The sequence below is a fragment of the Saccoglossus kowalevskii genome, chromosome 12 (assembly GCF_978046115.1).
Source record: "Saccoglossus kowalevskii chromosome 12, keSacKowa6.1, whole genome shotgun sequence".
Taxonomy (NCBI): domain Eukaryota; kingdom Metazoa; phylum Hemichordata; class Enteropneusta; family Harrimaniidae; genus Saccoglossus; species Saccoglossus kowalevskii.
In genome coordinates, this window is record NC_140652.1 from 637,630 (window position 1) to 709,166 (window position 71,537).

Below are 71,537 nucleotides of genomic sequence, written 5' to 3' on the forward strand. Positions count from 1 at the left end.
GTTTGTTGTGACTTCATTTAGTCTAAGTCAATACGTTTGTTGTGAGTTCATTTAGTCTAAGTCAATACGTTTGGCGTGAGTTCATTAAGTCTAAGTCAATGCGTTTGGTGTGAGTTCATTTAGTCTAAGTCAATACGTTTGTTGTGAGTTCATTTAGTCTAAGTCAATACGTTTGGTGTGGGTTCATTTAGTCTAAGTCAATACATTTGGTGTGGGTTCATTTAGTCTAAGTCAATACGTTTGTTGTGAGTTCATTTAGTCTAAGTCAATACGTATGATGTGAGTTCTTTTAGTCTAAGTCAATACGTTTGTTGTGATTTCATTTAGTCTAAGTCAATACGTTTGATGTCAGTTCATTTAGTCTAAGTCAATACGTTTGTTGTGACTTCATTTAGTCTAAGTCAATACGTTTGGTGTGGGTTCATTTAGTCTAAGTCAATACTATGATATGAGTTCATTTAGTCTAAGTCAATACGTTTGTTGTGATTTCATTTAGTCTAAGTCAATACGTTTGATGTCAGTTCATTTAGTCTAAGTCAATACGTTTGTTGTGAGTTCATTTAGTCTAAGTCAATACGTTTGTTGTGAGTTCATTTAGTCTAAGTCAATACGTTTGGTGTGGGTTCATTTAGTCTAAGTCAATACGTTTGTTGTGAGTTCATTTAGTCTAAGTCAATACGTTTGTTGTGAGTTCATTTAGTCTAAGTCAATACGTTTGTTGTGAGTTCATTTAGTCTAAGTCAATACGTTTGTTGTGAGTTCTTTTAGTCTAAGTCAATACGTTTGTTGTGATTTCATTTAGTCTAAGTCAATACGTTTGTTGTGAGTTCATTTAGTCTAAGTCAATACGTTTGGCGTGAGTTCATTTAGTCTAAGTCAATACGTTTGGCGTGAGTTCATTTAGTCTAACTCAATACGTTTGGTGTGAGTTCATTTAGTCTAAGTCAATACGTTTGTTGTGATTTCATTTAGTCTAAGTCAATTCGTTTGTTGTGAGTTCATTTAGTCTAAGTCAATATGTTTGTTGTGAGTTCATTTAGTCTAAGTCAATACGTTTGTTGTGATTTCATTTAGTCTAAGTCAATACGTTTGATGTCAGTTCATTTAGTCTAAGTCAATACGTTTGTTGTGAGCTCTAAGTCAATACGTTTGTTGTGAGTTCATTTAGTCTAAGTCAATACGTTTGGTGTGGGTTCATTTAGTCTAAGTCAAAACGTTTGTTGTGATTTCATTTAGTCTAAGTCAATACGTTTGATGTCAGTTCATTTAGTCTAAGTCAATACGTTTGGTGTGGGTTCATTTAGTCTAAGTCAATACGTTTGTTGTGATTTCATTTAGTCTAAGTCAATACGTTTGTTGTGAGTTCATTTAGTCTAAGTCAATACGTTTGGCGTGAGTTCATTTAGTCTAAGTCAATACGTTTGGCGTGAGTTCATTTAGTCTAAGTCAATACGTTTGGTGTGAGTTCATTTAGTCTAAGTCAATACGTTTGTTGTAATTTCATTTAGTCTAAGTCAATTCGTTTGTTGTGAGTTCATTTAGTCTAAGTCAATACGTTTGTTGTGAGTTCATTTAGTCTAAGTCAATACGTTTGTTGTGATTTCATTTAGTCTAAGTCAATACGTTTGATGTCAGTTCATTTAGTCTAAGTCAATACGTTTGTTGTGAGTTCATTTAGTCTAAGTCAATACGTTTGTTGTGAGTTCATTTAGTCTAAGTCAATACGTTTGGTGTGGGTTCATTTAGTCTAAGTCCAAACGTTTGTTGTGATTTCATTTAGTCTAAGTCAATACGTTTGATGTCAGTTCATTTAGTCTAAGTCAATACGTTTGGTGTGGGTTCATTTAGTCTAAGTCAATACGTTTGTTGTGATTTCATTTAGTCTAAGTCAATACGTTTGTTGTGAGTTCATTTAGTCTAAGTCAATACGTTTGGCGTGAGTTCATTAAGTCTAAGTCAATGCGTTTGGTGTGAGTTCATTTAGTCTAAGTCAATACGTTTGTTGTGAGTTCATTTAGTCTAAGTCAATACGTTTGGTGTGGGTTCATTTAGTCTAAGTCAATACATTTGGTGTGGGTTCATTTAGTCTAAGTCAATACGTTTGTTGTGAGTTCATTTAGTCTAAGTCAATACGTTTGGTGTGAGTTCATTTAGTCTAAGTCAATACGTTTGGTGTGGGTTCATTTAGTCTAAGTCAATACGTATGATGTGAGTTCTTTTAGTCTAAGTCAATACGTTTGTTGTGAGTTCATTTAGTCTAAGTCAATACGTTTGTTGTGATTTCATTTAGTCTAAGTCAATACGTTTGATGTCAGTTCATTTAGTCTAAGTCAATACGTTTGTTGTGAGTTCATTTAGTCTAAGTCAATACGTTTGTTGTGATTTCATTTAGTCTAAGTTAATACGTTTGTTGTGATTTCATTTAGTCTAAGTCAATACGTTTGATGTCAGTTCATTTAGTCTAAGTCAATACGTTTGTTGTGAGTTCATTTAGTCTAAGTCAATACGTTTATTGTGAGTTCATTTAGTCTAAGTCAATACGTTTGTTGTGAGTTCATTTAGTCTAAGTCAATACGTTTGTTGTGATTTCATTTAGTCTAAGTCAATACGTTTGTTGTGAGTTCATTTAGTCTAAGTCAATACGTTTGTTGTGAGTTCATTTAGTCTAAGTCAATACGTTTGTTGTGATTTCATTTAGTCTAAGTCAATACGTTTGATGTCAGTTCATTTAGTCTAAGTCAATACGTTTGTTGTGAGTTCATTTAGTCTAAGTCAATACGTTTGTTGTGAGTTCATTTAGTCTAAGTCAATACGTTTGGCGTGAGTTCATTTAGTCTAAGTCAATACGTTTGGCGTGAGTTCATTTAGTCTAAGTCAATACGTGTGGTGTGAGTTCATTTAGTCTAAGTCAATACGTTTGTTGTGATTTCATTTAGTCTAAGTCAATTCGTTTGTTGTGAGTTCATTTAGTCTAAGTCAATATGTTTGTTGTGAGTTCATTTAGTCTAAGTCAATACGTTTGTTGTGATTTCATTTAGTCTAAGTCAATACGTTTGATGTCAGTTCATTTAGTCTAAGTCAATACGTTTGTTGTGATTTCATTTAGTCTAAGTCAATACGTTTGTTGTGAGTTCATTTAGTCTAAGTCAATACGTTTGGTGTGGGTTCATTTAGTCTAAGTCAAAACGTTTGTTGTGATTTCATTTAGTCTAAGTCAATACGTTTGATGTCAGTTCATTTAGTCTAAGTCAATATGTTTGGTGTGGGTTCATTTAGTCTAAGTCAATACGTTTGTTGTGATTTCATTTAGTCTAAGTCAATACGTTTGGCGTGAGTTCATTTAGTCTAAGTCAATACGTTTGGCGTGAGTTCATTTAGTCTAAGTCAATATGTTTGGTGTGAGTTCATTTAGTCTAAGTCAATACGTTTGTTGTGATTTCATTTAGTCTAAGTCAATACGTTTGTTGTGAGTTCATTTAGTCTAAGTCAATACGTTTGTTGTGATTTCATTTAGTCTAAGTCAATACGTTTGTTGAGATTTCATTTAGTCTAAGTCAATACGTTTGATGTCAGTTCATTTAGTCTAAGTCAATACGTTTGTTGTGATTTCATTTAGTCTAAGTCAATACGTTTGTTGAGATTTCATTTAGTCTAAGTCAATACGTTTGATGTCAGTTCATTTAGTCTAAGTCAATACGTTTGTTGTGAGTTCATTTAGTCTAAGTCAATACGTTTGGTGTGAGTTCATTTAGTCTAAGTCAATACGTTTGTTGTGATTTCATTTAGTCTAAGTCAATTCGTTTGTTGTGAGTTCATTTAGTCTAAGTCAATACGTTTGTTGTGAGTTCATTTAGTCTAAGTCAATACGTTTGTTGTGATTTCATTTAGTCTAAGTCAATACGTTTGATGTCAGTTCATTTAGTCTAAGTCAATACGTTTGTTGTGAGTTCATTTAGTCTAAGTCAATACGTTTGTTGTGAGTTCATTTAGTCTAAGTCAATACGTTTGGTGTGGGTTCATTTAGTCTAAGTCATAACGTTTGTTGTGATTTCATTTAGTCTAAGTCAATACGTTTGATGTCAGTTCATTTAGTCTAAGTCAATACGTTTGGTGTGGGTTCATTTAGTCTAAGTCAATACGTTTGTTGTGATTTCATTTAGTCTAAGTCAATATGTTTGTTGTGAGTTCATTTAGTCTAAGTCAATACGTTTTGCGTGAGTTCATTAAGTCTAAGTCAATGCGTTTGGTGTGAGTTCATTTAGTCTAAGTCAATACGTTTGTTGTGAGTTCATTTAGTCTAAGTCAATACGTTTGGTGTGGGTTCATTTAGTCTAAGTCAATACATTTGGTGTGTGTTCATTTAGTCTAAGTCAATACGTTTGTTGTGAGTTCATTTAGTCTAAGTCAATACGTTTGGTGTGAGTTCATTTAGTCTAAGTCAATACGTTTGATGTCAGTTCATTTAGTCTAAGTCCATACGTTTGTTGTGAGTTCATTTAGTCTAAGTCAATAGGTTTGTTGTGAGTTCATTTAGTCTAAGTCAATACGTTTGTTGTGAGTTCATTTAGTCTAAGTCAATACGTTTGTTGTGAGTTCATTTAGTCTAAGTCAATACGTTTGGCGTGAGTTCATTAAGTCTAAGTCAATGCGTTTGGTGTGAGTTCATTTAGTCTAAGTCAATACGTTTGTTGTGAGTTCATTTAGTCTAAGTCAATACGTTTGGTGTGGGTTCATTTAGTCTAAGTCAATACATTTGGTGTGGGTTCATTTAGTCTAAGTCAATACGTTTGTTGTGAGTTCATTTAGTCTAAGTCAATACGTTTGTTGAGATTTCATTTAGTCTAAGTCAATACGTTTGATGTCAGTTCATTTAGTCTAAGTCAATACGTTTGTTGTGAGTTCATTTAGTCTAAGTCAATACGTTTGTTGTGAGTTCATTTAGTCTAAGTCAATACGTTTGTTGTGAGTTCATTTAGTCTAAGTCAATACGTTTGTTGTGATTTCATTTAGTCTAAGTCAATACGTTTGTTGTGAGTTCATTTAGTCTAAGTCAATACGTTTGTTGTGAGTTCATTTAGTCTAAGTCAATACGTTTGTTGTGAGTTCATTTAGTCTAAGTCAATACGTTTGTTGTGAGTTCATTTAGTCTAAGTCAATACGTTTATTGTGAGTTCATTTAGTCTAAGTCAATACGTTTGGTGTGGGTTCATTTAGTCTAAGTCAAAACGTTTGTTGTGATTTCATTTAGTCTAAGTCAATACGTTTGATGTCAGTTCATTTAGTCTAAGTCAATACGTTTGGTGTGGGTTCATTTAGTCTAAGTCAATACGTTTGTTGTGACTTCATTTAGTCTAAGTCAATACGTTTGTTGTGAGTTCATTTAGTCTAAGTCAATACGTTTGGCGTGAGTTCATTAAGTCTAAGTCAATGCGTTTGGTGTGAGTTCATTTAGTCTAAGTCAATACGTTTGTTGTGAGTTCATTTAGTCTAAGTCAATACGTTTGGTGTGGGTTCATTTAGTCTAAGTCAATACATTTGGTGTGGGTTCATTTAGTCTAAGTCAATACGTTTGTTGTGAGTTCATTTAGTCTAAGTCAATACGTATGATGTGAGTTCTTTTAGTCTAAGTCAATACGTTTGTTGTGATTTCATTTAGTCTAAGTCAATACGTTTGATGTCAGTTCATTTAGTCTAAGTCAATACGTTTGTTGTGACTTCATTTAGTCTAAGTCAATACGTTTGGTGTGGGTTCATTTAGTCTAAGTCAATACTATGATGTGAGTTCATTTAGTCTAAGTCAATACGTTTGTTGTGATTTCATTTAGTCTAAGTCAATACGTTTGATGTCAGTTCATTTAGTCTAAGTCAATACGTTTGTTGTGAGTTCATTTAGTCTAAGTCAATACGTTTGTTGTGAGTTCATTTAGTCTAAGTCAATACGTTTGGTGTGGGTTCATTTAGTCTAAGTCAATACGTTTGTTGTGAGTTCATTTAGTCTAAGTCAATACGTTTGTTGTGAGTTCATTTAGTCTAAGTCAATACGTTTGTTGTGAGTTCATTTAGTCTAAGTCAATACGTTTGTTGTGAGTTCTTTTAGTCTAAGTCAATACGTTTGTTGTGATTTCATTTAGTCTAAGTCAATACGTTTGTTGTGAGTTCATTTAGTCTAAGTCAATACGTTTGGCGTGAGTTCATTTAGTCTAAGTCAATACGTTTGGCGTGAGTTCATTTAGTCTAACTCAATACGTTTGGTGTGAGTTCATTTAGTCTAAGTCAATACGTTTGTTGTGATTTCATTTAGTCTAAGTCAATTCGTTTGTTGTGAGTTCATTTAGTCTAAGTCAATATGTTTGTTGTGAGTTCATTTAGTCTAAGTCAATACGTTTGTTGTGATTTCATTTAGTCTAAGTCAATACGTTTGATGTCAGTTCATTTAGTCTAAGTCAATACGTTTGTTGTGAGCTCTAAGTCAATACGTTTGTTGTGAGTTCATTTAGTCTAAGTCAATACGTTTGGTGTGGGTTCATTTAGTCTAAGTCAAAACGTTTGTTGTGATTTCATTTAGTCTAAGTCAATACGTTTGATGTCAGTTCATTTAGTCTAAGTCAATACGTTTGGTGTGGGTTCATTTAGTCTAAGTCAATACGTTTGTTGTGATTTCATTTAGTCTAAGTCAATACGTTTGTTGTGAGTTCATTTAGTCTAAGTCAATACGTTTGGCGTGAGTTCATTTAGTCTAAGTCAATACGTTTGGCGTGAGTTCATTTAGTCTAAGTCAATACGTTTGGTGTGAGTTCATTTAGTCTAAGTCAATACGTTTGTTGTAATTTCATTTAGTCTAAGTCAATTCGTTTGTTGTGAGTTCATTTAGTCTAAGTCAATACGTTTGTTGTGAGTTCATTTAGTCTAAGTCAATACGTTTGTTGTGATTTCATTTAGTCTAAGTCAATACGTTTGATGTCAGTTCATTTAGTCTAAGTCAATACGTTTGTTGTGAGTTCATTTAGTCTAAGTCAATACGTTTGTTGTGAGTTCATTTAGTCTAAGTCAATACGTTTGGTGTGGGTTCATTTAGTCTAAGTCCAAACGTTTGTTGTGATTTCATTTAGTCTAAGTCAATACGTTTGATGTCAGTTCATTTAGTCAAAGTCAATACGTTTGGTGTGGGTTCATTTAGTCTAAGTCAATACGTTTGTTGTGATTTCATTTAGTCTAAGTCAATACGTTTGTTGTGAGTTCATTTAGTCTAAGTCAATACGTTTGGCGTGAGTTCATTAAGTCTAAGTCAATGCGTTTGGTGTGAGTTCATTTAGTCTAAGTCAATACGTTTGTTGTGAGTTCATTTAGTCTAAGTCAATACGTTTGGTGTGGGTTCATTTAGTCTAAGTCAATACATTTGGTGTGGGTTCATTTAGTCTAAGTCAATACGTTTGTTGTGAGTTCATTTAGTCTAAGTCAATACGTTTGGTGTGAGTTCATTTAGTCTAAGTCAATACGTTTGGTGTGGGTTCATTTAGTCTAAGTCAATACGTATGATGTGAGTTCTTTTAGTCTAAGTCAATACGTTTGTTGTGAGTTCATTTAGTCTAAGTCAATACGTTTGTTGTGATTTCATTTAGTCTAAGTCAATACGTTTGATGTCAGTTCATTTAGTCTAAGTCAATACGTTTGTTGTGAGTTCATTTAGTCTAAGTCAATACGTTTGTTGTGATTTCATTTAGTCTAAGTTAATACGGTTGTTGTGATTTCATTTAGTCTAAGTCAATACGTTTGATGTCAGTTCATTTAGTCTAAGTCAATACGTTTGTTGTGAGTTCATTTAGTCTAAGTCAATACGTTTATTGTGAGTTCATTTAGTCTAAGTCAATACGTTTGTTGTGAGTTCATTTAGTCTAAGTCAATACGTTTGTTGTGATTTCATTTAGTCTAAGTCAATACGTTTGTTGTGAGTTCATTTAGTCTAAGTCAATACGTTTGTTGTGAGTTCATTTAGTCTAAGTCAATACGTTTGTTGTGATTTCATTTAGTCTAAGTCAATACGTTTGATGTCAGTTCATTTAGTCTAAGTCAATACGTTTGTTGTGAGTTCATTTAGTCTAAGTCAATACGTTTGTTGTGAGTTCATTTAGTCTAAGTCAATACGTTTGGCGTGAGTTCATTTAGTCTAAGTCAATACGTTTGGCGTGAGTTCATTTAGTCTAAGTCAATACGTGTGGTGTGAGTTCATTTAGTCTAAGTCAATACGTTTGTTGTGATTTCATTTAGTCTAAGTCAATTCGTTTGTTGTGAGTTCATTTAGTCTAAGTCAATATGTTTGTTGTGAGTTCATTTAGTCTAAGTCAATACGTTTGTTGTGATTTCATTTAGTCTAAGTCAATACGTTTGATGTCAGTTCATTTAGTCTAAGTCAATACGTTTGTTGTGATTTCATTTAGTCTAAGTCAATACGTTTGTTGTGAGTTCATTTAGTCTAAGTCAATACGTTTGGTGTGGGTTCATTTAGTCTAAGTCAAAACGTTTGTTGTGATTTCATTTAGTCTAAGTCAATACGTTTGATGTCAGTTCATTTAGTCTAAGTCAATATGTTTGGTGTGGGTTCATTTAGTCTAAGTCAATACGTTTGTTGTGATTTCATTTAGTCTAAGTCAATACGTTTGGCGTGAGTTCATTTAGTCTAAGTCAATACGTTTGGCGTGAGTTCATTTAGTCTAAGTCAATATGTTTGGTGTGAGTTCATTTAGTCTAAGTCAATACGTTTGTTGTGATTTCATTTAGTCTAAGTCAATACGTTTGTTGTGAGTTCATTTAGTCTAAGTCAATACGTTTGTTGTGATTTCATTTAGTCTAAGTCAATACGTTTGTTGAGATTTCATTTAGTCTAAGTCAATACGTTTGATGTCAGTTCATTTAGTCTAAGTCAATACGTTTGTTGTGATTTCATTTAGTCTAAGTCAATACGTTTGTTGAGATTTCATTTAGTCTAAGTCAATACGTTTGATGTCAGTTCATTTAGTCTAAGTCAATACGTTTGTTGTGAGTTCATTTAGTCTAAGTCAATACGTTTGGTGTGAGTTCATTTAGTCTAAGTCAATACGTTTGTTGTGATTTCATTTAGTCTAAGTCAATTCGTTTGTTGTGAGTTCATTTAGTCTAAGTCAATACGTTTGTTGTGAGTTCATTTAGTCTAAGTCAATACGTTTGTTGTGATTTCATTTAGTCTAAGTCAATACGTTTGATGTCAGTTCATTTAGTCTAAGTCAATACGTTTGTTGTGAGTTCATTTAGTCTAAGTCAATACGTTTGTTGTGAGTTCATTTAGTCTAAGTCAATACGTTTGGTGTGGGTTCATTTAGTCTAAGTCATAACGTTTGTTGTGATTTCATTTAGTCTAAGTCAATACGTTTGATGTCAGTTCATTTAGTCTAAGTCAATACGTTTGGTGTGGGTTCATTTAGTCTAAGTCAATACGTTTGTTGTGATTTCATTTAGTCTAAGTCAATATGTTTGTTGTGAGTTCATTTAGTCTAAGTCAATACGTTTTGCGTGAGTTCATTAAGTCTAAGTCAATGCGTTTGGTGTGAGTTCATTTAGTCTAAGTCAATACGTTTGTTGTGAGTTCATTTAGTCTAAGTCAATACGTTTGGTGTGGGTTCATTTAGTCTAAGTCAATACATTTGGTGTGGGTTCATTTAGTCTAAGTCAATACGTTTGTTGTGAGTTCATTTAGTCTAAGTCAATACGTTTGGTGTGAGTTCATTTAGTCTAAGTCAATACGTTTGATGTCAGTTCATTTAGTCTAAGTCCATACGTTTGTTGTGAGTTCATTTAGTCTAAGTCAATACGTTTGTTGTGAGTTCATTTAGTCTAAGTCAATACGTTTGTTGTGAGTTCATTTAGTCTAAGTCAATACGTTTGTTGTGAGTTCATTTAGTCTAAGTCAATACGTTTGGCGTGAGTTCATTAAGTCTAAGTCAATGCGTTTGGTGTGAGTTCATTTAGTCTAAGTCAATACGTTTGGTGTGGGTTCATTTAGTCTAAGTCAATACATTTGGTGTGGGTTCATTTAGTCTAAGTCAATACGTTTGTTGTGAGTTCATTTAGTCTAAGTCAATACGTTTGGTGTGAGTTCATTTAGTCTAAGTCAATACGTTTGATGTCAGTTCATTTAGTCTAAGTCCATACGTTTGTTGTGAGTTCATTTAGTCTAAGTCAATACGTTTGTTGTGAGTTCATTTAGTCTAAGTCAATACGTTTGTTGTGAGTTCATTTAGTCTAAGTCAATACGTTTGTTGTGATTTCATTTAGTCTAAGTCAATACGTTTGTTGTGATTTCATTTAGTCTAAGTCAATACGTTTGCTGTCAGTTCATTTAGTCTATGTCAATACGTTTGTTGTGAGTTCATTTAGTCTAAGTCAATACGTTTGTTGTGAGTTCATTTAGTCTAAGTCAATACGTTTGTTGTGAGTTCATTTAGTCTAAGTCAATACGTTTGTTGTGAGTTCATTTAGTCTAAGTCAATACGTTTGTTGTGAGTTCATTTAGTCTAAGTCAATACGTTTGTTGTGAGTTCATTTAGTCTAAGTCAATACGTTTGTTGTGATTTCATTTAGTCTAAGACAATACGTTTGTTGTGAGTTCATTTAGTCTAAGTCAATACGTTTGTTGTGATTTCATTTAGTCTAAGTCAATACGTATGTTGTGATTTCATTTAGTCTAAGTCAATACGTTTGATGTCAGTTCATTTAGTCTAAGTCAATACGTTTGTTGTGAGTTCATTTAGTCTAAGTCAATACGTTTGTTGTGAGTTCATTTAGTCTAAGTCAATACGTTTGTTGTGAGTTCATTTAGTCTAAGTCAATACGTTTGTTGTGAGTTCATTTAGTCTAAGTCAATACGTTTGTTGTGAGTTCATTTAGTCTAAGTCAATACGTTTGTTGTGAGTTCATATAGTCTAAGTCAATACGTTTGTTGTGATTTCATTTAGTCTAAGTCAATACGTTTGTTGTGAGTTCATTTAGTCTAAGTCAATACGTTTGTTGTGATTTCATTTAGTCTAAGTCAATACGTTTGTTGAGATTTCATTTAGTCTAAGTCAATACGTTTGATGTCAGTTCATTTAGTCTAAGTCAATACGTTTGTTGTGAGTTCATTTAGTCTAAGTCAATACGTTTGTTGTGAGTTCATTTAGTCTAAGTCAATACGTTTGTTGTGAGTTCATTTAGGTTAAGTCAATACGTTTGTTGTGATTTCATTTAGTCTAAGACAATACGTTTGTTGTGAGTTCATTTAGTCTAAGTCAATACGTTTGTTGTGATTTCATTTAGTCTAAGTCAATACGTATGTTGTGATTTCATTTAGTCTAAGTCAATACGTTTGTTGTGATTTCATTTAGTCTAAGTCAATACGTTTGTTGTGAGTTCATTTAGTCTAAGTCAATTCGTTTGTTGTGAGTTCATTTAGTCTAAGTCAATATGTTTGTTGTGAGTTCATTTAGTCTAAGTCAATACGTTTGTTGTGATTTCATTTAGTCTAAGTCAATACGTTCGATGTCAGTTCATTTAGTCTAAGTCAATACGTTTGTTGTGATTTCATTTAGTCTAAGTCAATACGTTTGTTGTGAGTTCATTTAGTCTTAGTCAATACGTTTGGTGTGGGTTCATTTAGTCTAAGTCAAAACGTTTGTTGTGATTTCATTTAGTCTAAGTCAATACGTTTGATGTCAGTTCATTTAGTCTAAGTCAATACGTTTGGTGTGGGTTCATTTAGTCTAAGTCAATACGTTTGTTGTGATTTCATTTAGTCTAAGTCAATACGTTTGTTGTGAGTTCATTTAGTCTAAGTCAATACGTTTGGCGTGAGTTCATTTAGTCTAAGTCAATACGTTTGGCGTGAGTTCATATAGTCTAAGTCAATACGTTTGGTGTGAGTTCATTTAGTCTAAGTCAATACGTTTGTTGTGATTTCATTTAGTCTAAGTCAATTCGTTTGTTGTGAGTTCATTTAGTCTAAGTCAATACGTTTGTTGTGATTTCATTTAGTCTAAGTCAATACGTTTGATGTCAGTTCATTTAGTCTAAGTCAATACGTTTGTTGTGAGTTCATTTAGTCTAAGTCAATACGTTTGTTGTGAGTTCATTTAGTCTAAGTCAATACGTTTGGTGTGGGTTCATTTAGTATAAGTCATAACGTTTGTTGTGATTTCATTTAGTCTAAGTCAATACGTTTGATGTCAGTTCATTTAGTCTAAGTCAATACGTTTGTTGTGATTTCATTTAGTCTAAGTCAATACGTATGTTGTGATTTCATTTAGTCTAAGTCAATACGTTTGTTGTGATTTCATTTAGTCTAAGTCAATACGTTTGTTGTGAGTTCATTTAGTCTAAGTCAATTCGTTTGTTGTGAGTTCATTTAGTCTAAGTCAATATGTTTGTTGTGAGTTCATTTAGTCTAAGTCAATACGTTTGTTGTGATTTCATTTAGTCTAAGTCAATACGTTTGATGTCAGTTCATTTAGTCTAAGTTAATACGTTTGTTGTGATTTCATTTAGTCTAAGTCAATACGTTTGTTGTGAGTTCATTTAGTCTTAGTCAATACGTTTGGTGTGGGTTCATTTAGTCTAAGTCAAAACGTTTGTTGTGATTTCATTTAGTCTAAGTCAATACGTTTGATGTCAGTTCATTTAGTCTAAGTCAATACGTTTGGTGTGGGTTCATTTAGTCTAAGTCAATACGTTTGTTGTGATTTCATTTAGTCTAAGTCAATACGTTTGTTGTGAGTTCATTTAGTCTAAGTCAATACGTTTGGCGTGAGTTCATTTAGTCTAAGTCAATACATTTGGCGTGAGTTCATTTAGTCTAAGTCAATACGTTTGGTGTGAGTTCATTTAGTCTAAGTCAATACGTTTGTTGTGATTTCATTTAGTCTAAGTCAATTCGTTTGTTGTGAGTTCATTTAGTCTAAGTCAATACGTTTGTTGTGAGTTCATTTAGTCTAAGTCAATACGTTTGTTGTGATTTCATTTAGTCTAAGTCAATACGTTTGATGTCAGTTCATTTAGTCTAAGTCAATACGTTTGTTGTGAGTTCATTTAGTCTAAGTCAATACGTTTGTTGTGAGTTCATTTAGTCTAAGTCAATACGTTTGGTGTGGGTTCATTTAGTATAAGTCATAACGTTTGTTGTGATTTCATTTAGTCTAAGTCAATACGTTTGATGTCAGTACATTTAGTCTAAGTCAATACGTTTGGTGTGGGTTCATTTAGTCTAAGTCAATACGTTTGTTGTGATTTCATTTAGTCTAAGTCAATACGTTTGTTGTGAGTTCATTTAGTCTAAGTCAATACGTTTGGCTTGAGTTCATTAAGTCTAAGTCAATGCGTTTGGTGTGAGTTCATTTAGTCTAAGTCAATACGTTTGTTGTGAGTTCATTTAGTCTAAGTCAATACGTTTGGTGTGGGTTCATTTAGTCTAAGTCAATACATTTGGTGTGGGTTCATTTAGTCTAAGTCAATACGTTTGTTGTCAGTTCATTTAGTCTAAGTCAATACGTTTGGTGTGAGTTCATTTAGTCTAAGTCAATACGTTTGGTGTGGATTCATTTAGTCTAAGTCAATACGTATGATGTGAGTTCTTTTAGTCTAAGTCAATACGTTTGGTGTGAGTTCATTTAGTCTAAGTCAATACGTTTGTTGTGATTTCATTTAGTCTAAGTCAATTCGTTTGTTGTGAGTTCATTTAGTCTAAGTCAATACGTTTGTTGTGAGTTCATTTAGTCTAAGTCAATACGTTTGTTGTGATTTCATTTAGTCTAAGTCAATACGTTTGATGTCAGTTCATTTAGTCTAAGTCAATACGTTTGTTGTGAGTTCATTTAGTCTAAGTCAATACGTTTGTTGTGAGTTCATTTAGTCTAAGTCAATACGTTTGGTGTGGGTTCATTTAGTATAAGTCATAACGTTTGTTGTGATTTCATTTAGTCTAAGTCAATACGTTTGATGTCAGTTCATTTAGTCTAAGTCAATACGTTTGTTGTGATTTCATTTAGTCTAAGTCAATACGTATGTTGTGATTTCATTTAGTCTAAGTCAATACGTTTGTTGTGATTTCATTTAGTCTAAGTCAATACGTTTGTTGTGAGTTCATTTAGTCTAAGTCAATTCGTTTGTTGTGAGTTCATTTAGTCTAAGTCAATATGTTTGTTGTGAGTTCATTTAGTCTAAGTCAATACGTTTGTTGTGAGTTCATTTAGTCTAAGTCAATACGTTTGTTGTGATTTCATTTAGTCTAAGTCAATACGTTTGTTGAGATTTCATTTAGTCTAAGTCAATACGTTTGATGTCAGTTCATTTAGTCTAAGTCAATACGTTTGTTGTGAGTTCATTTAGTCTAAGTCAATACGTTTGTTGTGATTTCATTTAGTCTAAGTCAATACGTTTGATGTCAGTTCATTTAGTCTAAGTCAATACGTTTGTTGTGATTTCATTTAGTCTAAGTCAATACGTTTGTTGTGAGTTCATTTAGTCTTAGTCAATACGTTTGGTGTGGGTTCATTTAGTCTAAGTCAAAACGTTTGTTGTGATTTCATTTAGTCTAAGTCAATACGTTTGATGTCAGTTCATTTAGTCTAAGTCAATACGTTTGGTGTGGGTTCATTTAGTCTAAGTCAATACGTTTGTTGTGATTTCATTTAGTCTAAGTCAATACGTTTGTTGTGAGTTCATTTAGTCTAAGTCAATACGTTTGGCGTGAGTTCATTTAGTCTAAGTCAATACGTTTGGCGTGAGTTCATATAGTCTAAGTCAATACGTTTGTTGTGATTTCATTTAGTCTAAGTCAATACGTTTGATGTCAGTTCATTTAGTCTAAGTCAATACGTTTGTTGTGAGTTCATTTAGTCTAAGTCAATACGTTTGTTGTGAGTTCATTTAGTCTAAGTCAATACGTTTGGTGTGGGTTCATTTAGTATAAGTCATAACGTTTGTTGTGATTTCATTTAGTCTAAGTCAATACCTTTGATGTCAGTTCATTTAGTCTAAGTCAATACGTTTGTTGTGATTTCATTTAGTCTAAGTCAATACGTATGTTGTGATTTCATTTAGTCTAAGTCAATACGTTTGTTGTGATTTCATTTAGTCTAAGTCAATACGTTTGTTGTGAGTTCATTTAGTCTAAGTCAATTCGTTTGTTGTGAGTTCATTTAGTCTAAGTCAATATGTTTGTTGTGAGTTCATTTAGTCTAAGTCAATACGTTTGTTGTGATTTCATTTAGTCTAAGTCAATACGTTTGATGTCAGTTCATTTAGTCTAAGTTAATACGTTTGTTGTGATTTCATTTAGTCTAAGTCAATACGTTTGTTGTGAGTTCATTTAGTCTTAGTCAATACGTTTGGTGTGGGTTCATTTAGTCTAAGTCAAAACGTTTGTTGTGATTTCATTTAGTCTAAGTCAATACGTTTGATGTCAGTTCATTTAGTCTAAGTCAATACGTTTGGTGTGGGTTCATTTAGTCTAAGTCAATACGTTTGTTGTGATTTCATTTAGTCTAAGTCAATACGTTTGTTGTGAGTTCATTTAGTCTAAGTCAATACGTTTGGCGTGAGTTCATTTAGTCTAAGTCAATACGTTTGTCGTGAGTTCATTTAGTCTAAGTCAATACGTTTGGTGTGAGTTCATTTAGTCTAAGTCAATACGTTTGTTGTGATTTCATTTAGTCTAAGTCAATTCGTTTGTTGTGAGTTCATTTAGTCTAAGTCAATACGTTTGTTGTGAGTTCATTTAGTCTAAGTCAATACGTTTGTTGTGATTTCATTTAGTCTAAGTCAATACGTTTGATGTCAGTTCATTTAGTCTAAGTCAATACGTTTGTTGTGAGTTCATTTAGTCTAAGTCAATACGTTTGTTGTGAGTTCATTTAGTCTAAGTCAATACGTTTGGTGTGGGTTCATTTAGTATAAGTCATAACGTTTGTTGTGATTTCATTTAGTCTAAGTCAATACGTTTGATGTCAGTACATTTAGTCTAAGTCAATACGTTTGGTGTGGGTTCATTTAGTCTAAGTCAATACGTATGTTGTGATTTCATTTAGTCTAAGTCAATACGTTTGTTGTGATTTCATTTAGTCTAAGTCAATACGTTTGTTGTGAGTTCATTTAGTCTAAGTCAATTCGTTTGTTGTGAGTTCATTTAGTCTAAGTCAATATGTTTGTTGTGAGTTCATTTAGTCTAAGTCAATACGTTTGTTGTGATTTCATTTAGTCTAAGTCAATACGTTTGTTGTGAGTTCATTTAGTCTAAGTCAATACGTTTGTTGTGAGTTCATTTAGTCTAAGTCAATACGTTTGGTGTGGGTTCATTTAGTCTAAGTCAATACATTTGGTGTGGGTTCATTTAGTCTAAGTCAATACGTTTGTTGTCAGTTCATTTAGTCTAAGTCAATACGTTTGGTGTGAGTTCATTTAGTCTAAGTCAATACGTTTGGTGTGGATTCATTTAGTCTAAGTCAATACGTATGATGTGAGTTCTTTTAGTCTAAGTCAATACGTTTGGTGTGAGTTCATTTAGTCTAAGTCAATACGTTTGTTGTGATTTCATTTAGTCTAAGTCAATTCGTTTGTTGTGAGTTCATTTAGTCTAAGTCAATACGTTTGTTGTGAGTTCATTTAGTCTAAGTCAATACGTTTGTTGTGATTTCATTTAGTCTAAGTCAATACGTTTGATGTCAGTTCATTTAGTCTAAGTCAATACGTTTGTTGTGAGTTCATTTAGTCTAAGTCAATACGTTTGTTGTGAGTTCATTTAGTCTAAGTCAATACGTTTGGTGTGGGTTCATTTAGTATAAGTCATAACGTTTGTTGTGATTTCATTTAGTCTAAGTCAATACGTTTGATGTCAGTTCATTTAGTCTAAGTCAATACGTTTGTTGTGATTTCATTTAGTCTAAGTCAATACGTATGTTGTGATTTCATTTAGTCTAAGTCAATACGTTTGTTGTGATTTCATTTAGTCTAAGTCAATACGTTTGTTGTGAGTTCATTTAGTCTAAGTCAATTCGTTTGTTGTGAGTTCATTTAGTCTAAGTCAATATGTTTGTTGTGAGTTCATTTAGTCTAAGTCAATACGTTTGTTGTGATTTCATTTAGTCTAAGTCAATACGTTTGATGTCAGTTCATTTAGTCTAAGTTAATACGTTTGTTGTGATTTCATTTAGTCTAAGTCAATACGTTTGTTGTGAGTTCATTTAGTCTTAGTCAATACGTTTGGTGTGGGTTCATTTAGTCTAAGTCAAAACGTTTGTTGTGATTTCATTTAGTCTAAGTCAATACGTTTGATGTCAGTTCATTTAGTCTAAGTCAATACGTTTGGTGTGGGTTCATTTAGTCTAAGTCAATACGTTTGTTGTGATTTCATTTAGTCTAAGTCAATACGTTTGTTGTGAGTTCATTTAGTCTAAGTCAATACGTTTGGCGTGAGTTCATTTAGTCTAAGTCAATACGTTTGGCGTGAGTTCATTTAGTCTAAGTCAATACGTTTGGTGTGAGTTCATTTAGTCTAAGTCAATACGTTTGTTGTGATTTCATTTAGTCTAAGTCAATTCGTTTGTTGTGAGTTCATTTAGTCTAAGTCAATACGTTTGTTGTGAGTTCATTTAGTCTAAGTCAATACGTTTGTTGTGATTTCATTTAGTCTAAGTCAATACGTTTGATGTCAGTTCATTTAGTCTAAGTCAATACGTTTGTTGTGAGTTCATTTAGTCTAAGTCAATACGTTTGTTGTGAGTTCATTTAGTCTAAGTCAATACGTTTGGTGTGGGTTCATTTAGTATAAGTCATAACGTTTGTTGTGATTTCATTTAGTCTAAGTCAATACGTTTGATGTCAGTTCATTTAGTCTAAGTCAATACGTTTGGTGTGGGTTCATTTAGTCTAAGTCAATACGTTTGTTGTGATTTCATTTAGTCTAAGTCAATACGTTTGTTGTGAGTTCATTTAGTCTAAGTCAATACGTTTGGCTTGAGTTCATTAAGTCTAAGTCAATGCGTTTGGTGTGAGTTCATTTAGTCTAAGTCAATACGTTTGTTGTGAGTTCATTTAGTCTAAGTCAATACGTTTGGTGTGGGTTCATTTAGTCTAAGTCAATACATTTGGTGTGGGTTCATTTAGTCTAAGTCAATACGTTTGTTGTGAGTTCATTTAGTCTAAGTCAATACGTTTGGTGTGAGTTCATTTAGTCTAAGTCAATACGTTTGGTGTGGATTCATTTAGTCTAAGTCAATACGTATGATGTGAGTTCTTTTAGTCTAAGTCAATACGTTTGTTGTGAGTTCATTTAGTCTAAGTCAATACGTTTGTTGTGATTTCATTTAGTCTAAGTCAATACGTTTGTTGTGATTTCATTTAGTCTAAGTCAATACGTTTGATGTCAGTTCATTTAGTCTAAGTCCATACGTTTGTTGTGAGTTCATTTAGTCTAAGTCAATACGTTTGTTGTGAGTTCATTTAGTCTAAGTCAATACGTTTGTTGTGAGTTCATTTAGTCTAAGTCAATACGTTTGTTGTGATTTCATTTAGTCTAAGTCAATACGTTTGTTGTGAGTTCATTTAGTCTAAGTCAATACGTTTGTTGTGAGTTCATTTAGTCTAAGTCAATACGTTTGTTGTGATTTCATTTAGTCTAAGTCAATACGTTTGATGTCAGTTCATTTAGTCTAAGTCAATACGTTTGTTGTGAGTTCATTTAGTCTAAGTCAATACGTTTGTTGTGAGTTCATTTAGTCTAAGTCAATACGTTTGTTGTGAGTTCATTTAGTCTAAGTCAATACGTTTGTTGTGAGTTCATTTAGTCTAAGTCAATACGTTTGTTGTGAGTTCATTTAGTCTAAGTCAATACGTTTGTTGTGATTTCATTTAGTCTAAGTCAATACGTTTGATGTCAGTTCATTTAGTCTAAGTCAATACGTTTGTTGTGAGTTCATTTAGTCTAAGTCAATACGTTTGTTGTGAGTTCATTTAGTCTAAGTCAATACGTTTGTTGTGAGTTCATTTAGTCTAAGTCAATACGTTTGTTGTGAGTTCATTAGTCTAAGTCAATACGTTTGTTGTGAGTTCATATAGTCTAAGTCAATACGTTTGTTGTGATTTCATTTAGTCTAAGTCAATACGTTTGTTGTGAGTTCATTTAGTCTAAGTCAATACGTTTGTTGTGATTTCATTTAGTCTAAGTCAATACGTTTGTTGAGATTTCATTTAGTCTAAGTCAATACGTTTGATGTCAGTTCATTTAGTCTAAGTCAATACGTTTGTGTGAGTTCATTTAGTCTAAGTCAATACGTTTGTTGTGAGTTCATTTAGTCTAAGTCAATACGTTTGTTGTGAGTTCATTTAGTCTAAGTCAATACGTTTGTTGTGATTTCATTTAGTCTAAGTCAATACGTTTGTTGTGAGTTCATTTAGTCTAAGTCAATACGTTTGTTGTGAGTTCATTTATGTCTAAGTCAATACGTTTGTTGTGAGTTCATTTAGTCTAAGTCAATACGTTTGGCGTGAGTTCATTTAGTCTAAGTCAATACGTTTGGCGTGAGTTCATTTAGTCTAAGTCAATACGTTTGGTGTGAGTTCATTTAGTCTAAGTCAATACGTTTGTTGTGAGTTCATTTAGTCTAAGTCAAAACGTTTGGTGTGGTTCATTTAGTCTAAGTCAATACGTTTGGTGTGGGTTCATTTAGTCTAAGTCAATACGTTTGTTGTGAGTTCATTTAGTCTAAGTCAATACGTTTGTTGTGAGTTCATTTAGTCTAAGTCAATACGTTTGTAGTAAGTTCTTTTAGTCTAAGTCAATACGTTTGTTGTGAGTTCATTTAGTCTAAGTCAATACGTTTGTTGTGATTTCATTTAGTCTAAGTCAATACGTTTGATGTCAGTTCATTTAGTCTAAGTCAATACGTTTGTTGTGAGTTCATTTAGTCTAAGTCAATACGTTTGTTGTGATTTTCATTTAGTCTAAGTCAATACGTTTGTTGTGATTTCATTTAGTCTAAGTCAACACGTTTGTTGTGAGTTCATTTAGTCTAAGTCAATACGTTTGGTGTGGGTTCATTTAGTCTAAGTCAATACGTTTGGTGTGGGTTCATTTAGTCTAAGTCAATACGTTTGTTGTGAGTTCATTTAGTCTAAGTCAATACGTTTGTTGTGAGTTCATTTAGTCTAAGTCAATACGTTTGTAGTATGTTCTTTTTAGTCTAAGTCAATACGTTTGTTGTGAGTTCATTTAGTCTAAGTCAATACGTTTGTTGTGATTTCATTTAGTCTAAGTCAATACGTTTGATGTCAGTTCATTTAGTCTAAGTCAATACGTTTGTTGTGAGTTCATTTAGTCTAAGTCAATACGTTTGTTGTGATTTCATTTAGTCTAAGTCAATACGTTTGTTGTGATTTCATTTAGTCTAAGTCAACACGTTTGTTGTGATTTCATTTAGTCTAAGTCAATACGTTTGTTGTGAGTTCATTTAGTCTAAGTCAATACGTTTGTTGTGAGTTCATTTAGTCTAAGTAAATACGTTTGTTGTGAGTTCATGTAGTCTAAGTCAATACGTTTGTTGTGAGTTCATTTAGTCTAAGTCAATATGTTTGTTGTGATTTCATTTAGTCTAAGTCAATACGTAGGTTGTGAGTTCATTTGGTCTAAGTCAATACGTTTCTTGTGAGTTCATTTAGTCTAAGTCAATACGTTTGTTGTGATTTCATTTAGTCTAAGTCAATACGTTTGATGTCAGTTCATTTAGTCTAAGTCAATACGTTTGTTGTGAGTTCATTTAGTCTAAGTCAATACGTTTGTTGTGAGTTCATTTAGTCTAAGTCAATACGTTTGTTGTGAGTTCATTTAGTCTAAGTCAATACGTTTGTTGTGATTTCATTTAGTCTAAGTCAATACGTTTGTTGTGAGTTCATTTAGTCTAAGTCAATACGTTTGTTGTGAGTTCATTTAGTCTAAGTCAATACGTTTGTTGTGATTTCATTTAGTCTATGTCAATACGTTTGATGTCAGTTCATTTAGTCTAAGTCAATACGTTTGTTGTGAGTTCATTTAGTCTAAGTCAATACGTTTGTTGTGAGTTCATTTAGTCTAAGTCAATACGTTTGTTGTGAGTTCATTTAGTCTAAGTCAATACGTTTGTTGTGAGTTCATTTAGTCTAAGTCAATTCGTTTGTTGTGATTTCATTTAGTCTAAGTCAATACGTTTGATGTCAGTTCATTTAGTCTATGTCAATACGTTTGTTGTGAGTTCATTTAGTCTAAGTCAATACGTTTGTTGTGAGTTCATTTAGTCTAAGTCAATACGTTTGTTGTGAGTTCATTTAGTCTAAGTCAATACGTTTGTTGTGAGTTCATTTAGTCTAAGTCAATACGTTTGTTGTGAGTTCATTTAGTCTAAGTCAATACGTTTGTTGTGAGTTCATTTAGTCTAAGTCAATACGTTTGTTGTGATTTCATTTAGTCTAAGACAATACGTTTGTTGTGAGTTCATTTAGTCTAAGTCAATACGTTTGTTGTGATTTCATTTAGTCTAAGTCAATACGTATGTTGTGATTTCATTTAGTCTAAGTCAATACGTTTGATGTCAGTTCATTTAGTCTAAGTCAATACGTTTGTTTGTGAGTTCATTTAGTCTAAGTCAATACGTTTGTTGTGAGTTCATTTAGTCTAAGTCAATACGTTTGTTGTGAGTTCATTTAGTCTAAGTCAATACGTTTGTTGTGATTTCATTTAGTCTAAGTCAATACGTTTGTTGTGAGTTCATTTAGTCTAAGTCAATACGTTTGTTGTGATTTCATTTAGTCTAAGTCAATACGTTTGTTGTAATTTCATTTAGTCTAAGTCAATACGTTTGATGTCAGTTCATTTAGTCTAAGTCAATACGTTTGTTGTGAGTTCATTTAGTCTAAGTCAATACGTTTGTTGTGATTTCATTTAGTCTAAGTCAATACGTTTGTTGTGAGTTCATTTAGTCTAAGTCAATACGTTTGTTGTGAGTTCATTTAGTCTAAGTAAATACGTTTGTTGTGAGTTCATGTAGTCTAAGTCAATACGTTTGTTGTGAGTTCATTTAGTCTAAGTCAATATGTTTGTTGTGATTTCATTTAGTCTAAGTCAATACGTAGGTTGTGAGTTCATTTGGTCTAAGTCAATACGTTTCTTGTGAGTTCATTTAGTCTAAGTCAATACGTTTGTTGTGATTTCATTTAGTCTAAGTCAATACGTTTGATGTCAGTTCATTTAGTCTAAGTCAATACGTTTGTTGTGAGTTCATTTAGTCTAAGTCAATACGTTTGTTGTGAGTTCATTTAGTCTAAGTCAATACGTTTGTTGTGAGTTCATTTAGTCTAAGTCAATACGTTTGTTGTGATTTCATTTAGTCTAAGTCAATACGTTTGTTGTGAGTTCATTTAGTCTAAGTCAATACGTTTGTTGTGAGTTCATTTAGTCTAAGTCAATACGTTTGTTGTGATTTCATTTAGTCTATGTCAATACGTTTGATGTCAGTTCATTTAGTCTAAGTCAATACGTTTGTTGTGAGTTCATTTAGTCTAAGTCAATACGTTTGTTGTGAGTTCATTTAGTCTAAGTCAATACGTTTGTTGTGAGTTCATTTAGTCTAAGTCAATACGTTTGTTGTGAGTTCATTTAGTCTAAGTCAATTCGTTTGTTGTGATTTCATTTAGTCTAAGTCAATACGTTTGATGTCAGTTCATTTAGTCTATGTCAATACGTTTGTTGTGAGTTCATTTAGTCTAAGTCAATACGTTTGTTGTGAGTTCATTTAGTCTAAGTCAATACGTTTGTTGTGAGTTCATTTAGTCTAAGTCAATACGTTTGTTGTGAGTTCATTTAGTCTAAGTCAATACGTTTGTTGTGAGTTCATTTAGTCTAAGTCAATACGTTTGTTGTGAGTTCATTTAGTCTAAGTCAATACGTTTGTTGTGATTTCATTTAGTCTAAGACAATACGTTTGTTGTGAGTTCATTTAGTCTAAGTCAATACGTTTGTTGTGATTTCATTTAGTCTAAGTCAATACGTATGTTGTGATTTCATTTAGTCTAAGTCAATACGTTTGATGTCAGTTCATTTAGTCTAAGTCAATACGTTTGTTGTGAGTTCATTTAGTCTAAGTCAATACGTTTGTTGTGAGTTCATTTAGTCTAAGTCAATACGTTTGTTGTGAGTTCATTTAGTCTAAGTCAATACGTTTGTTGTGATTTCATTTAGTCTAAGTCAATACGTTTGTTGTGAGTTCATTTAGTCTAAGTCAATACGTTTGTTGTGATTTCATTTAGTCTAAGTCAATACGTTTGTTGTAATTTCATTTAGTCTAAGTCAATACGTTTGATGTCAGTTCATTTAGTCTAAGTCAATACGTTTGTTGTGAGTTCATTTAGTCTAAGTCAATACGTTTGTTGTGAGTTCATTTAGTCTAAGTCAATACGTTTGTTGTGAGTTCATTTAGTCTAAGTCAATACGTTTGTTGTGATTTCATTTAGTCTAAGTCAATACGTTTGTTGTGAGTTCATTTAGTCTAAGTCAATACGTTTGTTGTGAGTTCATTTAGTCTAAGTCAATACGTTTGTTGTGAGTTCATTTAGTCTAAGTCAATACGTTTGTTGTGAGTTCATTTAGTCTAAGTCAATACGTTTGTTGTGATTTCATTTAGTCTAAGTCAATACGTTTGATGTCAGTTCATTTAGTCTAAGTCAATACGTTTGTTGTGAGTTCATTTAGTCTAAGTCAATACGTTTGTTGTGAGTTCATTTAGTCTAAGTCAATACGTTTGTTGTGAGTTCATTTAGTCTAAGTCAATACGTTTGTTGTGATTTCATTTAGTCTAAGACAATACGTTTGTTGTGAGTTCATTTAGTCTAAGTCAATACGTTTGTTGTGAGTTCATTTAGTCTAAGTCAATATGTTTGTTGTGATTTCATTTAGTCTAAGTCAATACGTAGGTTGTGAGTTCATTTGGTCTAAGTCAATACGTTTCTTGTGAGTTCATTTAGTCTAAGTCAATACGGTTGTTGTGATTTCATTTAGTCTAAGTCAATACGTTTGATGTCAGTTCATTTAGTCTAAGTCAATACGTTTGTTGTGAGTTCATTTAGTCTAAGTCAATACGTTTGTTGTGAGTTCATTTAGTCTAAGTCAATACGTTTGTTGTGAGTTCATTTAGTCTAAGTCAATACGTTTGTTGTGATTTCATTTAGTCTAAGTCAATACGTTTGTTGTGAGTTCATTTAGTCTAAGTCAATACGTTTGTTGTGAGTTCATTTAGTCTAAGTCAATACGTTTGTTGTGAGTTCATTTAGTCTAAGTCAATACGTTTGTTGTGAGTTCATTTAGTCTAAGTCAATACGTTTGTTGTGATTTCATTTAGTCTAAGACAATACGTTTGTTGTGAGTTCATTTAGTCTAAGTCAATACGTTTGTTGTGATTTCATTTAGTCTAAGTCAATACGTATGTTGTGATTTCATTTAGTCTAAGTCAATACGTTTGATGTCAGTTCATTTAGTCTAAGTCAATACGTTTGTTGTGAGTTCATTTAGTCTAAGTCAATACGTTTGTTGTGAGTTCATTTAGTCTAAGTCAATACGTTTGTTGTGAGTTCATTTAGTCTAAGTCAATACGTTTGTTGTGATTTCATTTAGTCTAAGTCAATACGTTTGTTGTGAGTTCATTTAGTCTAAGTCAATACGTTTGTTGTGATTTCATTTAGTCTAAGTCAATACGTTTGTTGTAATTTCATTTAGTCTAAGTCAATACGTTTGATGTCAGTTCATTTAGTCTAAGTCAATACGTTTGTTGTGAGTTCATTTAGTCTAAGTCAATACGTTTGTTGTGAGTTCATTTAGTCTAAGTCAATACGTTTGTTGTGAGTTCATTTAGTCTAAGTCAATACGTTTGTTGTGATTTCATTTAGTCTAAGACAATACGTTTGTTGTGAGTTCATTTAGTCTAAGTCAATACGTTTGTTGTGAGTTCATTTAGTCTAAGTCAATACGTTTGATGTCAGTTCATTTAGTCTAAGTCAATACGTTTGTTGTGAGTTCATTTAGTCTAAGTCAATACGTTTGTTGTGATTTCATTTAGTCTAAGTCAATACGTTTGTTGTGAGTTCATTTAGTCTAAGTCAATACGTTTGTTGTGAGTTCATTTAGTCTAAGTCAATACGTTTGTTGTGAGTTCATTTAGTCTAAGTCAATACGTTTGTTGTGAGTTCATTTAGTCTAAGTCAATACGTTTGTTGTGATTTCATTTAGTCTAAGTCAATACGTTTGATGTCAGTTCATTTAGTCTAAGTCAATACGTTTGTTGTGAGTTCATTTAGTCTAAGTCAATACGTTTGTTGTGAGTTCATTTAGTCTAAGTCAATACGTTTGTTGTGAGTTAATTTAGTCTAAGTCAATACGTTTGTTGTGAGTTCATTTAGTCTAAGTCAATACGTTTGTTGTGAGTTCATTTAGTCTAAGTCAATACGTTTGTTGTGAGTTCATTTAGTCTAAGTCAATACGTTTGTTGTGATTTCATTTAGTCTAAGTCAATACGTTTGTTGTGAGTTCATTTAGTCTAAGTCAATACGTTTGTTGTGATTTCATTTAGTCTAAGTCAATACGTTTGTTGTGATTTCATTTAGTCTAAGTCAATACGTTTGATGTCAGTTCATTTAGTCTAAGTCAATACGTTTGTTGTGAGTTCATTTAGTCTAAGTCAATACGTTTGTTGTGAGTTCATTTGGTCTAAGTCAATACGTTTGTTGTGAGTTCATTTAGTCTAAGTCAATACGTTTGTTGTGATTTCATTTAGTCTAAGTCAATACGTTTGTTGTGAGTTCATTTAGTCTAAGTCAATACGTTTGTTGTGAGTTCATTCAGTCTAAGTCAATACGTTTGTTGTGAGTTCATTTAGTCTAAGTCAATACGTTTGGCGTGAGTTCATTTAGTCTAAGTCAATACGTTTGTTGTGAGTTCATTTAGTCTAAGTCAATACGTTTGTTGTGAGTTCATTTAGTCTAAGTCAATACGTTTGTTGCGAGTACATTTAGTCTAAGTCAATACGTTTGTTGTGAGTTCATTTAGTCTAAGTCAATACGTTTGGTGTGAGTTCATTTAGTCTAAGTCAATACGTTTGTTGTGAGTTCATTTAGTCTAAGTCAATACGTTTGTTGTGAGTTCATTTAGTCTAAGTCAATACGTTTGTTGTGATTTCATTTAGTCTAAGTCAATACGTTTGATGTCAGTTCATTTAGTCTAAGTCAATACGTTTGTTGTGAGTTCATTTAGTCTAAGTCAATACGTTTGTTGTGAGTTCATTTAGTCTAAGTCAATACGTTTGTTGTGATTTCATTTAGTCTAAGTCAATACGTTTGATGTCAGTTCATTTAGTCTAAGTCAATACGTTTGTTGTGAGTTCATTTAGTCTAAGTCAATACGTTTGTTGTGAGTTCATTTAGTCTAAGTCAATACGTTTGTTGTGAGTTCATTTAGTCTAAGTCAATACGTTTGTTGTGAGTTCATTTAGTCTAAGTCAATACGTTTGTTGTGAGTTCATTTAGTCTAAGTCAATACGTTTGTTGTGAGTTCATTTAGTCTAAGTCAGTACGTTTGTTGTGATTTCATTTAGTCTAAGACAATACGTTTGTTGTGAGTTCATTTAGTCTAAGTCAATACGTTTGTTGTGATTTCATTTAGTCTAAGTCAATACGTTTGTTGTGAGTTCATTTAGTCTAAGTCAATACGTTTGTTGTGAGTTCATTTAGTCTAAGTCAATACGTTTGTTGTGATTTCATTTAGTCTAAGTCAATACGTTTGTTGTGAGTTCATTTAGTCTAAGTCAATACGTTTGTTGTGAGTTCATTTAGTCTAAGTCAATACGTTTGTTGTGAGTTCATTTAGTCTAAGTCAATACGTTTGTTGTGAGTTCATTTAGTCTAAGTCAATACGTTTGTTGTGAGTTCATTTAGTCTAAGTCAATACGTTTGGTGTGAGTTCATTTAGTCTAAGTCAATACGTTTGTTGTGAGTTCATTTAGTCTAAGTCAATACGTTTGGTGTGGGTTCATTTAGTCTAAGTCAATACGTTTGGTGTGGGTTCATTTAGTCTAAGTCAATACGTTTGTTGTGAGTTCATTTAGTCTAAGTCAATACGTTTGTTGTGAGTTCATTTAGTCTAAGTCAATACGTTTGTTGTGAGTTCATTTAGTCTAAGTCAATACGTTTGTTGTGAGTTCTTTTAGTCTAAGTCAATACGTTTGTTGTGAGTTCATTTAGTCTAAGTCAATACGTTTGTTGTGATTTCATTTAGTCTAAGTCAATACGTTTGTTGTGATTTCATTTAGTCTAAGTCAATACGTTTGATGTCAGTTCATTTAGTCTAAGTCAATACGTTTGTTGTGAGTTCATTTAGTCTAAGTCAATACGTTTGTTGTGAGTTCATTTAGTCTAAGTCAATACGTTTGTTGTGAGTTCATTTAGTCTAAGTCAATACGTTTGGTGTGGGTTCATTTAGTCTAAGTCAATACGTTTGTTGTGATTTCATTTAGTCTAAGTCAATACGTTTGTTGTGAGTTCATTTAGTCTAAGTCAATACGTTTGGCGTGAGTTCATTTAGTCTAAGTCAATACGTTTGGCGTGAGTTCATTTAGTCTAAGTCAATACGTTTGGTGTGAGTTCATTTAGTCTAAGTCAATACGTTTGTTGTGATTTCATTTAGTCTAAGTCAATTCGTTTGTTGTGAGTTCATTTAGTCTAAGTCAATACGTTTGTTGTGATTTCATTTAGTCTAAGTCAATACGTTTGTTGTGATTTCATTTAGTCTAAGTCAATACGTTTGATGTCAGTTCATTTAGTCTAAGTCAATACGTTTGTTGTGAGTTCATTTAGTCTAAGTCAATACGTTTGTTGTGAGTTCATTTAGTCTAAGTCAATACGTTTGGTGTGGGTTCATTTAGTCTAAGTCATAACGTTTGTTGTGATTTCATTTAGTCTAAGTCAATACGTTTGATGTCAGTTCATTTAGTCTAAGTCAATACGTTTGGTGTGGGTTCATTTAGTCTAAGTCAATACGTTTGTTGTGATTTCATTTAGTCTAAGTCAATACGTTTGTTGTGAGTTCATTTAGTCTAAGTCAATACGTTTGGCGTGAGTTCATTAAGTCTAAGTCAATGCGTTTGGTGTGAGTTCATTTAGTCTAAGTCAATACGTTTGTTGTGAGTTCATTTAGTCTAAGTCAATACGTTTGTTGTGAGTTCATTTAGTCTAAGTCAATACGTTTGTTGTGAGTTCATTTAGTCTAAGTCAATACGTTTGTTGTGAGTTCATTTAGTCTAAGTCAATACGTTTGTTGTGAGTTCATTTAGTCTAAGTCAGTACGTTTGTTGTGATTTCATTTAGTCTAAGACAATACGTTTGTTGTGAGTTCATTTAGTCTAAGTCAATACGTTTGTTGTGATTTCATTTAGTCTAAGTCAATACGTTTGTTGTGAGTTCATTTAGTCTAAGTCAATACGTTTGTTGTGAGTTCATTTAGTCTAAGTCAATACGTTTGTTGTGATTTCATTTAGTCTAAGTCAATACGTTTGTTGTGAGTTCATTTAGTCTAAGTCAATACGTTTGTTGTGAGTTCATTTAGTCTAAGTCAATACGTTTGTTGTGAGTTCATTTAGTCTAAGTCAATACGTTTGTTGTGAGTTCATTTAGTCTAAGTCAATACGTTTGTTGTGAGTTCATTTAGTCTAAGTCAATACGTTTGGTGTGAGTTCATTTAGTCTAAGTCAATACGTTTGTTGTGAGTTCATTTAGTCTAAGTCAATACGTTTGGTGTGGGTTCATTTAGTCTAAGTCAATACGTTTGGTGTGGGTTCATTTAGTCTAAGTCAATACGTTTGTTGTGAGTTCATTTAGTCTAAGTCAATACGTTTGTTGTGAGTTCATTTAGTCTAAGTCAATACGTTTGTTGTGAGTTCATTTAGTCTAAGTCAATACGTTTGTTGTGAGTTCTTTTAGTCTAAGTCAATACGTTTGTTGTGAGTTCATTTAGTCTAAGTCAATACGTTTGTTGTGATTTCATTTAGTCTAAGTCAATACGTTTGTTGTGATTTCATTTAGTCTAAGTCAATACGTTTGATGTCAGTTCATTTAGTCTAAGTCAATACGTTTGTTGTGAGTTCATTTAGTCTAAGTCAATACGTTTGTTGTGAGTTCATTTAGTCTAAGTCAATACGTTTGTTGTGAGTTCATTTAGTCTAAGTCAATACGTTTGGTGTGGGTTCATTTAGTCTAAGTCAATACGTTTGTTGTGATTTCATTTAGTCTAAGTCAATACGTTTGTTGTGAGTTCATTTAGTCTAAGTCAATACGTTTGGCGTGAGTTCATTTAGTCTAAGTCAATACGTTTGGCGTGAGTTCATTTAGTCTAAGTCAATACGTTTGGTGTGAGTTCATTTAGTCTAAGTCAATACGTTTGTTGTGATTTCATTTAGTCTAAGTCAATTCGTTTGTTGTGAGTTCATTTAGTCTAAGTCAATACGTTTGTTGTGATTTCATTTAGTCTAAGTCAATACGTTTGTTGTGATTTCATTTAGTCTAAGTCAATACGTTTGATGTCAGTTCATTTAGTCTAAGTCAATACGTTTGTTGTGAGTTCATTTAGTCTAAGTCAATACGTTTGTTGTGAGTTCATTTAGTCTAAGTCAATACGTTTGGTGTGGGTTCATTTAGTCTAAGTCATAACGTTTGTTGTGATTTCATTTAGTCTAAGTCAATACGTTTGATGTCAGTTCATTTAGTCTAAGTCAATACGTTTGGTGTGGGTTCATTTAGTCTAAGTCAATACGTTTGTTGTGATTTCATTTAGTCTAAGTCAATACGTTTGTTGTGAGTTCATTTAGTCTAAGTCAATACGTTTGGCGTGAGTTCATTAAGTCTAAGTCAATGCGTTTGGTGTGAGTTCATTTAGTCTAAGTCAATACGTTTGTTGTGAGTTCATTTAGTCTAAGTCAATACGTTTGGTGTGGGTTCATTTAGTCTAAGTCAATACATTTGGTGTGGGTTCATTTAGTCTAAGTCAATACGTTTGTTGTGAGTTCATTTAGTCTAAGTCAATACGTTTGGTGTGAGTTCATTTAGTCTAAGTCAATACGTTTGGTGTGGATTCATTTAGTCTAAGTCAATACGTATGATGTGAGTTCTTTTAGTCTAAGTCAATACGTTTGTTGTGAGTTCATTTAGTCTAAGTCAATACGTTTGTTGTGATTTCATTTAGTCTAAGACAATACGTTTGTTGTGAGTTCATTTAGTCTAAGTCAATACGTTTGTTGTGAGTTCATTTAGTCTAAGTCAATACGTTTGATGTCAGTTCATTTAGTCTAAGTCAATACGTTTGTTGTGAGTTCATTTAGTCTAAGTCAATACGTTTGTTGTGATTTCATTTAGTCTAAGTCAATACGTTTGTTGTGAGTTCATTTAGTCTAAGTCAATACGTTTGTTGTGAGTTCATTTAGTCTAAGTCAATACGTTTGTTGTGAGTTCATTTAGTCTAAGTCAATACGTTTGTTGTGAGTTCATTTAGTCTAAGTCAATACGTTTGTTGTGATTTCATTTAGTCTAAGTCAATACGTTTGATGTCCGTTCATTTAGTCTAAGTCAATACGTTTGTTGTGAGTTCATTTAGTCTAAGTCAATACGTTTGTTGTGAGTTCATTTAGTCTAAGTCAATACGTTTGTTGTGAGTTCATTTAGTCTAAGTCAATACGTTTGTTGTGAGTTCATTTAGTCTAAGTCAATACGTTTGTTGTGAGTTCATTTAGTCTAAGTCAATACGTTTGTTGTGAGTTCATTTAGTCTAAGTCAATACGTTTGTTGTGATTTCATTTAGTCTAAGTCAATACGTTTGTTGTGAGTTCATTTAGTCTAAGTCAATACGTTTGTTGTGATTTCATTTAGTCTAAGTCAATACGTTTGTTGTGATTTCATTTAGTCTAAGTCAATACGTTTGATGTCAGTTCATTTAGTCTAAGTCAATACGTTTGTTGTGAGTTCATTTAGTCTAAGTCAATACGTTTGTTGTGAGTTCATTTGGTCTAAGTCAATACGTTTGTTGTGAGTTCATTTAGTCTAAGTCAATACGTTTGTTGTGATTTCATTTAGTCTAAGTCAATACGTTTGTTGTGAGTTCATTTAGTCTAAGTCAATACGTTTGTTGTGAGTTCATTCAGTCTAAGTCAATACGTTTGTTGTGAGTTCATTTAGTCTAAGTCAATACGTTTGGCGTGAGTTCATTTAGTCTAAGTCAATACGTTTGTTGTGAGTTCATTTAGTCTAAGTCAATACGTTTGTTGTGAGTTCATTTAGTCTAAGTCAATACGTTTGTTGCGAGTACATTTAGTCTAAGTCAATACGTTTGTTGTGAGTTCATTTAGTCTAAGTCAATACGTTTGGTGTGAGTTCATTTAGTCTAAGTCAATACGTTTGTTGTGAGTTCATTTAGTCTAAGTCAATACGTTTGTTGTGAGTTCATTTAGTCTAAGTCAATACGTTTGTTGTGATTTCATTTAGTCTAAGTCAATACGTTTGATGTCAGTTCATTTAGTCTAAGTCAATACGTTTGTTGTGAGTTCATTTAGTCTAAGTCAATACGTTTGTTGTGAGTTCATTTAGTCTAAGTCAATACGTTTGTTGTGATTTCATTTAGTCTAAGTCAATACGTTTGATGTCAGTTCATTTAGTCTAAGTCAATACGTTTGTTGTGAGTTCATTTAGTCTAAGTCAATACGTTTGTTGTGAGTTCATTTAGTCTAAGTCAATACGTTTGTTGTGAGTTCATTTAGTCTAAGTCAATACGTTTGTTGTGAGTTCATTTAGTCTAAGTCAATACGTTTGTTGTGAGTTCATTTAGTCTAAGTCAATACGTTTGTTGTGAGTTCATTTAGTCTAAGTCAGTACGTTTGTTGTGATTTCATTTAGTCTAAGACAATACGTTTGTTGTGAGTTCATTTAGTCTAAGTCAATACGTTTGTTGTGATTTCATTTAGTCTAAGTCAATACGTTTGTTGTGAGTTTATTTAGTCTAAGTCAATACGTTTGTTGTGAGTTCATTTAGTCTAAGTCAATACGTTTGTTGTGATTTCATTTAGTCTAAGTCAATACGTTTGTTGTGAGTTCATTTAGTCTAAGTCAATACGTTTGTTGTGAGTTCATTTAGTCTAAGTCAATACGTTTGTTGTGAGTTCATTTAGTCTAAGTCAATACGTTTGTTGTGAGTTCATTTAGTCTAAGTCAATACGTTTGTTGTGAGTTCATTTAGTCTAAGTCAATACGTTTGGTGTGAGTTCATTTAGTCTAAGTCAATACGTTTGTTGTGAGTTCATTTAGTCTAAGTCAATACGTTTGGTGTGGGTTCATTTAGTCTAAGTCAATACGTTTGGTGTGGGTTCATTTAGTCTAAGTCAATACGTTTGTTGTGAGTTCATTTAGTCTAAGTCAATACGTTTGTTGTGAGTTCATTTAGTCTAAGTCAATACGTTTGTTGTGAGTTCATTTAGTCTAAGTCAATACGTTTGTTGTGAGTTCTTTTAGTCTAAGTCAATACGTTTGTTGTGAGTTCATTTAGTCTAAGTCAATACGTTTGTTGTGATTTCATTTAGTCTAAGTCAATACGTTTGTTGTGATTTCATTTAGTCTAAGTCAATACGTTTGATGTCAGTTCATTTAGTCTAAGTCAATACGTTTGTTGTGAGTTCATTTAGTCTAAGTCAATACGTTTGTTGTGAGTTCATTTAGTCTAAGTCAATACGTTTGTTGTGAGTTCATTTAGTCTAAGTCAATACGTTTGGTGTGGGTTCATTTAGTCTAAGTCAATACGTTTGGCGTGAGTTCATTTAGTCTAAGTCAATACGTTTGGCGTGAGTTCATTTAGTCTAAGTCAATACGTTTGGTGTGAGTTCATTTAGTCTAAGTCAATACGTTTGTTGTGATTTCATTTAGTCTAAGTCAATTCGTTTGTTGTGAGTTCATTTAGTCTAAGTCAATACGTTTGGTGTGAGTTCATTTAGTCTAAGTCAATACGTTTGTTGTGATTTCATTTAGTCTAAGTCAATACGTTTGATGTCAGTTCATTTAGTCTAAGTCAATACGTTTGTTGTGATTTCATTTAGTCTAAGTCAATACGTTTGTTGTGAGTTCATTTAGTCTAAGTCAATACGTTTGGTGTGGGTTCATTTAGTCTAAGTCATAACGTTTGTTGTGATTTCATTTAGTCTAAGTCAATACGTTTGATGTCAGTTCATTTAGTCTAAGTCAATACGTTTGGTGTGGGTTCATTTAGTCTAAGTCAATACGTTTGTTGTGATTTCATTTAGTCTAAGTCAATACGTTTGTTGTGAGTTCATTTAGTCTAAGTCAATACGTTTGGCGTGAGTTCATTAAGTCTAAGTCAATGCGTTTGGTGTGAGTTCATTTAGTCTAAGTCAATACGTTTGTTGTGAGTTCATTTAGTCTAAGTCAATACGTTTGTTGTGAGTTCATTTAGTCTAAGTCAATACGTTTGTTGTGAGTTCATTTAGTCTAAGTCAATACGTTTGTTGTGAGTTCATTTAGTCTAAGTCAATACGTTTGTTGTGAGTTCATTTAGTCTAAGTCAGTACGTTTGTTGTGATTTCATTTAGTCTAAGACAATACGTTTGTTGTGAGTTCATTTAGTCTAAGTCAATACGTTTGTTGTGATTTCATTTAGTCTAAGTCAATACGTTTGTTGTGAGTTCATTTAGTCTAAGTCAATACGTTTGTTGTGAGTTCATTTAGTCTAAGTCAATACGTTTGTTGTGATTTCATTTAGTCTAAGTCAATACGTTTGTTGTGAGTTCATTTAGTCTAAGTCAATACGTTTGTTGTGAGTTCATTTAGTCTAAGTCAATACGTTTGTTGTGAGTTCATTTAGTCTAAGTCAATACGTTTGTTGTGAGTTCATTTAGTCTAAGTCAATACGTTTGTTGTGAGTTCATTTAGTCTAAGTCAATACGTTTGGTGTGAGTTCATTTAGTCTAAGTCAATACGTTTGTTGTGAGTTCATTTAGTCTAAGTCAATACGTTTGGTGTGGGTTCATTTAGTCTAAGTCAATACGTTTGGTGTGGGTTCATTTAGTCTAAGTCAATACGTTTGTTGTGAGTTCATTTAGTCTAAGTCAATACGTTTGTTGTGAGTTCATTTAGTCTAAGTCAATACGTTTGTTGTGAGTTCATTTAGTCTAAGTCAATACGTTTGTTGTGAGTTCTTTTAGTCTAAGTCAATACGTTTGTTGTGAGTTCATTTAGTCTAAGTCAATACGTTTGTTGTGATTTCATTTAGTCTAAGTCAATACGTTTGTTGTGATTTCATTTAGTCTAAGTCAATACGTTTGATGTCAGTTCATTTAGTCTAAGTCAATACGTTTGTTGTGAGTTCATTTAGTCTAAGTCAATACGTTTGTTGTGAGTTCATTTAGTCTAAGTCAATACGTTTGTTGTGAGTTCATTTAGTCTAAGTCAATACGTTTGGTGTGGGTTCATTTAGTCTAAGTCAATACGTTTGTTGTGATTTCATTTAGTCTAAGTCAATACGTTTGTTGTGAGTTCATTTAGTCTAAGTCAATACGTTTGGCGTGAGTTCATTTAGTCTAAGTCAATACGTTTGGCGTGAGTTCATTTAGTCTAAGTCAATACGTTTGGTGTGAGTTCATTTAGTCTAAGTCAATACGTTTGTTGTGATTTCATTTAGTCTAAGTCAATTCGTTTGTTGTGAGTTCATTTAGTCTAAGTCAATACGTTTGTTGTGATTTCATTTAGTCTAAGTCAATACGTTTGTTGTGATTTCATTTAGTCTAAGTCAATACGTTTGATGTCAGTTCATTTAGTCTAAGTCAATACGTTTGTTGTGAGTTCATTTAGTCTAAGTCAATACGTTTGTTGTGAGTTCATTTAGTCTAAGTCAATACGTTTGGTGTGGGTTCATTTAGTCTAAGTCATAACGTTTGTTGTGATTTCATTTAGTCTAAGTCAATACGTTTGATGTCAGTTCATTTAGTCTAAGTCAATACGTTTGGTGTGGGTTCATTTAGTCTAAGTCAATACGTTTGTTGTGATTTCATTTAGTCTAAGTCAATACGTTTGTTGTGAGTTCATTTAGTCTAAGTCAATACGTTTGGCGTGAGTTCATTAAGTCTAAGTCAATGCGTTTGGTGTGAGTTCATTTAGTCTAAGTCAATACGTTTGTTGTGAATTCATTTAGTCTAAGTCAATACGTTTGGTGTGGGTTCATTTAGTCTAAGTCAATACATTTGGTGTGGGTTCATTTAGTCTAAGTCAATACGTTTGTTGTGAGTTCATTTAGTCTAAGTCAATACGTTTGGTGTGAGTTCATTTAGTCTAAGTCAATACGTTTGGTGTGGATTCATTTAGTCTAAGTCAATACGTATGATGTGAGTTCTTTTAGTCTAAGTCAATACGTTTGTTGTGAGTTCATTTAGTCTAAGTCAATACGTTTGTTGTGATTTCATTTAGTCTAAGTCAATACGTTTGTTGTGAGTTCATTTAGTCTAAGTCAATACGTTTGTTGTGATTTCATTTAGTCTAAGTCAATACGTTTGATGTCAGTTCATTTAGTCTAAGTCAATACGTTTGTTGTGAGTTCATTTAGTCTAAGTCAATACGTTTGTTGTGAGTTCATTTAGTCTAAGTCAATACGTTTGTTGTGAGTTCATTTAGTCTAAGTCAATACGTTTGTTGTGAGTTCATTTAGTCTAAGTCAATACGTTTGTTGTGAGTTCATTTAGTCTAAGTCAATACGTTTGTTGTGAGTTCATTTAGTCTAAGTCAATACGTTTGTTGTGATTTCATTTAGTCTAAGTCAATACGTTTGTTGTGAGTTCATTTAGTCTAAGTCAATACGTTTGTTGTGATTTCATTTAGTCTAAGTCAATACGTTTGTTGTGATTTCATTTAGTCTAAGTCAATACGTTTGATGTCAGTTCATTTAGTCTAAGTCAATACGTTTGTTGTGAGTTCATTTAGTCTAAGTCAATACGTTTGTTGTGAGTTCATTTGGTCTAAGTCAATACGTTTGTTGTGAGTTCATTTAGTCTAAGTCAATACGTTTGTTGTGATTTCATTTAGTCTAAGTCAATACGTTTGTTGTGAGTTCATTTAGTCTAAGTCAATACGTTTGTTGTGAGTTCATTCAGTCTAAGTCAATACGTTTGTTGTTAGTTCATTTAGTCTAAGTCAATACGTTTGGCGTGAGTTCATTTAGTCTAAGTCAATACGTTTGTTGTGAGTTCATTTAGTCTAAGTCAATACGTTTGTTGTGAGTTCATTTAGTCTAAGTCAATACGTTTGTTGCGAGTACATTTAGTCTAAGTCAATACGTTTGTTGTGAGTTCATTTAGTCTAAGTCAATACGTTTGGTGTGAGTTCATTTAGTCTAAGTCAATACGTTTGTTGTGAGTTCATTTAGTCTAAGTCAATACGTTTGTTGTGAGTTCATTTAGTCTAAGTCAATACGTTTGTTGTGATTTCATTTAGTCTAAGTCAATACGTTTGATGTCAGTTCATTTAGTCTAAGTCAATACGTTTGTTGTGAGTTCATTTAGTCTAAGTCAATACGTTTGTTGTGAGTTCATTTAGTCTAAGTCAATACGTTTGTTGTGATTTCATTTAGTCTAAGTCAATACGTTTGATGTCAGTTCATTTAGTCTAAGTCAATACGTTTGTTGTGAGTTCATTTAGTCTAAGTCAATACGTTTGTTGTGAGTTCATTTAGTCTAAGTCAATACGTTTGTTGTGAGTTCATTTAGTCTAAGTCAATACGTTTGTTGTGAGTTCATTTAGTCTAAGTCAATACGTTTGTTGTGAGTTCATTTAGTCTAAGTCAATACGTTTGTTGTGAGTTCATTTAGTCTAAGTCAGTACGTTTGTTGTGATTTCATTTAGTCTAAGACAATACGTTTGTTGTGAGTTCATTCAGTCTAAGTCAATACGTTTGTTGTGAGTTCATTTAGTCTAAGTCAATACGTTTGGCGTGAGTTCATTTAGTCTAAGTCAATACGTTTGTTGTGAGTTCATTTAGTCTAAGTCAATACGTTTGTTGTGAGTTCATTTAGTCTAAGTCAATACGTTTGTTGCGAGTACATTTAGTCTAAGTCAATACGTTTGTTGTGAGTTCATTTAGTCTAAGTCAATACGTTTGGTGTGAGTTCATTTAGTCTAAGTCAATACGTTTGTTGTGAGTTCATTTAGTCTAAGTCAATACGTTTGTTGTGAGTTCATTTAGTCTAAGTCAATACGTTTGTTGTGATTTCATTTAGTCTAAGTCAATACGTTTGTTGTGAGTTCATTTAGTCTAAGTCAATACGTTTGTTGTGAGTTCATTCAGTCTAAGTCAATACGTTTGTTGTGAGTTCATTTAGTCTAAGTCAATACGTTTGGCGTGAGTTCATTTAGTCTAAGTCAATACGTTTGTTGTGAGTTCATTTAGTCTAAGTCAATACGTTTGTTGTGAGTTCATTTAGTCTAAGTCAATACGTTTGTTGCGAGTACATTTAGTCTAAGTCAATACGTTTGTTGTGAGTTCATTTAGTCTAAGTCAATACGTTTGGTGTGAGTTCATTTAGTCTAAGTCAATACGTTTGTTGTGAGTTCATTTAGTCTAAGTCAATACGTTTGGTGTGAGTTCATTTAGTCTAAGTCAATACGTTTGTTGTGAGTTCATTTAGTCTAAGTCAATACGTTTGTTGTGAGTTCATTTAGTCTAAGTCAATACGTTTGTTGTGATTTCATTTAGTCTAAGTCAATACGTTTGTTGTGAGTTCATTTAGTCTAAGTCAATACGTTTGTTGTGAGTTCATTCAGTCTAAGTCAATACGTTTGTTGTGAGTTCATTTAGTCTAAGTCAATACGTTTGGCGTGAGTTCATTTAGTCTAAGTCAATACGTTTGTTGTGAGTTCATTTAGTCTAAGTCAATACGTTTGTTGTGAGTTCATTTAGTCTAAGTCAATACGTTTGTTGCGAGTACATTTAGTCTAAGTCAATACGTTTGTTGTGAGTTCATTTAGTCTAAGTCAATACGTTTGGTGTGAGTTCATTTAGTCTAAGTCAATACGTTTGTTGTGAGTTCATTTAGTCTAAGTCAATACGTTTGTTGTGAGTTCATTTAGTCTAAGTCAATACGTTTGTTGTGATTTCATTTAGTCTAAGTCAATACGTTTGATGTCAGTTCATTTAGTCTAAGTCAATACGTTTGTTGTGAGTTCATTTAGTCTAAGTCAATACGTTTGTTGTGAGTTCATTTAGTCTAAGTCAATACGTTTGTTGTGATTTCATTTAGTCTAAGTCAATACGTTTGATGTCAGTTTATTTAGTCTAAGTCAATACGTTTGTTGTGAGTTCATTTAGTCTAAGTCAATACGTTTGTTGTGAGTTCATTTAGTCTAAGTCAATACGTTTGTTGTGAGTTCATTTAGTCTAAGTCAATACGTTTGTTGTGAGTTCATTTAGTCTAAGTCAATACGTTTGTTGTGAGTTCATTTAGTCTAAGTCAATACGTTTGTTGTGAGTTCATTTAGTCTAAGTCAGTACGTTTGTTGTGATTTCATTTAGTCTAAGACAATACGTTTGTTGTGAGTTCATTTAGTCTAAATCAATACGTTTGTTGTGATTTCATTTAGCCTAAGTCAATACGTTTGTTGTGAGTTCATTTAGTCTAAGTCAATACGTTTGTTGTGAGTTCATTTAGTCTAAGTCAATACGTTTGTTGTGATTTCATTTAGTCTAAGTCAATACGTTTGTTGTGAGTTCATTTAGTCTAAGTCAATACGTTTGTTGTGAGTTCATTTAGTCTAAGTCAATACGTTTGTTGTGAGTTCATTTAGTCTAAGTCAATACGTTTGTTGTGAGTTCATTTAGTCTAAGTCAATACGTTTGTTGTGAGTTCATTTAGTCTAAGTCAATACGTTTGGTGTGAGTTCATTTAGTCTAAGTCAATACGTTTGTTGTGAGTTCATTTAGTCTAAGTCAATACGTTTGGTGTGGGTTCAATTAGTCTAAGTCAATACGTTTGGTGTGGGTTCATTTAGTCTAAGTCAATACGTTTGTTGTGAGTTCATTTAGTCTAAGTCAATACGTTTGTTGTGAGTTCATTTAGTCTAAGTCAATACGTTTGTTGTGAGTTCATTTAGTCTAAGTCAATACGTTTGTTGTGAGTTCTTTTAGTCTAAGTCAATACGTTTGTTGTGAGTTCATTTAGTCTAAGTCAATACGTTTGTTGTGATTTCATTTAGTCTAAGTCAATACGTTTGTTGTGATTTCATTTAGTCTAAGTCAATACGTTTGTTGTGATTTCATTTAGTCTAAGTCAATTCGTTTGTTGTGAGTTCATTTAGTCTAAGTCAATACGTTTGTTGTGAGTTCATTTAGTCTAAGTCAATACGTTTGTTGTGATTTCATTTAGTCTAAGTCAATACGTTTGATGTCAGTTCATTTAGTCTAAGTCAATACGTTTGTTGTGAGTTCATTTAGTCTAAGTCAATACGTTTGTTGTGAGTTCATTTAGTCTAAGTCAATACGTTTGGTGTGGGTTCATTTAGTCTAAGTCATAACGTTTGTTGTGATTTCATTTAGTCTAAGTCAATACGTTTGATGTCAGTTCATTTAGTCTAAGTCAATACGTTTGGTGTGGGTTCATTTAGTCTAAGTCAATACGTTTGTTGTGATTTCATTTAGTCTAAGTCAATACGTTTGTTGTGAGTTCATTTAGTCTAAGTCAATACGTTTGGCGTGAGTTCATTAAGTCTAAGTCAATGCGTTTGGTGTGAGTTCATTTAGTCTAAGTCAATACGTTTGTTGTGAGTTCATTTAGTCTAAGTCAATACGTTTGGTGTGGGTTCATTTAGTCTAAGTCAATACATTTGGTGTGGGTTCATTTAGTCTAAGTCAATACGTTTGTTGTGAGTTCATTTAGTCTAAGTCAATACGTTTGGTGTGAGTTCATTTAGTCTAAGTCAATACGTTTGGTGTGGATTCATTTAGTCTAAGTCAATACGTATGATGTGAGTTCTTTTAGTCTAAGTCAATACGTTTGTTGTGAGTTCATTTAGTCTAAGTCAATACGTTTGTTGTGATTTCATTTAGTCTAAGTCAATACGTTTGTTGTGATTTCATTTAGTCTAAGTCAATACGTTTGATGTCAGTTCATTTAGTCTAAGTCCATACGTTTGTTGTGAGTTCATTTAGTCTAAGTCAATACGTTTGTTGTGAGTTCATTTAGTCTAAGTCAATACGTTTGTTGTGAGTTCATTTAGTCTAAGTCAATACGTTTGTTGTGATTTCATTTAGTCTAAGTCAATACGTTTGTTGTGAGTTCATTTAGTCTAAGTCAATACGTTTGTTGTGAGTTCATTTAGTCTAAGTCAATACGTTTGTTGTGATTTCATTTAGTCTAAGTCAATACGTTTGATGTCAGTTCATTTAGTCTAAGTCAATACGTTTGTTGTGAGTTCATTTAGTCTAAGTCAATACGTTTGTTGTGAGTTCATTTAGTCTAAGTCAATACGTTTGTTGTGAGTTCATTTAGTCTAAGTCAATACGTTTGTTGTGAGTTCATTTAGTCTAAGTCAATACGTTTGTTGTGAGTTCATTTAGTCTAAGTCAATACGTTTGTTGTGATTTCATTTAGTCTAAGTCAATACGTTTGATGTCAGTTCATTTAGTCTAAGTCAATACGTTTGTTGTGAGTTCATTTAGTCTAAGTCAATACGTTTGTTGTGAGTTCATTTAGTCTAAGTCAATACATTTGTTGTGAGTTCATTTAGTCTAAGTCAATACGTTTGTTGTGAGTTCATTTAGTCTAAGTCAATACGTTTGTTGTGAGTTCATATAGTCTAAGTCAATACGTTTGTTGTGATTTCATTTAGTCTAAGTCAATACGTTTGTTGTGAGTTCATTTAGTCTAAGTCAATACGTTTGTTGTGATTTCATTTAGTCTAAGTCAATACGTTTGTTGAGATTTCATTTAGTCTAAGTCAATACGTTTGATGTCAGTTCATTTAGTCTAAGTCAATACGTTTGTTGTGAGTTCATTTAGTCTAAGTCAATACGTTTGTTGTGAGTTCATTTAGTCTAAGTCAATACGTTTGTTGTGAGTTCATTTAGTCTAAGTCAATACGTTTGTTGTGATTTCATTTAGTCTAAGTCAATACGTTTGTTGTGAGTTCATTTAGTCTAAGTCAATACGTTTGTTGTGAGTTCATTTAGTCTAAGTCAATACGTTTGTTGTGAGTTCATTTAGTCTAAGTCAATACGTTTGGCGTGAGTTCATTTAGTCTAAGTCAATACGTTTGGCGTGAGTTCATTTAGTCTAAGTCAATACGTTTGGTGTGAGTTCATTTAGTCTAAGTCAATACGTTTGTTGTGAGTTCATTTAGTCTAAGTCAATACGTTTGGTGTGGGTTCATTTAGTCTAAGTCAATACGTTTGGTGTGGGTTCATTTAGTCTAAGTCAATACGTTTGTTGTGAGTTCATTTAGTCTAAGTCAATACGTTTGTTGTGAGTTCATTTAGTCTAAGTCAATACGTTTGTAGTAAGTTCTTTTAGTCTAAGTCAATACGTTTGTTGTGAGTTCATTTAGTCTAAGTCAAAACGTTTGTTGTGATTTCATTTAGTCTAAGTCAATACGTTTGATGTCAGTTCATTTAGTCTAAGTCAATACGTTTGTTGTGAGTTCATTTAGTCTAAGTCAATACGTTTGTTGTGATTTCATTTAGTCTAAGTCAATACGTTTGTTGTGATTTCATTTAGTCTAAGTCAATACGTTTGATGTCAGTTCATTTAGTCTAAGTCAATACGTTTGTTGTGAGTTCATTTAGTCTAAGTAAATACGTTTGTTGTGAGTTCATGTAGTCTAAGTCAATACGTTTGTTGTGAGTTCATTTAGTCTAAGTCAATATGTTTGTTGTGATTTCATTTAGTCTAAGTCAATACGTAGGTTGTGAGTTCATGTAGTCTAAGTCAATACGTTTGTTGTGAGTTCATTTAGTCTAAGTCAATATGTTTGTTGTGATTTCATTTAGTCTAAGTCAATACGTAGGTTGTGAGTTCATTTGGTCTAAGTCAATACGTTTCTTGTGAGTTCATTTAGTCTAAGTCAATACGTTTGTTGTGATTTCATTTAGTCTAAGTCAATACGTTTGATGTCAGTTCATTTAGTCTAAGTCAATACGTTTGTTGTGAGTTCATTTAGTCTAAGTCAATACGTTTGTTGTGAGTTCATTTAGTCTAAGTCAATACGTTTGTTGTGAGTTCATTTAGTCTAAGTCAATACGTTTGTTGTGAGTTCATTTAGTCTAAGTCAATACGTTTGTTGTGATTTCATTTAGTCTATGTCAATACGTTTGATGTCAGTTCATTTAGTCTAAGTCAATACGTTTGTTGTGAGTTCATTTAGTCTAAGTCAATACGTTTGTTGTGAGTTCATTTAGTCTAAGTCAATACGTTTGTTGTGATTTCATTTAGTCTATGTCAATACGTTTGATGTCAGTTCATTTAGTCTAAGTCAATACGTTTGTTGTGAGTTCATTTAGTCTAAGTCAATACGTTTGTTGTGAGTTCATTTAGTCTAAGTCAATACGTTTGTTGTGAGTTCATTTAGTCTAAGTCAATACGTTTGTTGTGATTTCATTTAGTCTAAGTCAATACGTTTGATGTCAGTTCATTTAGTCTATGTCAATACGTTTGTTGTGAGTTCATTTAGTCTAAGTCAATACGTTTGTTGTGAGTTCATTTAGTCTAAATCAATACGTTTGTTGTGAGTTCATTTAGTCTAAGTCAATACGTTTGTTGTGAGTTCATTTAGTCTAAGTCAATACGTTTGTTGTGAGTTCATTTAGTCTAAGTCAATACGTTTGGTGTGGGTTCATTTAGTCTAAGTCAATACGTTTGGTGTGGGTTCATTTAGTCTAAGTCAATACGTTTGTTGTGAGTTCATTTAGTCTAAGTCAATACGTTTGTTGTGAGTTCATTTAGTCTAAGTCAATACGTTTGTAGTAAGTTCTTTTAGTCTAAGTCAATACGTTTGTTGTGAGTTCATTTAGTCTAAGTCAATACGTTTGTTGTGATTTCATTTAGTCTAAGTCAATACGTTTGATGTCAGTTCATTTAGTCTAAGTCAATACGTTTGTTGTGAGTTCATTTAGTCTAAGTCAATACGTTTGTTGTGATTTCATTTAGTCTAAGTCAATACGTTTGTTGTGATTTCATTTAGTCTAAGTCAATACGTTTGATGTCAGTTCATTTAGTCTAAGTCAATACGTTTGTTGTGAGTTCATTTAGTCTAAGTAAATACGTTTGTTGTGAGTTCATGTAGTCTAAGTCAATACGTTTGTTGTGAGTTCATTTAGTCTAAGTCAATATGTTTGTTGTGATTTCATTTAGTCTACGTCAATACGTAGGTTGTGAGTTCATTTGGTCTAAGTCAATACGTTTCTTGTGAGTTCATTTAGTCTAAGTCAATACGTTTGTTGTGATTTCATTTAGTCTAAGTCAATACGTTTGATGTCAGTTCATTTAGTCTAAGTCAATACGTTTGTTGTGATTTCATTTAGTCTAAGTCAATACGTTTGTTGTGAGTTCATTTAGTCTAAGTCAATACGTTTGTTGTGAGTTCATTTAGTCTAAGTCAATACGTTTGTTGTGATTTCATTTAGTCTATGTCAATACGTTTGATGTCAGTTCATTTAGTCTAAGTCAATACGTTTGTTGTGAGTTCATTTAGTCTAAGTCAATACGTTTGTTGTGAGTTCATTTAGTCTAAGTCAATACGTTTGTTGTGAGTTCATTTAGTCTAAGTCAATACGTTTGTTGTGATTTCATTTAGTCTATGTCAATACGTTTGATGTCAGTTCATTTAGTCTAAGTCAATACGTTTGTTGTGAGTTCATTTAGTCTAAGTCAATACGTTTGTTGTGAGTTCATTTAGTCTAAGTCAATACGTTTGTTGTGATTTCATTTAGTCTAAGTCAATACGTTTGATTTCAGTTCATTTAGTCTATGTCAATACGTTTGTTGTGAGTTCATTTAGTCTAAGTCAATACGTTTGTTGTGAGTTCATTTAGTCTAAGTCAATACGTTTGTTGTGAGTTCATTTAGTCTAAGTCAATACGTTTGTTGTGAGTTCATTTAGTCTAAGTCAATACGTTTGTTGTGAGTTCATTTAGTCTAAGTCAATACGTTTGTTGTGAGTTCATTTAGTCTAAGTCAATACGTTTGTTGTGATTTCATTTAGTCTAAGACAATAGGTTTGTTGTGAGTTCATTTAGTCTAAGTCAATACGTTTGTTGTGATTTCATTTAGTCTAAGTCAATACGTATGTTGTGATTTCATTTAGTCTAAGTCAATACGTTTGATGTCAGTTCATTTAGTCTAAGTCAATACGTTTGTTGTGAGTTCATTTAGTCTAAGTCAATACGTTTGTTGTGAGTTCATTTAGTCTAAGTCAATACGTTTGTTGTGAGTTCATTTAGTCTAAGTCAATACGTTTGTTGTGATTTCATTTAGTCTAAGTCAATACGTTTGTTGTGAGTTCATTTAGTCTAAGTCAATACGTTTGTTGTGATTTCATTTAGTCTAAGTCAATACGTTTGTTGTAATTTTATTTAGTCTAAGTCAATACGTTTGATGTCAGTTCATTTAGTCTAAGTCAATACGTTTGTTGTGAGTTCATTTAGTCTAAGTCAATACGTTTGTTGTGAGTTCATTTAGTCTAAGTCAACACGTTTGTTGTGAGTTCATTTAGTCTAAGTCAATACGTTTGTTGTGATTTCATTTAGTCTAAGACAATACGTTTGTTGTGAGTTCATTTAGTCTAAGTCAATACGTTTGTTGTGAGTTCATTTAGTCTAAGTCAATACGTTTGATGTCAGTTCATTTAGTCTAAGTCAATACGTTTGTTGTGAGTTCATTTAGTCTAAGTCAATACGTTTGTTGTGATTTCATTTAGTCTAAGTCAATACGTTTGTTGTGAGTTCATTTAGTCTAAGTCAATACGTTTGTTGTGAGTTCATTTAGTCTAAGTCAATACGTTTGTTGTGAGTTCATTTAGTCTAAGTCAATACGTTTGTTGTGAGTTCATTTAGTCTAAGTCAATACGTTTGTTGTGATTTCATTTAGTCTAAGTCAATACGTTTGATGTCAGTTCATTTAGTCTAAGTCAATACGTTTGTTGTGAGTTCATTTAGTCTAAGTCAATACGTTTGTTGTGAGTTCATTTAGTCTAAGTCAATACGTTTGTTGTGAGTTCATTTAGTCTAAGTCAATACGTTTGTTGTGAGTTCATTTAGTCTAAGTCAATACGTTTGTTGTGAGTTCATTTAGTCTAAGTCAATACGTTTGTTGTGAGTTCATTTAGTCTAAGTCAATACGTTTGTTGTGATTTCATTTAGTCTAAGTCAATACGTTTGTTGTGAGTTCATTTAGTCTAAGTCAATACGTTTGTTGTGATTTCATTTAGTCTAAGTCAATACGTTTGTTGTGATTTCATTTAGTCTAAGTCAATACGTTTGATGTCAGTTCATTTAGTCTAAGTCAATACGTTTGTTGTGAGTTCATTTAGTCTAAGTCAATACGTTTGTTGTGAGTTCATTTGGTCTAAGTCAATACGTTTGTTGTGAGTTCATTTAGTCTAAGTCAATACGTTTGTTGTGATTTCATTTAGTCTAAGTCAATACGTTTGTTGTGAGTTCATTTAGTCTAAGTCAATACGTTTGTTGTGAGTTCATTCAGTCTAAGTCAATACGTTTGTTGTGAGTTCATTTAGTCTAAGTCAATACGTTTGGCGTGAGTTCATTTAGTCTAAGTCAATACGTTTGTTGTGAGTTCATTTAGTCTAAGTCAATACGTTTGTTGTGAGTTCATTTAGTCTAAGTCAATACGTTTGTTGCGAGTACATTTAGTCTAAGTCAATACGTTTGTTGTGAGTTCATTTAGTCTAAGTCAATACGTTTTGTGTGAGTTCATTTAGTCTAAGTCAATACGTTTGTTGTGAGTTCATTTAGTCTAAGTCAATACGTTTGTCGTGAGTTCATTTAGTCTAAGTCAATACGTTTGTTGTGATTTCATTTAGTCTAAGTCAATACGTTTGATGTCAGTTCATTTAGTCTAAGTCAATACGTTTGTTGTGAGTTCATTTAGTCTAAGTCAATACGTTTGTTGTGAGTTCATTTAGTCTAAGTCAATACGTTTGTTGTGATTTCATTTAGTCTAAGTCAATACGTTTGATGTCAGTTCATTTAGTCTAAGTCAATACGTTTGTTGTGAGTTCATTTAGTCTAAGTCAATACGTTTGTTGTGAGTTCATTTAGTCTAAGTCAATACGTTTGTTGTGAGTTCATTTAGTCTAAGTCAATACGTTTGTTGTGAGTTCATTTAGTCTAAGTCAATACGTTTGTTGTGAGTTCATTTAGTCTAAGTCAATACGTTTGTTGTGAGTTCATTTAGTCTAAGTCAGTACGTTTGTTGTGATTTCATTTAGTCTAAGACAATACGTTTGTTGTGAGTTCATTTAGTCTAAGTCAATACGTTTGTTGTGATTTCATTTAGTCTAAGTCAATACGTGTGTTGTGAGTTCATTTAGTCTAAGTCAATACGTTTGTTGTGAGTTCATTTAGTCTAAGTCAATACGTTTGTTGTGATTTCATTTAGTCTAAGTCAATACGTTTGTTGTGAGTTCATTTAGTCTAAGTCAATACGTTTGTTGTGAGTTCATTTAGTCTAAGTCAATACGTTTGTTGTGAGTTCATTTAGTCTAAGTCAATACGTTTGTTGTGAGTTCATTTAGTCTAAGTCAATACGTTTGTTGTGAGTTCATTTAGTCTAAGTCAATACGTTTGGTGTGAGTTCATTTAGTCTAAGTCAATACGTTTGTTGTGAGTTCATTTAGTCTAAGTCAATACGTTTGGTGTGGGTTCATTTAGTCTAAGTCAATACGTTTGGTGTGGGTTCATTTAGTCTAAGTCAATACGTTTGTTGTGAGTTCATTTAGTCTAAGTCAATACGTTTGTTGTGAGTTCATTTAGTCTAAGTCAATACGTTTGTTGTGAGTTCATTTAGTCTAAGTCAATACGTTTGTTGTGAGTTCTTTTAGTCTAAGTCAATACGTTTGTTGTGAGTTCATTAAGTCTAAGTCAATACGTTTGTTGTGATTTCATTTAGTCTAAGTCAATACGTTTGTTGTGATTTCATTTAGTCTAAGTCAATACGTTTGATGTCAGTTCATTTAGTCTAAGTCAATACGTTTGTTGTGAGTTCATTTAGTCTAAGTCAATACGTTTGTTGTGAGTTCATTTAGTCTAAGTCAATACGTTTGTTGTGAGTTCATTTAGTCTAAGTCAATACGTTTGGTGTGGGTTCATTTAGTCTAAGTCAATACGTTTGTTGTGATTTCATTTAGTCTAAGTCAATACGTTTGTTGTGAGTTCATTTAGTCTAAGTCAATACGTTTGGCGTGAGTTCATTTAGTCTAAGTCAATACGTTTGGCGTGAGTTCATTTAGTCTAAGTCAATACGTTTGGTGTGAGTTCATTTAGTCTAAGTCAATACGTTTGTTGTGATTTCATTTAGTCTAAGTCAATTCGTTTGTTGTGAGTTCATTTAGTCTAAGTCAATACGTTTGTTGTGAGTTCATTTAGTCTAAGTCAATACGTTTGTTGTGATTTCATTTAGTCTAAGTCAATACGTTTGATGTCAGTTCATTTAGTCTAAGTCAATACGTTTGTTGTGAGTTCATTTAGTCTAAGTCAATACGTTTGTTGTGAGTTCATTTAGTCTAAGTCAATACGTTTGGTGTGGGTTCATTTAGTCTAAGTCATAACGTTTGTTGTGATTTCATTTAGTCTAAGTCAATACGTTTGATGTCAGTTCATTTAGTCTAAGTCAATACGTTTGGTGTGGGTTCATTTAGTCTAAGTCAATACGTTTGTTGTGATTTCATTTAGTCTAAGTCAATACGTTTGTTGTGAGTTCATTTAGTCTAAGTCAATACGTTTGGCGTGAGTTCATTAAGTCTAAGTCAATGCGTTTGGTGTGAGTTCATTTAGTCTAAGTCAATACGTTTGTTGTGAGTTCATTTAGTCTAAGTCAATACGTTTGGTGTGGGTTCATTTAGTCTAAGTCAATACATTTGGTGTGGGTTCATTTAGTCTAAGTCAATACGTTTGTTGTGAGTTCATTTAGTCTAAGTCAATACGTTTGGTGTGAGTTCATTTAGTCTAAGTCAATACGTTTGGTGTGGATTCATTTAGTCTAAGTCAATACGTATGATGTGAGTTCTTTTAGTCTAAGTCAATACGTTTGTTGTGAGTTCATTTAGTCTAAGTCAATACGTTTGTTGTGATTTCATTTAGTCTAAGTCAATACGTTTGTTGTGATTTCATTTAGTCTAAGTCAATACGTTTGATGTCAGTTCATTTAGTCTAAGTCCATACGTTTGTTGTGAGTTCATTTAGTCTAAGTCAATACGTTTGTTGTGAGTTCATTTAGTCTAAGTCAATACGTTTGTTGTGAGTTCATTTAGTCTAAGTCAATACGTTTGTTGTGAGTTCATTTAGTCTAAGTCAATACGTTTGTTGTGATTTCATTTAGTCTAAGTCAATACGTTTGATGTCAGTTCATTTAGTCTATGTCAATACGTTTGTTGTGAGTTCATTTAGTCTAAGTCAATACGTTTGTTGTGAGTTCATTTAGTCTAAGTCAATACGTTTGTTGTGAGTTCATTTAGTCTAAGTCAATACGTTTGTTGTGAGTTCATTTAGTCTAAGTCAATACGTTTGTTGTGAGTTCATTTAGTCTAAGTCAATACGTTTGGTGTGGGTTCATTTAGTCTAAGTCAATACGTTTGGTGTGGGTTCATTTAGTCTAAGTCAATACGTTTGTTGTGAGTTCATTTAGTCTAAGTCAATACGTTTGTTGTGAGTTCATTTAGTCTAAGTCAATACGTTTGTAGTAAGTTCTTTTAGTCTAAGTCAATACGTTTGATGTCAGTTCATTTAGTCTAAGTCAATACGTTTGTTGTGAGTTCATTTAGTCTAAGTCAATACGTTTGTTGTGATTTCATTTAGTCTAAGTCAATACGTTTGTTGTGATTTCATTTAGTCTAAGTCAATACGTTTGATGTCAGTTCATTTAGTCTAAGTCAATACGTTTGTTGTGAGTTCATTTAGTCTAAGTAAATACGTTTGTTGTGAGTTCATGTAGTCTAAGTCAATACGTTTGTTGTGAGTTCATTTAGTCTAAGTCAATATGTTTGTTGTGATTTCATTTAGTCTACGTCAATACGTAGGTTGTGAGTTCATTTGGTCTAAGTCAATACGTTTCTTGTGAGTTCATTTAGTCTAAGTCAATACGTTTGTTGTGAGTTCATTTAGTCTAAGTCAATACGTTTGTTGTGAGTTCATTTAGTCTAAGTCAATACGTTTGTTGTGATTTCATTTAGTCTAAGTCAATACGTTTGTTGTGAGTTCATTTAGTCTAAGTCAATACGTTTGTAGTAAGTTCTTTTAGTCTAAGTCAATACGTTTGATGTCAGTTCATTTAGTCTAAGTCAATACGTTTGTTGTGAGTTCATTTAGTCTAAGTCAATACGTTTGTTGTGATTTCATTTAGTCTAAGTCAATACGTTTGTTGTGATTTCATTTAGTCTAAGTCAATACGTTTGATGTCAGTTCATTTAGTCTAAGTCAATACGTTTGTTGTGAGTTCATTTAGTCTAAGTAAATACGTTTGTTGTGAGTTCATGTAGTCTAAGTCAATACGTTTGTTGTGAGTTCATTTAGTCTAAGTCAATATGTTTGTTGTGATTTCATTTAGTCTACGTCAATACGTAGGTTGTGAGTTCATTTGGTCTAAGTCAATACGTTTCTTGTGAGTTCATTTAGTCTAAGTCAATACGTTTGTTGTGATTTCATTTAGTCTAAGTCAATACGTTTGATGTCAGTTCATTTAATCTAAGTCAATACGTTTGTTGTGATTTCATTTAGTCTAAGTCAATACGTTTGTTGTGAGTTCATTTAGTCTAAGTCAATACATTTGTTGTGAGTTCATTTAGTCTAAGTCAATACGTTTGTTGTGATTTCATTTAGTCTATGTCAATACGTTTGATGTCAGTTCATTTAGTCTAAGTCAATACGTTTGTTGTGAGTTCATTTAGTCTAAGTCAATACGTTTGTTGTGAGTTCATTTAGTCTAAGTCAATACGTTTGTTGTGAGTTCATTTAGTCTAAGTCAATACGTTTGTTGTGAGTTCATTTAGTCTAAGTCAATACGTTTGTTGTGATTTCATTTAGTCTAAGTCAATACGTTTGATGTCAGTTCATTTAGTCTATGTCAATACGTTTGTTGTGAGTTCATTTAGTCTAAGTCAATACGTTTGTTGTGAGTTCATTTAGTCTAAGTCAATACGTTTGTTGTGAGTTCATTTAGTCTAAGTCAATACGTTTGTTGTGAGTTCATTTAGTCTAAGTCAATACGTTTGTTGTGAGTTCATTTAGTCTAAGTCAATACGTTTGTTGTGAGTTCATTTAGTCTAAGTCAATACGTTTGTTGTGATTTCATTTAGTCTAAGACAATAGGTTTGTTGTGAGTTCATTTAGTCTAAGTCAATACGTTTGTTGTGATTTCATTTAGTCTAAGTCAATACGTATGTTGTGATTTCATTTAGTCTAAGTCAATACGTTTGATGTCAGTTCATTTAGTCTAAGTCAATACGTTTGTTGTGAGTTCATTTAGTCTAAGTCAATACGTTTGTTGTGAGTTCATTTAGTCTAAGTCAATACGTTTGTTGTGAGTTCATTTAGTCTAAGTCAATACGTTTGTTGTGATTTCATTTAGTCTAAGTCAATACGTTTGTTGTGAGTTCATTTAGTCTAAGTCAATACGTTTGTTGTGATTTCATTTAGTCTAAGTCAATACGTTTGTTGTAATTTTATTTAGTCTAAGTCAATACGTTTGATGTCAGTTCATTTAGTCTAAGTCAATACGTTTGTTGTGAGTTCATTTAGTCTAAGTCAATACGTTTGTTGTGAGTTCATTTAGTCTAAGTCAACACGTTTGTTGTGAGTTCATTTAGTCTAAGTCAATACGTTTGTTGTGATTTCATTTAGTCTAAGACAATACGTTTGTTGTGAGTTCATTTAGTCTAAGTCAATACGTTTGTTGTGAGTTCATTTAGTCTAAGTCAATACGTTTGATGTCAGTTCATTTAGTCTAAGTCAATACGTTTGTTGTGAGTTCATTTAGTCTAAGTCAATACGTTTGTTGTGATTTCATTTAGTCTAAGTCAATACGTTTGTTGTGAGTTCATTTAGTCTAAGTCAATACGTTTGTTGTGAGTTCATTTAGTCTAAGTCAATACGTTTGTTGTGAGTTCATTTAGTCTAAGTCAATACGTTTGTTGTGAGTTCATTCAGTCTAAGTCAATACGTTTGTTGTGATTTCATTTAGTCTAAGTCAATACGTTTGATGTCAGTTCATTTAGTCTAAGTCAATACGTTTGTTGTGAGTTCATTTAGTCTAAGTCAATACGTTTGTTGTGAGTTCATTTAGTCTAAGTCAATACGTTTGTTGTGAGTTCATTTAGTCTAAGTCAATACGTTTGTTGTGAGTTCATATAGTCTAAGTCAATACGTTTGTTGTGAGTTCATTTAGTCTAAGTCAATACGTTTGTTGTGAGTTCATTTAGTCTAAGTCAATACGTTTGTTGTGATTTCATTTAGTCTAAGTCAATACGTTTGTTGTGAGTTCATTTAGTCTAAGTCAATACGTTTGTTGTGATTTCATTTAGTCTAAGTCAATACGTTTGTTGTGATTTCATTTAGTCTAAGTCAATACGTTTGATGTCAGTTCATTTAGTCTAAGTCAATACGTTTGTTGTGAGTTCATTTAGTCTAAGTCAATACGTTTGTTGTGAGTTCATTTGGTCTAAGTCAATACGTTTGTTGTGAGTTCATTTAGTCTAAGTCAATACGTTTGTTGTGATTTCATTTAGTCTAAGTCAATACGTTTGTTGTGAGTTCATTTAGTCTAAGTCAATACGTTTGTTGTGAGTTCATTCAGTCTAAGTCAATACGTTTGTTGTGAGTTCATTTAGTCTAAGTCAATACGTTTGGCGTGAGTTCATTTAGTCTAAGTCAATACGTTTGTTGTGAGTTCATTTAGTCTAAGTCAATACGTTTGTTGTGAGTTCATTTAGTCTAAGTCAATACGTTTGTTGCGAGTACATTTAGTCTAAGTCAATACGTTTGTTGTGAGTTCATTTAGTCTAAGTCAATACGTTTGTTGTGATTTCATTTAGTCTAAGTCAATACGTTTGTTGTGAGTTCATTTAGTCTAAGTCAATACGTTTGTTGTGATTTCATTTAGTCTAAGTCAATACGTTTGTTGTGATTTCATTTAGTCTAAGTCAATACGTTTGATGTCAGTTCATTTAGTCTAAGTCAATACGTTTGTTGTGAGTTCATTTAGTCTAAGTCAATACGTTTGTTGTGAGTTCATTTGGTCTAAGTCAATACGTTTGTTGTGAGTTCATTTAGTCTAAGTCAATACGTTTGTTGTGATTTCATTTAGTCTAAGTCAATACGTTTGTTGTGAGTTCATTTAGTCTAAGTCAATACGTTTGTTGTGAGTTCATTCAGTCTAAGTCAATACGTTTGTTGTGAGTTCATTTAGTCTAAGTCAATACGTTTGGCGTGAGTTCATTTAGTCTAAGTCAATACGTTTGTTGTGAGTTCATTTAGTCTAAGTCAATACGTTTGTTGTGAGTTCATTTAGTCTAAGTCAATACGTTTGTTGCGAGTACATTTAGTCTAAGTCAATACGTTTGTTGTGAGTTCATTTAGTCTAAGTCAATACGTTTGTTGTGAGTTCATTTAGTCTAAGTCAATACGTTTGGTGTGGGTTCATTTAGTCTAAGTCAATACGTTTGTTGTGATTTCATTTAGTCTAAGTCAATACGTTTGTTGTGAGTTCATTTAGTCTAAGTCAATACGTTTGGCGTGAGTTCATTTAGTCTAAGTCAATACGTTTGGCGTGAGTTCATTTAGTCTAAGTCAATACGTTTGGTGTGAGTTCATTTAGTCTAAGTCAATACGTTTGTTGTGATTTCATTTAGTCTAAGTCAATTCGTTTGTTGTGAGTTCATTTAGTCTAAGTCAATACGTTTGTTGTGAGTTCATTTAGTCTAAGTCAATACGTTTGTTGTGATTTCATTTAGTCTAAGTCAATACGTTTGATGTCAGTTCATTTAGTCTAAGTCAATACGTTTGTTGTGAGTTCATTTAGTCTAAGTCAATACGTTTGTTGTGAGTTCATTTAGTCTAAGTCAATACGTTTGGTGTGGGTTCATTTAGTCTAAGTCATAACGTTTGTTGTGATTTCATTTAGTCTAAGTCAATACGTTTGATGTCAGTTCATTTAGTCTAAGTCAATACGTTTGGTGTGGGTTCATTTAGTCTAAGTCAATACGTTTGTTGTGATTTCATTTTGTCTAAGTCAATACGTTTGTTGTGAGTTCATTTAGTCTAAGTCAATACGTTTGGTGTGGGTTCATTTAGTCTAAGTCAATACATTTGGTGTGGGTTCATTTAGTCTAAGTCAATACGTTTCTTGTGAGTTCATTTAGTCTAAGTCAATACGTTTGTTGTGAGTTCATTTAGTCTAAGTCAATACGTTTGGTGTGGATTCATTTAGTCTAAGTCAATACGTATGATGTGAGTTCTTTTAGTCTAAGTCAATACGTTTGTTGTGAGTTCATTTAGTCTAAGTCAATACGTTTGTTGTGATTTCATTTAGTCTAAGTCAATACGTTTGTTGTGATTTCATTTAGTCTAAGTCAATACGTTTGATGTCAGTTCATTTAGTCTAAGTCCATACGTTTGTTGTGAGTTCATTTAGTCTAAGTCAATACGTTTGTTGTGAGTTCATTTAGTCTAAGTCAATACGTTTGTTGTGAGTTCATTTAGTCTAAGTCAATACGTTTGTTGTGATTTCATTTAGTCTAAGTCAATACGTTTGTTGTGAGTTCATTTAGTCTAAGTCAATACGTTTGTTGTGAGTTCATTTAGTCTAAGTCAATACGTTTGTTGTGATTTCATTTAGTCTAAGTCAATACGTTTGATGTCAGTTCATTTAGTCTAAGTCAATACGTTTGTTGTGAGTTCATTTAGTCTAAGTCAATACGTTTGTTGTGAGTTCATTTAGTCTAAGTCAATACGTTTGTTGTGAGTTCATTTAGTCTAAGTCAATACGTTTGTTGTGAGTTCATTTAGTCTAAGTCAATACGTTTGTTGTGAGTTCATTTAGTCTAAGTCAATACGTTTGTTGTGATTTCATTTAGTCTAAGTCAATACGTTTGGTGTCAGTTCATTTAGTCTAAGTCAATACGTTTGTTGTGAGTTCATTTAGTCTAAGTCAATACGTTTGTTGTGAGTTCATTTAGTCTAAGTCAATACATTTGTTGTGAGTTCATTTAGTCTAAGTCAATACGTTTGTTGTGAGTTCATTTAGTCTAAGTCAATACGTTTGTTGTGAGTTCATTTAGTCTAAGTCAATACGTTTGTTGTGAGTTCATTTAGTCTAAGTCAATACGTTTGGCGTGAGTTCATTTAGTCTAAGTCAATACGTTTGGCGTGAGTTCATTTAGTCTAAGTCAATACGTTTGGTGTGAGTTCATTTAGTCTAAGTCAATACGTTTGTTGTGAGTTCATTTAGTCTAAGTCAATACGTTTGGTGTGGGTTCATTTAGTCTAAGTCAATACATTTGGTGTGGGTTCATTTAGTCTAAGTCAATACGTTTGTTGTGAGTTCATTTAGTCTAAGTCAATACGTTTGTTGTGAGTTCATTTAGTCTAAGTCAATACGTTTGTAGTAAGTTCTTTTAGTCTAAGTCAATACGTTTGTTGTGAGTTCATTTAGTCTAAGTCAATACGTTTGTTGTGATTTCATTTAGTCTAAGTCAATACGTTTGATGTCAGTTCATTTAGTCTAAGTCAATACGTTTGTTGTGAGTTCATTTAGTCTAAGTCAATACGTTTGTTGTGATTTCATTTAGTCTAAGTCAATACGTTTGTTGTGATTTCATTTAGTCTAAGTCAATACGTTTGATGTCAGTTCATTTAGTCTAAGTCAATACGTTTGTTGTGAGTTCATTTAGTCTAAGTAAATACGTTTGTTGTGAGTTCATGTAGTCTAAGTCAATACGTTTGTTGTGAGTTCATTTAGTCTAAGTCAATATGTTTGTTGTGATTTCATTTAGTCTAAGTCAATACGTAGGTTGTGAGTTCATTTGGTCTAAGTCAATACGTTTCTTGTGAGTTCATTTAGTCTAAGTCAATACGTTTGTTGTGATTTCATTTAGTCTAAGTCAATACGTTTGATGTCAGTTCATTTAGTCTAAGTCAATACGTTTGTTGTGAGTTCATGTAGTCTAAGTCAATACGTTTGATGTCAGTTCATTTAGTCTAAGTCAATACGTTTGTTGTGAGTTCATTTAGTCTAAGTCAATACGTTTGTTGTGAGTTCATTTAGTCTAAGTCAATACGTTTGTTGTGAGTTCATTTAGTCTAAGTCAATACGTTTGTTGTGAGTTCATTTAGTCTAAGACAATACGTTTGTTGTGAGTTCATTTAGTCTAAGTCAATACGTTTGTTGTGAGTTCATTTAGTCTAAGTCAATACGTTTGTTGTGATTTCATTTAGTCTAAGTCAATACGTTTGATGTCAGTTCATTTAGTCTAAGTCAATACGTTTGTTGTGAGTTCATTTAGTCTAAGTCAATACGTTTGTTGTGAGTTCATTTAGTCTAAGTCAATATGTTTGTTGTGAGTTCATTTAGTCTAAGTCAATACGCTTGTTGTGATTTCATTTAGTCTAAGTCAATACGTTTGTTGTGAGTTCATTTAGTCTAAGTCAATACGTTTGTTGTGATTTCATTTAGTCTAAGTCAATACGTTTGATGTCAGTTCATTTAGTCTATGTCAATACGTTTGTTGTGAGTTCATTTAGTCTAAGTCAATACGTTTGTTGTGAGTTCATTTAGTCTAAGTCAATACGTTTGTTGTGAGTTCATTTAGTCTAAGTCAATACGTTTGTTGTGAGTTCATTTAGTCTAAGTCAATACGTTTGTTGTGAGTTCATTTAGTCTAAGTCAATACGTTTGTTGTGATTTCATTTAGTCTAAGACAATACGTTTGTTGTGAGTTCATTTAGTCTAAGTCAATACGTTTGTTGTGATTTCATTTAGTCTAAGTCAATACGTATGTTGTGATTTCATTTAGTCTAAGTCAATACGTTTGATGTCAGTTCATTTAGTCTAAGTCAATACGTTTGTTGTGAGTTCATTTAGTCTAAGTCAATACGTTTGTTGTGAGTTCATTTAGTCTAAGTCAACACGTTTGTTGTGAGTTCATTTAGTCTAAGTCAATACGTTTGTTGTGATTTCATTTAGTCTAAGACAATACGTTTGTTGTGAGTTCATTTAGTCTAAGTCAATACGTTTGTTGTGAGTTCATTTAGTCTAAGTCAATACGTTTGATGTCAGTTCATTTAGTCTAAGTCAATACGTTTGTTGTGAGTTCATTTAGTCTAAGTCAATACGTTTGTTGTGATTTCGTTTAGTCTAAGTCAATACGTTTGTTGTGAGTTCATTTAGTCTAAGTCAATACGTTTGTTGTGAGTTCATTTAGTCTAAGTCAATACGTTTGTTGTGAGTTCATTTAGTCTAAGTCAATACGTTTGTTGTGAGTTCATTTAGTCTAAGTCAATACGTTTGTTGTGATTTCATTTAGTCTAAGTCAATACGTTTGATGTCAGTTCATTTAGTCTAAGTCAATACGTTTGTTGTGAGTTCATTTAGTCTAAGTCAATACGTTTGTTGTGAGTTCATTTAGTCTAAGTCAATACGTTTGTTGTGAGTTCATTTAGTCTAAGTCAATACGATTGTTGTGAGTTCATTTAGTCTAAGTCAATACGTTTGTTGTGAGTTCATTTAGTCTAAGTCAATACGTTTGTTGTGAGTTCATTTAGTCTAAGTCAATACGTTTGTTGTGATTTCATTTAGTCTAAGTCAATACGTTTGTTGTGAGTTCATTTAGTCTAAGTCAATACGTTTGTTGTGATTTCATTTAGTCTAAGTCATTACGTTTGTTGTGATTTCATTTAGTCTAAGTCAATACGTTTGATGTCAGTTCATTTAGTCTAAGTCAATACGTTTGTTGTGAGTTCATTTAGTCTAAGTCAATACGTTTGTTGTGAGTTCATTTAGTCTAAGTCAATACGTTTGTTGTGAGTTCATTTAGTCTAAGTCAATACGTTTGTTGTGAGTTCATTTAGTCTAAGTCAATACGTTTGTTGTGATTTCATTTAGTCTAAGTCAATACGTTTGATGTCAGTTAATTTAGTCTAAGTCAATACGTTTGTTGTGAGTTCATTTAGTCTAAGTCAATACGTTTGTTGTGAGTTCATTTAGTCTAAGTCAATACGTTTGTTGTGATTTCATTTAGTCTAAGTCAATACGTTTGTTGTGAGTTCATTTAGTCTAAGTCAATACGTTTGTTGTGAGTTCATTTAGTCGAAGTCAATACGTTTGTTGTGAGTTCATTTAGTCTAAGTCAATACGTTTGTTGTGATTTCATTTAGTCTAAGACAATACGTTTGTTGTGAGTTCATTTAGTCTAAGTCAATACGTTTGTTGTGATTTCATTTAGTCTAAGTCAATACGTTTGTTGTGAGTTCATTTAGTCTAAGTCAATACGTTTGTTGTGAGTTCATTTAGTCTAAGTCAATACGTTTGTTGTGAGTTCATTTAGTCTAAGTCAATACGTTTGTTGTGAGTTCATTTAGTCTAAGTCAATACGTTTGTTGTGATTTCATTTAGTCTAAGTCAATACGTTTGTTGTGAGTTCATTTAGTCTAAGTCAATACGTTTGTTGTGAGTTCATTTAGTCTAAGTCAATACGTTTGTTGTGATTTCATTTAGTCTAAGTCAATACGTTTGATGTCAGTTCATTTAGTCTAAGTCAATACGTTTGTTGTGAGTTCATTTAGTCTAAGTCAATACGTTTGTTGTGAGTTCATTTAGTCTAAGTCAATACGTTTGTTGTGAGTTCATTTAGTCTAAGTCAATACGTTTGTTGTGAGTTCATTTAGTCTAAGTCAATACGTTTGTTGTGAGTTCATTTAGTCTAAGTCAATACGTTTGTTGTGATTTCATTTAGTCTAAGTCAATACGTTTGGTGTCAGTTCATTTAGTCTAAGTCAATACGTTTGTTGTGAGTTCATTTAGTCTAAGTCAATACGTTTGTTGTGAGTTCATTTAGTCTAAGTCAATACATTTGTTGTGAGTTCATTTAGTCTAAGTCAATACGTTTGTTGTGAGTTCATTTAGTCTAAGTCAATACGTTTGTTGTGAGTTCATTTAGTCTAAGTCAATACGTTTGTTGTGAGTTCATTTAGTCTAAGTCAATACGTTTGGCGTGAGTTCATTTAGTCTAAGTCAATACGTTTGGCGTGAGTTCATTTAGTCTAAGTCAATACGTTTGGTGTGAGTTCATTTAGTCTAAGTCAATACGTTTGTTGTGAGTTCATTTAGTCTAAGTCAATACGTTTGGTGTGGGTTCATTTAGTCTAAGTCAATACGTTTGGTGTGGGTTCATTTAGTCTAAGTCAATACGTTTGTTGTGAGTTCATTTAGTCTAAGTCAATACGTTTGTTGTGAGTTCATTTAGTCTAAGTCAATACGTTTGTAGTAAGTTCTTTTAGTCTAAGTCAATACGTTTGTTGTGAGTTCATTTAGTCTAAGTCAATACGTTTGTTGTGATTTCATTTAGTCTAAGTCAATACGTTTGATGTCAGTTCATTTAGTCTAAGTCAATACGTTTGTTGTGAGTTCATTTAGTCTAAGTCAATACGTTTGTTGTGATTTCATTTAGTCTAAGTCAATACGTTTGTTGTGATTTCATTTAGTCTAAGTCAATACGTTTGATGTCAGTTCATTTAGTCTAAGTCAATACGTTTGTTGTGAGTTCATTTAGTCTAAGTAAATACGTTTGTTGTGAGTTCATGTAGTCTAAGTCAATACGTTTGTTGTGAGTTCATTTAGTCTAAGTCAATATGTTTGTTGTGATTTCATTTAGTCTAAGTCAATACGTAGGTTGTGAGTTCATTTGGTCTAAGTCAATACGTTTCTTGTGAGTTCATTTAGTCTAAGTCAATACGTTTGTTGTGATTTCATTTAGTCTAAGTCAATACGTTTGATGTCAGTTCATTTAGTCTAAGTCAATACGTTTGTTGTGAGTTCATGTAGTCTAAGTCAATACGTTTGATGTCAGTTCATTTAGTCTAAGTCAATACGTTTGTTGTGAGTTCATTTAGTCTAAGTCAATACGTTTGTTGTGAGTTCATTTAGTCTAAGTCAATACGTTTGTTGTGAGTTCATTTAGTCTAAGTCAATACGTTTGTTGTGAGTTCATTTAGTCTAAGACAATACGTTTGTTGTGAGTTCATTTAGTCTAAGTCAATACGTTTGTTGTGAGTTCATTTAGTCTAAGTCAATACGTATGTTGTGATTTCATTTAGTCTAAGTCAATACGTTTGATGTCAGTTCATTTAGTCTAAGTCAATACGTTTGTTGTGAGTTCATTTAGTCTAAGTCAATACGTTTGTTGTGAGTTCATTTAGTCTAAGTCAACACGTTTGTTGTGAGTTCATTTAGTCTAAGTCAATACGTTTGTTGTGATTTCATTTAGTCTAAGACAATACGTTTGTTGTGAGTTCATTTAGTCTAAGTCAATACGTTTGTTGTGAGTTCATTTAGTCTAAGTCAATACGTTTGATGTCAGTTCATTTAGTCTAAGTCAATACGTTTGTTGTGAGTTCATTTAGTCTAAGTCAATACGTTTGTTGTGATTTCGTTTAGTCTAAGTCAATACGTTTGTTGTGAGTTCATTTAGTCTAAGTCAATACGTTTGTTGTGAGTTCATTTAGTCTAAGTCAATACGTTTGTTGTGAGTTCATTTAGTCTAAGTCAATACGTTTGTTGTGAGTTCATTTAGTCTAAGTCAATACGTTTGTTGTGATTTCATTTAGTCTAAGTCAATACGTTTGATGTCAGTTCATTTAGTCTAAGTCAATACGTTTGTTGTGAGTTCATTTAGTCTAAGTCAATACGTTTGTTGTGAGTTCATTTAGTCTAAGTCAATACGTTTGTTGTGAGTTCATTTAGTCTAAGTCAATACGATTGTTGTGAGTTCATTTAGTCTAAGTCAATACGTTTGTTGTGAGTTCATTTAGTCTAAGTCAATACGTTTGTTGTGAGTTCATTTAGTCTAAGTCAATACGTTTGTTGTGATTTCATTTAGTCTAAGTCAATACGTTTGTTGTGAGTTCATTTAGTCTAAGTCAATACGTTTGTTGTGATTTCATTTAGTCTAAGTCATTACGTTTGTTGTGATTTCATTTAGTCTAAGTCAATACGTTTGATGTCAGTTCATTTAGTCTAAGTCAATACGTTTGTTGTGAGTTCATTTAGTCTAAGTCAATACGTTTGTTGTGAGTTCATTTAGTCTAAGTCAATACGTTTGTTGTGAGTTCATTTAGTCTAAGTCAATACGTTTGTTGTGAGTTCATTTAGTCTAAGTCAATACGTTTGTTGTGATTTCATTTAGTCTAAGTCAATACGTTTGATGTCAGTTAATTTAGTCTAAGTCAATACGTTTGTTGTGAGTTCATTTAGTCTAAGTCAATACGTTTGTTGTGAGTTCATTTAGTCTAAGTCAATACGTTTGTTGTGATTTCATTTAGTCTAAGTCAATACGTTTGTTGTGAGTTCATTTAGTCTAAGTCAATACGTTTGTTGTGAGTTCATTTAGTCGAAGTCAATACGTTTGTTGTGAGTTCATTTAGTCTAAGTCAATACGTTTGTTGTGATTTCATTTAGTCTAAGACAATACGTTTGTTGTGAGTTCATTTAGTCTAAGTCAATACGTTTGTTGTGATTTCATTTAGTCTAAGTCAATACGTTTGTTGTGAGTTCATTTAGTCTAAGTCAATACGTTTGTTGTGAGTTCATTTAGTCTAAGTCAATACGTTTGTTGTGATTTCATTTAGTCTAAGTCAATACGTTTGTTGTGAGTTCATTTAGTCTAAGTCAATACGTTTGTTGTGAGTTCATTTAGTCTAAGTCAATACGTTTGTTGTGAGTTCATTTAGTCTAAGTCAATACGTTTGTTGTGAGTTCATTTAGTCTAAGTCAATACGTTTGTTGTGAGTTCATTTAGTCTAAGTCAATACGTTTGTTGTGAGTTCATTTAGTCTAAGTCAATACGTTTGGTGTGAGTTCATTTAGTCTAAGTCAATACGTTTGTTGTGAGTTCATTTAGTCTAAGTCAATACGTTTGGTGTGGGTTCATTTAGTCTAAGTCAATACGTTTGGTGTGGGTTCATTTAGTCTAAGTCAATACGTTTGTTGTGAGTTCATTTAGTCTAAGTCAATACGTTTGTTGTGAGTTCATTTAGTCTAAGTCAATACGTTTGTTGTGAGTTCATTTAGTCTAAGTCAATACGTTTGTTGTGAGTTCTTTTAGTCTAAGTCAATACGTTTGTTGTGAGTTCATTTAGTCTAAGTCAATACGTTTGTTGTGATTTCATTTAGTCTAAGTCAATACGTTTGATGTCAGTTCATTTAGTCTAAGTCAATACGTTTGTTGTGAGTTCATTTAGTCTAAGTCAATACGTTTGTTGTGATTTCATTTAGTCTAAGTCAATACGTTTGTTGTGATTTCATTTAGTCTAAGTCAATACGTTTGATGTCAGTTCATTTAGTCTAAGTCAATACGTTTGTTGTGAGTTCATTTAGTCTAAGTCAATACGTTTGTTGTGAGTTCATTTAGTCTAAGTCAATACGTTTGTTGTGAGTTCATTTAGTCTAAGTCAATACGTTTGTTGTGATTTCATTTAGTCTAAGACAATACGTTTGTTGTGAGTTCATTTAGTTTAAGTCAATACGTTTGTTGTGAGTTCATTTAGTCTAAGTCAATACGTTTGATGTCAGTTCATTTAGTCTAAGTCAATACGTTTGTTGTGAGTTCATTTAGTCTAAGTCAATACGTTTGTTGTGATTTCATTTAGTTTAAGTCAATACGTTTGTTGTGAGTTCATTTAGTCTAAGTCAATACGTTTGTTGTGAGTTCATTTAGTCTAAGTCAATACGTTTGTTGTGAGTTCATTTAGTCTAAGTCAATACGTTTGTTGTGAGTTCATTTAGTCTAAGTCAATACGTTTGTTGTGATTTCATTTTGTCTAAGTCAATACGTTTGATGTCAGTTCATTTAGTCTAAGTCAATACGTTTGTTGTGAGTTCATTTAGTCTAAGTCAATACGTTTGTTGTGAGTTCATTTAGTCTAAGTCAATACGTTTGTTGTGAGTTCATTTAGTCTAAGTCAATACGTTTGTTGTGATTTCATTTAGTCTAAGACAATACGTTTGTTGTGAGTTCATTTAGTCTAAGTCAATACGTTTGTTGTGAGTTCATTTAGTCTAAGTCAATACGTTTGTTGTGATTGCATTTAGTCTAAGTCAATACGTTTGTTGTGAGTTCATTTAGTCTAAGTCAATACGTTTGTTGTGAGTTCATTTAGTCTAAGTCAATACGTTTGTTGTGAGTTCATTTAGTCTAAGTCAATACGTTTGTTGTGATTTCATTTAGTCTAAGTCAATACGTTTGATGTCAGTTCATTTAGTCTAAGTCAATACGTTTGTTGTGAGTTCATTTAGTCTAAGTCAATACGTTTGTTGTGAGTTCATTTAGTCTAAGTCAATACGTTTGTTGTGAGTTCATTTAGTCTAAGTCAATACGTTTGTTGTGAGTTCATTTAGTCTAAGTCAATACGTTTGTTGTGATTTCATTTAGTCTAAGTCAATACGTTTGTTGTGAGTTCATTTAGTCCAAGTCAATACGTTTGTTGTGAGTTCATTTAGTCTAAGTCAATACGTTTGTTGTGATTGCATTTAGTCTAAGTCAATACGTTTGTTGTGAGTTCATTTAGTCTAAGTCAATACGTTTGTTGTGAGTTCATTTAGTCTAAGTCAATACGTTTGTTGTGAGTTCATTTAGTCTAAGTCAATACGTTTGTTGTGAGTTCATTTAGTCTAAGTCAATACGTTTGTTGTGAGTTCATTTAGTCTAAGTCAATACGTTTGTTGTGAGTTCATTTAGTCTAAGTCAATACGTTTGGTGTGAGTTCATTTAGTCTAAGTCAATACGTTTGTTGTGAGTTCATTTAGTCTAAGTCAATACGTTTGGTGTGGGTTCATTTAGTCTAAGTCAATACGTTTGGTGTGGGTTCATTTAGTCTAAGTCAATACGTTTGTTGTGAGTTCATTTAGTCTAAGTCAATACGTTTGTTGTGAGTTCATTTAGTCTAAGTCAATACGTTTGTTGTGAGTTCATTTAGTCTAAGTCAATACGTTTGTTGTGAGTTCTTTTAGTCTAAGTCAATACGTTTGTTGTGAGTTCATTTAGTCTAAGTCAATACGTTTGTTGTGATTTCATTTAGTCTAAGTCAATACGTTTGATGTCAGTTCATTTAGTCTAAGTCAATACGTTTGTTGTGAGTTCATTTAGTCTAAGTCAATACGTTTGTTGTGAGTTCATTTAGTCTAAGTCAATACGTTTGTTGTGAGTTCATTTAGTCTAAGTCAATACGTTTGTTGTGAGTTCATTTAGTCTAAGTCAATACGTTTGTTGTGAGTTCATTTAGTCTAAGTCAATACGTTTGTTGTGATTTCATTTAGTCTAAGACAATACGTTTGTTGTGAGTTCATTTAGTCTAAGTCAATACGTTTGTTGTGAGTTCATTTAGTCTAAGTCAATACGTTTGTTGTGATTGCATTTAGTCTAAGTCAATACGTTTGTTGTGAGTTCATTTAGTCTAAGTCAATACGTTTGTTGTGAGTTCATTTAGTCTAAGTCAATACGTTTGTTGTGAGTTCATTTAGTCTAAGTCAATACGTTTGTTGTGATTTCATTTAGTCTAAGTCAATACGTTTGATGTCAGTTCATTTAGTCTAAGTCAATACGTTTGTTGTGAGTTCATTTAGTCTAAGTCAATACGTTTGTTGTGAGTTCATTTAGTCTAAGTCAATACGTTTGTTGTGAGTTCATTTAGTCTAAGTCAATACGTTTGTTGTGAGTTCATTTAGTCTAAGTCAATACGTTTGTTGTGATTTCATTTAGTCTAAGTCAATACGTTTGTTGTGAGTTCATTTAGTCCAAGTCAATACGTTTGTTGTGAGTTCATTTAGTCTAAGTCAATACGTTTGTTGTGATTGCATTTAGTCTAAGTCAATACGTTTGTTGTGAGTTCATTTAGTCTAAGTCAATACGTTTGTTGTGAGTTCATTTAGTCTAAGTCAATACGTTTGTTGTGAGTTCATTTAGTCTAAGTCAATACGTTTGTTGTGAGTTCATTTAGTCTAAGTCAATACGTTTGTTGTGAGTTCATTTAGTCTAAGTCAATACGTTTGTTGTGAGTTCATTTAGTCTAAGTCAATACGTTTGGTGTGAGTTCATTTAGTCTAAGTCAATACGTTTGTTGTGAGTTCATTTAGTCTAAGTCAATACGTTTGGTGTGGGTTCATTTAGTCTAAGTCAATACGTTTGGTGTGGGTTCATTTAGTCTAAGTCAATACGTTTGTTGTGAGTTCATTTAGTCTAAGTCAATACGTTTGTTGTGAGTTCATTTAGTCTAAGTCAATACGTTTGTTGTGAGTTCATTTAGTCTAAGTCAATACGTTTGTTGTGAGTTCTTTTAGTCTAAGTCAATACGTTTGTTGTGAGTTCATTTAGTCTAAGTCAATACGTTTGTTGTGATTTCATTTAGTCTAAGTCAATACGTTTGATGTCAGTTCATTTAGTCTAAGTCAATACGTTTGTTGTGAGTTCATTTAGTCTAAGTCAATACGTTTGTTGTGAGTTCATTTAGTCTAAGTCAATACGTATGTTGTGATTTCATTTAGTCTAAGTCAATACGTTTGATGTCAGTTCATTTAGTCTAAGTCAATACGTTTGTTGTGAGTTCATTTAGTCTAAGTCAATACGTTTGTTGTGAGTTCATTTAGTCTAAGTCAACACGTTTGTTGTGAGTTCATTTAGTCTAAGTCAATACGTTTGTTGTGAGTTCATTTAGTCTAAGTCAATACGTTTGTTGTGAGTTCATTTAGTCTAAGTCAATACGTTTGTTGTGAGTTCATTTAGTCTAAGTCAATACGTTTGTTGTGAGTTCATTTAGTCTAAGTCAATACGTTTGTTGTGAGTTCATTTAGTCTAAGTCAATACGTTTGTTGTGATTTCATTTAGTCTAAGACAATACGTTTGTTGTGAGTTCATTTAGTCTAAGTCAATACGTTTGTTGTGATTTCATTTAGTCTAAGTCAATACGTATGTTGTGATTTCATTTAGTCTAAGTCAATACGTTTGATGTCAGTTCATTTAGTCTAAGTCAATACGTTTGTTGTGAGTTCATTTAGTCTAAGTCAATACGTTTGTTGTGAGTTCATTTAGTCTAAGTCAACACGTTTGTTGTGAGTTCATTTAGTCTAAGTCAATACGTTTGTTGTGATTTCATTTAGTCTAAGACAATACGTTTGTTGTGAGTTCATTTAGTCTAAGTCAATACGTTTGTTGTGAGTTCATTTAGTCTAAGTCAATACGTTTGATGTCAGTTCATTTAGTCTAAGTCAATACGTTTGTTGTGAGTTCATTTAGTCTAAGTCAATACGTTTGTTGTGATTTCGTTTAGTCTAAGTCAATACGTTTGTTGTGAGTTCATTTAGTCTAAGTCAATACGTTTGTTGTGAGTTCATTTAGTCTAAGTCAATACGTTTGTTGTGAGTTCATTTAGTCTAAGTCAATACGTTTGTTGTGAGTTCATTTAGTCTAAGTCAATACGTTTGTTGTGATTTCATTTAGTCTAAGTCAATACGTTTGATGTCAGTTCATTTAGTCTAAGTCAATACGTTTGTTGTGAGTTCATTTAGTCTAAGTCAATACGTTTGTTGTGAGTTCATTTAGTCTAAGTCAATACGTTTGTTGTGAGTTCATTTAGTCTAAGTCAATACGATTGTTGTGAGTTCATTTAGTCTAAGTCAATACGTTTGTTGTGAGTTCATTTAGTCTAAGTCAATACGTTTGTTGTGAGTTCATTTAGTCTAAGTCAATACGTTTGTTGTGATTTCATTTAGTCTAAGTCAATACGTTTGTTGTGAGTTCATTTAGTCTAAGTCAATACGTTTGTTGTGATTTCATTTAGTCTAAGTCATTACGTTTGTTGTGATTTCATTTAGTCTAAGTCAATACGTTTGTTGTGAGTTCATTTAGTCTAAGTCAATACGTTTGTTGTGATTTCATTTAGTCTAAGTCAATACGTTTGATGTCAGTTCATTTAGTCTAAGTCAATACGTTTGTTGTGAGTTCATTTAGTCTAAGTCAATACGTTTGTTGTGATTTCATTTAGTCTAAGTCAATACGTTTGATGTCAGTTCATTTAGTCTAAGTCAATACGTTTGTTGTGAGTTCATTTAGTCTAAGTCAATACGTTTGTTGTGAGTTCATTTAGTCTAAGTCAATACGTTTGTTGTGAGTTCATTTAGTCTAAGTCAATACGTTTGTTGTGATTTCATTTAGTCTAAGACAATACGTTTGTTGTGAGTTCATTTAGTCTAAGTCAATACGTTTGTTGTGAGTTCATTTAGTCTAAGTCAATACGTTTGATGTCAGTTCATTTAGTCTAAGTCAATACGTTTGTTGTGAGTTCATTTAGTCTAAGTCAATACGTTTGTTGTGAGTTCATTTAGTCTAAGTCAATACGTTTGTTGTGAGTTCATTTAGTCTAAGTCAATACGTTTGTTGTGATTTCATTTAGTCTAAGTCAATACGTTTGATGTCAGTTCATTTAGTCTAAGTCAATACGTTTGTTGTGAGTTCATTTAGTCTAAGTCAATACGTTTGTTGTGAGTTCATTTAGTCTAAGTCAATACGTTTGTTGTGATTTCATTTAGTCTAAGTCAATACGTTTGATGTCAGTTCATTTAGTCTAAGTCAATACGTTTGTTGTGAGTTCATTTAGTCTATGTCAATACGTTTGTTGTGAGTTCATTTAGTCTAAGTCAATACGTTTGTTGTGAGTTCATTTAGTCTAAGTCAATACGTTTGTTGTGAGTTCATTTAGTCTAAGTCAATACGTTTGTTGTGAGTTCATTTAGTCTAAGACAATACGTTTGTTGTGAGTTCATTTAGTCTAAGTCAATACGTTTGTTGTGAGTTCATTTAGTCTAAGTCAATACGTTTGGTGTGAGTTCATTTAGTCTAAGTCAATACGTTTGTTGTGAGTTCATTTAGTCTAAGTCAATACGTTTGGTGTGGGTTCATTTAGTCTAAGTCAATACGTTTGGTGTGGGTTCATTTAGTCTAAGTCAATACGTTTGTTGTGGGTTCATTTAGTCTAAGTCAATACGTTTGTTGTGAGTTCATTTAGTCTAAGTCAATACGTTTGTTGTGAGTTCATTTAGTCTAAGTCAATACGTTTGTTGTGAGTTCTTTTAGTCTAAGTCAATACGTTTGTTGTGAGTTCATTTAGTCTAAGTCAATACGTTTATTGTGATTTCATTTAGTCTAAGTCAATACGTTTGATGTCAGTTCATTTAGTCTAAGTTAATACGTTTGTTGTGAGTTCATTTAGTCTAAGTCAATACGTTTGTTGTGATTTCATTTAGTCTAAGTCAATACGTTTGATGTCAGTTCATTTAGTCTAAGTCAATACGTTTGTTGTGAGTTCATTTAGTCTAAGTCAATACGTTTGTTGTGATTTCATTTAGTCTAAGTCAATACGTTTGATGTCAGTTCATTTAGTCTAAGTCAATACGTTTGTTGTGAGTTCATTTAGTCTATGTCAATACGTTTGTTGTGAGTTCATTTAGTCTAAGTCAATACGTTTGTTGTGAGTTCATTTAGTCTAAGTCAATACGTTTGTTGTGAGTTCATTTAGTCTAAGTCAATACGTTTGTTGTGAGTTCATTTAGTCTAAGACAATACGTTTGTTGTGAGTTCATTTAGTCTAAGTCAATACGTTTGTTGTGAGTTCATTTAGTCTAAGTCAATACGTTTGGTGTGAGTTCATTTAGTCTAAGTCAATACGTTTGTTGTGAGTTCATTTAGTCTAAGTCAATACGTTTGGTGTGGGTTCATTTAGTCTAAGTCAATACGTTTGGTGTGGGTTCATTTAGTCTAAGTCAATACGTTTGTTGTGGGTTCATTTAGTCTAAGTCAATACGTTTGTTGTGAGTTCATTTAGTCTAAGTCAATACGTTTGTTGTGAGTTCATTTAGTCTAAGTCAATACGTTTGTTGTGAGTTCTTTTAGTCTAAGTCAATACGTTTGTTGTGAGTTCATTTAGTCTAAGTCAATACGTTTGGTGTGAGTTCATTTAGTCTAAGTCAATACGTTTGTTGTGAGTTCATTTAGTCTAAGTCAATACGTTTGTTGTGAGTTCTTTTAGTCTAAGTCAATACGTTTGTTGTGAGTTTATTTAGTCTAAGTCAATACGTTTGTTGTGATTTCATTTAGTCTAAGTCAATACGTTTGATGTCAGTTCATTTAGTCTAAGTCAATACGTTTGTTGTGAGTTCATTTAGTCTAAGTCAATACGTTTGTTGTGATTTCATTTAGTCTAAGTCAATACGTTTGTTGTGATTTCATTTAGTCTAAGTCAATACGTTTGATGTCAGTTCATTTAGTCTAAGTCAATACGTTTGTTGTGAGTTCATTTAGTCTAAGTCAATACGTTTGTTGTGAGTTCATTTAGTCTAAGTCAATATGTTTGTTGTGAGTTCATTTAGTCTAAGTCAATACGTTTGTTGTGATTTCATTTAGTCTAAGTCAATACGTTTGTTGTGATTTCATTTAGTCTAAGTCAATACGTTTGTTGTGAGTTCATTTAGTCAAAGTCAATACGTTTGTTGTGATTTCATTTAGTCTACGTCAATACGTTTGATGTCAGTTCATTTAGTCTAAGTCAATACATTTGTTGTGATTTCATTTAGTCTAAGTCAATACGTTTGATGTCAGTTCATTTAGTCTAAGTCAATACGTTTGTTGTGAGTTCATTTAGTCTAAGTCAATGCGTTTGTTGTGATTTCATTTAGTCTAAGTCAATACGTTTGTTGTGATTTCATTTAGTCTAAGTCAATACGTTTGATGTCAGTTCATTTAGTCTAAGTCAATACGTTTGTTGTGAGTTCATTTAGTCTAAGTCAATACGTTTGTTGTGAGTTCATTTAGTCTAAGTCAATACGTTTGTTGTGAGTTCATTTAGTCTAAGTCAATACGTTTGTTGTGATTTCATTTAGTCTAAGTCAATACGTTTGTTGTGATTTCATTTAGTCTAAGTCAATACGTTTGTTGTGAGTTCATTTAGTCTAAGTCAATACGTTTGTTGTGATTTCATTTAGTCTAAGTCAATACGTTTGATGTCAGTTCATTTAGTCTAAGTCAATACGTTTGTTGTGAGTTCATTTAGTCTAAGTCAATACGTTTGTTGTGAGTTCATTTAGTCTAAGTCAATACGTTTGTTGTGAGTTCATTTAGTCTAAGTCAATACGTTTGTTGTGAGTTCATTTAGTCTAAGTCAATACGTTTGTTGTGAGTTCATTTAGTCTAAGTCAATACGTTTGTTGTGATTTCATTTAGTCTAAGTCAATACGTTTGATGTCAGTTCATTTAGTCTAAGTCAATACGTTTGTTGTGAGTTCATTTAGTCTATGTCAATACGTTTGTTGTGAGTTCATTTAGTCTAAGTCAATACGTTTGTTGTGAGTTCATTTAGTCTAAGTCAATACGTTTGTTGTGAGTTCATTTAGTCTAAGTCAATACGTTTGTTGTGAGTTCATTTAGTCTAAGACAATACGTTTGTTGTGAGTTCATTTAGTCTAAGTCAATACGTTTGTTGTGAGTTCATTTAGTCTAAGTCAATACGTTTGGTGTGAGTTCACTTAGTCTAAGTCAATACGTTTGTTGTGAGTTCATTTAGTCTAAGTCAATACGTTTGGTGTGGGTTCATTTAGTCTAAGTTAATACGTTTGGTGTGGGTTCATTTAGTCTAAGTCAATACGTTTGTTGTGGGTTCATTTAGTCTAAGTCAATACGTTTGTTGTGAGTTCATTTAGTCTAAGTCAATACGTTTGTTGTGAGTTCATTTAGTCTAAGTCAATACGTTTGTTGTGAGTTCTTTTAGTCTAAGTCAATACGTTTGTTGTGAGTTCATTTAGTCTAAGTCAATACGTTTGTTGTGATTTCATTTAGTCTAAGTCAATACGTTTGATGTCAGTTCATTTAGTCTAAGTCAATACGTTTGTTGTGAGTTCATTTAGTCTAAGTCAATACGTTTGTTGTGATTTCATTTAGTCTAAGTCAATACGTTTGATGTCAGTTCATTTAGTCTAAGTCAATACGTTTGTTGTGAGTTCATTTAGTCTAAGTCAATACGTTTGTTGTGAGTTCATTTAGTCTAAGTCAATACGTTTGTTGTGAGTTCATTTAGTCTAAGTCAATACGTTTGTTGTGATTTCATTTAGTCTAAGACAATACGTTTGTTGTGAGTTCATTTAGTCTAAGTCAATACGTTTGTTGTGAGTTCATTTAGTCTAAGTCAATACGTTTGATGTCAGTTCATTTAGTCTAAGTCAATACGTTTGTTGTGAGTTCATTTAGTCTAAGTCAATACGTTTTGTTGTGAGTTCATTTAGTCTAAGTCAATACGTTTGTTGTGAGTTCATTTAGTCTAAGTCAATACGTTTGTTGTGATTTCATTTAGTCTAAGTCAATACGTTTGATGTCAGTTCATTTAGTCTAAGTCAATACGTTTGTTGTGAGTTCATTTAGTCTAAGTCAATACGTTTGTTGTGAGTTCATTTAGTCTAAGTCAATACGTTTGTTGTGAGTTCATTTAGTCTAAGTCAATACGTTTGTTGTGAGTTCATTTAGTCTAAGTCAATACGTTTGGTGTGAGTTCATTTAGTCTAAGTCAATACGTTTGTTGTGAGTTCATTTAGTCTAAGTCAATACGTTTGGTGTGGGTTCATTTAGTCTAAGTCAATACGTTTGTTGTGATTTCATTTAGTCTAAGTCAATACGTTTGTTGTGATTTCATTTAGTCTAAGTCAATACGTTTGATGTCAGTTCATTTAGTCTAAGTCAATACGTTTGTTGTGAGTTCATTTAGTCTAAGTCAATACGTTTGTTGTGAGTTCATTTAGTCTAAGTCAATACGTTTGTTGCGAGTTCATTTAGTCTAAGTCAATACGTTTGTTGTGATTTCATTTAGTCAAAGTCAATACGTTTGTTGTGAGTTCATTTAGTCTAAGTCAATACGTTTGTTGTGAGTTCAT